General features: G+C 39.0%; 1 pseudogene; it reads right to left on the bottom strand.

The window, feature by feature from the left end:
• Positions 1-21,332: 21,332 nt before the first annotated feature.
• Positions 21,333-44,566, bottom strand: LOC130684192 (iron-responsive element-binding protein 2-like; annotated as a pseudogene).
• Between the last annotated feature and the right edge of the window lie 27,523 nt (positions 44,567-72,089).

Here is a 72,089-nt window from a genome sequence, read left to right as displayed (position 1 = left end):
TGGACCGAGATAGTCAGCCAAAAACATATTTATATTGCTTTTAACAATTTCTCTGTTATTAATAGTTCTATTTGTTCATTTTCCAGAAAATACTGTATTTCAGTTTACCAAGGAGGCTTAATGTTTGAAATGTATTCATATGCAGATAATTTTGTTCAGTATAGTCAAATGCTGATAGGCCTTAACATAAAGGTACTTTGACCTGATTATTACATGGCTTCAAGCCACTTTGTTAACCGTTCTCCATACATACAACTCATGCGTGTCTATTTTATTACTCTATGAAGATAAATGACATGGTAGTTGTTACCATTTTTTCTCTTTTTTAGAGAAACTCATTAATGGAAACAGAGGGGTACAAGTTATTCATAATGCAAAATAACCCATCCAGTTATTTATAAATGCATGTTTGAAATGTCTGAGCTGAAATTTTGTTTTCCATTATGCCTTATGCATATGATATTTACTGTTAGTGATTTTAGCATTCTTAATAAAATAAAATAACAATCCTATGTAAGCTAGTTTCCCAATTCAATTCCCATTCAATTTTCTTATGTAACTTTTTTCATTAACTTCTATTTCCTCCCTCAAAGTAATATCATCTTACATTTCAATTACGTTTTGCCCTCTAAACTGCATGTTTAGCTAACTTAAATTCCCCTTGAGAGACAAGTAGAAATCTTTAAAAGGCCTGTCCTTTTACTTTACATTAATGATATAAAAGCAAACCTCAGTGTCCCTTTTGTTCTCCAATAGCCTGAGAATAAATTTATGCAAATTTCATTGAACATCTGTTATTTATAAGTCACTGTTCTTAGTGCACTGTTCTTGTGATGCTTCGCATCAGATTGCATAAGACATGCTTTCAAGTCAATTGGAATAAATAAGACCTATTTGTATAAAAGTGCAAGAGCAAGGCAGGATTTTTGAAGGAGACGGTATTTGAGTTGGAACTTGAAGAACTGTTGAAAGGATCTGGTCCCTCTGACTGATACCTTTGGGTGGGTACATTTGGATTGCTGCTGCCCTTGCTGATTAACTCCCATTTTGGCTGCTTCCTATCTTTCTATTTTGCTAAAGTATTACTGACTTTGAAGTCCTTAAAGTGGTTTTACATCTATCTACTGTGATCCATCCATATGCTGATTGTATTAATTAGAATATTCTGCTTTTTCTAAAAATCTGTTACTAGTTTGTGCTTTCCTACAATGGTGGAAGCAAATTTAGAGTGGGGGGAGGTAAGTTTCAGGTGACAGTAACAGTGTGAGCTAAAGTACCGAATTCAAAAAGTATGAGGACTGTATGGGGAGCAAAGTGGTCCAGGTTGACTGGAGCAAATAAGGGGGGAAAGGTGAATGGTAATAGGAAGTATTAGTTAGGGCATTAAAGATGGGTTAAAACTGTATTTGCAGAGGTTCTGTACACTAACTGGGCTAAAGAGTATTATGGGTTTAATTAATGCCATAAATATGTAAAAGCTAAGGGGAATTTTTAAATAGAGAAATGGCATTTTCAGAGTTTTGCTTTAGGAAAGTTAATTTGTATTGGAATTGGGAAATCCTGGAGCCATGGTGATTACCTTGACAAATATTACAGTAACCCAGGGGAAATGTAATCAGGATAATATGGGCTAATGTGGCAGAACTCAGTTTGGCTGGGGGGGAAAGGAAGGTGTGGAGGAAACAAGCTCCAGATGTAAGAGAGGTTACAGAACAAAAATGTCAAGCCCTGGCATTCTTTGACACGCAACATGATTTTTTTGTTTAGTGGCCAGTTTGCTGACACTGATTATGTGATCATTTTCAGTTTTTATTTACTTTTGTAATCTTACTTGTTAAGTTTTACTGTCTTTGGAACCTTTCTTTCATCCTACATCCATTATTTTTGACCCCTTTTTATTTGCAGTTTTAGTCTAATTGACTTTCCCCTTTTCCCATCTACACCCTAACGTGTCCTAGGACAGGGCTCATTAAGTAGCAGAGAACACACTCAAACTAACTCTTGTCAAGGGAGGACTGTGTAAGGCTCAGAGATGTCTCAGAAATTCATGGATAAGAAAAGCTTAGCTAGGCATCATAGGAACTAGAAAGCTAAAGGAATATCTTTTTCTTAAAGAAGCAGTTTTGTTCTTTCTAATGACTTCTCTGTTTCTTGATACACATCTAACCCTCTTTTATCTCTTCTAGCTGGCTTCTGACTGCTTATTCCTTTTATAATGCCTCCTAAAATTCCCTGTTTTCACATGCTCTTTCAGTTCAGTTCCTCACAAGTAACTGGCAGCATCCCTCTTTGTTTCTCAGTCCTTTCCCTCAGTATTTCCCAAGAGAGGAAATTTAATTTATCCAACTCCCTCAGTCCAAATCATAGTATCCTTTCTGATCCAGCAATCTTTTGGCTACAAGTAATAAAAGCCTGACTCAAATTGGTATAAAAATGAAGAAATATATTATCTCCTATAACAGGAAGTCTGGATGAAGGGCAGCCTTTAATGTTGATTGATTAGAGGTTCAACATTGTCATCAGAAATTTCAAGTTCTGTGCATCCCTTCACTCTACCATACTTGGGATTGGCTTTATCCTTTGTAAAGTGGCTACAGCCATTCCAGGCATCACATCCAGAAAAAAACAACATTCAGAGAAAAAGTGGCCATTTCTTCCTGTGGCTTATTCTTAGAAGTGAAAGAAAAATTCCTAAAATATGGAGATGAGCAGATGCCCCTTCATGTTTTATTGGCCAGATTTGCAGGTAGAGATTTCTTTTGGTTAATAAACTCTATTGGTAAGAAAGAGAAGCCATCAGCATATACCATTGCTAAACCCATCACTGTTAAGCTGAATGAGATTACTGAAAGACTAAATCAGACCCACATCTGGAGTTGGTATTTCACTCTGGTCATTTTGTTCTGGTATATTAAGCCTTATATCTGGAGAGTAGAAATGAATGGCAGTATATTAATAGGAACCCAGAAAAGTCCTTCTGTTCAAAGGTATATGAATGTACACATTGGTTCTTCTTTTAAAATGAAAATTAGTCCTGGAAAATTACCTGAAGAAGTCAGAGTTCTATCAAGATCAGAGTTTACTGCAATTACCTCTGGGAGAGGTACGTACCCTTTTCCAGGTTAGCTATGGCCTGGAGAGGGAGGTTTGTTATAAAATATATACTTAATACAAAATAATGCTACTTTCTATTATGAGGGACTAGTCTCCCTAAAGGGCATGGCAGACAGGTACCCTGAAATATATCTGGCATATACTGCTTTGGGTCCACTCTCTGAATCCTTATAGACACAGGTCTTCCACAGAGATTTTCAGTAACAGACACACTTGCAATGAAATAGTGCTTCTTACTATTATCAGAAAAAACATTGAGTATTCAGTCATAAAACTTCCACAAACTTTGAAATATAATTTAGAGAAAGTACTTTGTTCACAATGAGCATACCATATAAGATTATAGTGCCAGTCACTGAACAACATATTAGAACAGATGGACCTAACAGACAGACATCTACAGAACACTCCATCCAAAAGCAGCAGGATACACATTCTTCTCAAGTGCCCATGGAACATTTTCAAGAATAGATCATATACTAGGCCACAAGAAGAGCCTCAGTAAATTCAAAAAGACTGACATTGTACCAACCAGCTTCTCAGACCACAAAGGTATGAAACTAGAAGTAAATTACGCAAAGAAAATGAAAAAGCCCACAAACATGGAGGCTTCATAACATGCTCCTAAATAGTCAATGGATCAATGACCAAATAAAACCAGAGATTAAGCAATATATGGAGACAAGTGACAACAATAATTCAACACCGTAAAATCTGTGGTATGCAGCAAAGGCCATGCTAAGAGGGAAGTATATTACAATACAGGCCTACCTCAGGAAAGAAGAACAATCCCATATGAACAGTCTAAACTCACAATTAACAAAACTAGACAAAGAAGAACAAATGAGGCCCAAAGTCAGTAGAAGGAAGGATGTAATAAAGATTAGAGCAGAAATAAATAATATCGAGAAAAATAAAACAAAAGAAAGAATCAATGAAAACAGGAGCTGGTTCTTCAAGAAAATAAACAAAATAGATAAACTGCTAGCCAGACTTATCAAGAAAAAAATAGAGTCTACACACGTAAACAGAATCAAAAATGAGAAAGGAAATATCACTACGGACAACACAGAAATACAAAGAATTATGAGATAATACTATGAAAATTTATATGGTAACAAACTGGATAACCTAGAAGAAATGGACAACTTCCTAGAAAAATACAACCTTCCAAGGCTGACCCAATAAGAAACAAAAAATCTGAACAGACCAATCACTAGTAATGAGGTTGAACTGGTAATCAAAAAACTACCTAAGAACAAAATTCCTGAACCAGATGGCTTCACTGCTGAATTTTATCAAACATTTAGTGAAGATCTAATACCCATTCTCTTTTAAGTTTTCCAAAAAGTAGAAGAGGAGGGAATACTCCCAAATTCATTCTACGAGGTCAGCATCACCCTAATACCAAAACCAGGCAAAGACACCACAAAAAAGAAAATTACAGACCAGTATAATTGATGAACACAGATGCAAAAATACTCAACAAAATATTAGCAAACAGAATTCAAAAATACATCAAAAAGATCATCCATCATGATCAAGTGGGATTTATTCCGGGGATGCAAAGATGGTACAACATTCAAAAATCTATCAACATCATTCACCACATCAACAAAAAAGACAAAAACAACATGATTATCTCCATGGATGCTGAAAAAGCATTTAACAAAATTCAACATCCATTCATGATAAAAACTCTCAACAAATGGGTATAGAGCGCAAGTACCTCAAAATAATAAAGACCATATATGACAGACCCATAGCCACCATCATACTTAAGAGTGAGAAGCTGAAAGATTTTCCTTTAAGATCGGGAACAAACAAGGATGTCCACTCTCCTTACTTTTATTCAACATAGTTCTGGAGGTAGTAGCCACAGCAATGAGATAACACGAAGAAATAAAAGGCATCTAGATTGGCAAGGAAAACATTAAACTGTCCCTGTTTGCAGATGACATGATATTGTACATAAAAAACCCTAAAGAATCCACCCCAAAACTACTAGAACTAGTATCTGAATTCAGCAAAGTTGCAGGATACAAAATTAATATACAGAAATCTGTTGCATTCCTACACACTAACGAGGAACTGGCAGAAATTGAAGTCAGGAAAACAATTCTATTCACAATTTCATCAAAAAGAATAGAATACCTAGGAATAAAGCTAACCAAGGAAGTGAAAGACCTATACTCTGAAAAGTACAAGACACTCATAAGAGAAATTAAAGAAGATACCAATAAATAGAAACACATCCCTTGCTCATGGATGGGAAGAACTAATATTGTCAAAATGGCCATCCTGCCTAAAGCAATCTGCAGATTCAAGGAAATCCCTATCAAAATACCAATGGAATTCCTCAACAAACTAAAGCAAATCGTTCTATAATTCATTTAGAACCACAAAAGACCCTGAAGAGCCAAAGCAATCCTGATAAGGAAGAATAAAGTGGGAGAGATTATGCTCCCTGACTTCAAGCTCTACTACAAAGCCACAGTAATCAAGACAACTTGGTAGTGGCACAAGGACAGACCCATAGACCAATGGAACAGACTAGAGAGCCTGATATAAACCCAAGCATATATGGTCAATTAATATATGCAAAGGAGCCATATATATATATACAATCGGGAAATGACAGTGCATCAACAACTAGTGTTAGAAAAACTGGACAGCTACATGCAAGAAAATGAAGCTGGACTATTGTCTAGCCCCATGCCAAAAAGTAAACTCAAAATGGATCCAAGACCTGAATGTAAGTCATGAAACCATAAAACTCTTAAAAGAAAACATAGGCAAAAATCTCCTGAATGTAAACATGAGCAACAACTTTTTCCTGAACACATCTCTTCGGGTAAGGGAAACAAAGTAAAAAAAATGAACAAATGGGACTGCATCAAGCTAAAAAGCTTCTGTACAGGAAAGGACACCATCAGCAGAACAAAAAGGCATCCTACTTTATGGGAGAATATATTTGTAAATAACATATCCGACGGGTTAACATCCAAAATATATAAAGAACTCAAGCGTCTCAACCCCCAACAAGCAAACAACCCAATAAAAAATGGGCAGAGGATGTGAACAGACATTTATCCAAAGAAGTAATACAGATGGCCAACAGGCACATGAAAAGATGCTTCTTAACATCACTAATTATCAGGGAAATGCAAATTAAAACCACAATGGGATATCACCTCACACCAGTTAGGATGGCCAACATAGAAAAAACTAGGAACAAAAATGCTGGCGAAGATGTGGAGAAAGGGGAACCCTCCTACACTGCTGGTGGAGATGTAACCTACTTCAACCATTGTGGAAAGCAGTATGGAGGTTCCTCAAAATGCTCAAAATAGACTTACCATTTGACCCAGGAATTCCACGTCTAGGAATTTACCCTAAGAATGCAGCACTCCAGTTTGAAAAAGACAGATTCACCCCTGTGTTTATCACTGCACTATTTACAATAGCCAAGAAATGGAAGTGTGTCCTTCCTTTTCTAAGTGTCCATCAGTAGATGAATGGATAAAGAAGATGTGGTACATATACACAATGGAATATTATTCAGCTATAAGAAGAAAACAAATCCTACAATTTGCAACAACATGGACGAAGCTAGAGGGTATTATGCTGAGTAAAATAAGCCAAGTGGAGAAAGACAAATACCAAATAATTTCACTCATCTGTGGAGTATAAGAACAAAGGAAAAACTGAAGGAACAAAACAGCAGCAGAATCACAGAACCCAATAATGGACTAACAGTTACCAAAGGTAAAGAGACTGGGGAGGATGGGAGGGTAGGGAGGGATAAGGGTGGGGAAGAAGAAAGGGGGTATTATGATTAGTATGTATAATGTGGGGGGTGGGGAAAGGGGAGAGCTGTGCAACACAGAGAAGACAAGTAGTGATTCTACAACGTCATACTATGCTGATGGATAGTGACTGTAATGGGGTTTGTGGGGGGGGGACTTGGGGTAGGGGAGAGCCTAGTAAACAATGTTCTTCATGTAATTGTAGATTAATGACAACAAAATTAAAATATAAATTAAAAATTTAAAAAGTTAGATTTAGTTGTGGATAGAAATTACAGCTATTCAGAATATATAATATTGTACTAGATATTTGTGCCTTCAGGGGGCATCTTTTAAAATACTCATTGAAGGCTCTTGTTAGTAATTTTAATAGAGAAGTATTATTTTTTTTAATGATGAGATAGACCCAGGTTATGGTTGTGAGCTGGGTAAATAAGGAGGGAAATGTATAAAATGAAGTTTGGAAGAGAGTAAGAACTGCAGTTAACTCCTTTATTATCACTCACATACATGGTCCTTTTCTCTCCACTTCCACATGGGTCTCATTTTGACTGGAATAGAACTCAACTGGCAAGAGTCTGGAAAGGTGTGCTCATACAGAAGACATGACAGTCCACAGAAAAATAGTTGCTATTCATAATCTGAACAGATATTCTAGCTTTATGGAATTGCTATGTTTTATCAAAATGATTGTAAATAAAATGTCTTTTCATTTTGACCTTCATATAATATTAGAAATCTTTTCCCACACATACACAAAAAAATTTATGACAAACTGAGTTGGAAAACTTCTTAGTAAACTAGCAGTGCAGATGTTAATCACTTGGTGGTGTTCAGGCTATGGTGATTTTCCTAGCTGTAATGACTTTATGGTCCTTATACTTTAATTTTGGTTTGCCTTTGAATGCATCATTCTTTGGCCCCATAGCATCACCTATGATCTTGGCTGTCCCTTTTTCACTAACCATAAACTACAGTTCCAAATCTTGCTCCACAATTTCAGTTCCTAAGTGTTTCTCTGCTTTTTATCTGTGTGTTGTAAAGATGCCCACATTTGATAAAGCTCCTTTCATTCATGGCACAAGCCACAACCTAATTATAACATTTTAAGTGCTGTGAATTAAGTCTTTGTCATTCATCTTCATGATGGAATTTTCTTCAGAAAACATAAATCCAGAAACTCTGTGCATGTGAGTGATAAAATCATGTTAGGAGAGGGTGGAGTCAACATGGTGGCATGAGAAGGACAGTGGGAATCTCCTCCCAAAAACATATATATTTTTGAAAATACAACAAATACAACTAATCCTAAAAGAAAGACCAGAAGACACAGGACAACAGCCAGACTACATCCACACGTGCTAGAGCCCAGCACCTGGTGAAAGGGGTAAGATACAACCCCCGGCCCGGCGGGACCCGAGAACACCTCCCCCCAGCTCCTGGCGGGAGGGAGAGGGAGCCCAGGACTGATAAACACCCAGACTCAGCCACCCGCACCAGAGCCCAGACACAGTGCATGTGTGGAGGGCTGGAAACTAGGGAAATAGGGCAGCAAGACCTCTGAGCGGGTTCCGAAGCTGATGCCCCTATGACAAAGAAAAGCGAGTGCTTTTTGAAAGTCTTAAAGGGGCAGGGACTTAACAGCTAGACGGAAACAACACAGGTCACAGCCCAGTGGCTGGAAATTACAGGGAAAACCGGGCACACTAACCCCCTGGGCAACAGCTCTGAGACCCCTCATGGAGGTAAACAGCCAAGCAGCCCCCTCCCGTCCATTACCCCTCCAGGCACTGCAAAATCAGAGAAAAAGCCTAAGGCAAACCATGCCCACAGAAAGGGAGATCCCTCCAATCCAGCCAGGCAAGACACAAAGACACAGCCTACATGCAATTACCCAACACAAGCCAGTAGGGGTTGCAGTTGTCCCAGTAAAGAAAGGCCAGTAGCAAGTGGAAAGTTTGGCCCTCCCAGCTGACAGTCAATAGCACCTGTAAACATGAAAAGACAAAAAAATATGATCCAGACAAGACTAACCCAGACAGCTTGGGCATCTACTACATCTTCCCCTGAGAAGGAACCTGGGGAGATAAATTTAACCAGTCTTCCTGAAAAAGAATTCAAAACAAAAGTCATAACCATGCTGATGGACTTGCAGAGAAATATGCAAGAACTAAGGAAGGAGAATTCAGAAATAAAACAAGCTCTGGAAGGACTTCAAAACAGAATGGATGAGATGCAAGAGACCATTAATGGACTAGAAAACAGAGAACAGGAACACAGAGAAGCTGATTCAGAGAGAGATAAAAGGATCTCCAGGAATGAAAGAATTTTAAGAGAGCTGAGTGACCAATTGAAATGGAACAATATCCGCATTATAGGGGTGCCAGACGAAGAAGAGAGAGAAAAATGGATAGACAGTGTCTTTGAAGAAATAATTGCCGAAAACTTCCCCAAACTAGGGGAAGTAATGGCCTCTCAGACCACAGAGGTACACAGAACTCCCATGACAAGGGATCCAAGGAGGGCAACACCAAGACACATAATAACTAAAATGGCAAAGATCAAAGACAAGGACAAAGTATTAAAGGCAGCCAGAGAGAAAAGAAAGGTTACCTACAAAGGAAAACCCATCAGGCTATCATCAGACTTCTCAACAGAAACCCTACAGGCCAGAAGAGAATGGCATGATATACTTAATGCAAAGAACAGAAGGGCCTCGAACCAAGACTACTGTATCCAGCATGAATATCATTTAAATATAAAAGAGGGATTAAACAATTCCCAGACAAGCAGAAGTTGAGGGAATTTGCCTCCCACAAATCACCTCTACAGGGAATCCTACAGGGACTGCTCTAGATGGGAGCACTCCTACAAAGAGCACAGAACAAAACAACCAACATATGAAGAAGGGAGGAGGAGGAGTAAGAAGGGAGAGAAATAAAGAATCATCAGACCGCATTTATAATAGCTCAACAAGCGAGTTAAATTAGACAGCAAGATAGTAAAGAAGCTAACCCTGAACCTTTGGTAACCACAAACTTAAAGCCTGCAATGGCAATAAGTTCATACCTTTCAATAATCACCCTAAATGTAAATGGACTGAATGCACCAATCAAAAGACACAGAGTGATAGAATGGATAAAAAAGCAAGGTCCATCCATATGCTGCTTACAAGAGCTCACCTCAAACCCAAAGACATGCACAGACTTAAAGTCAAGAGATGGAAAAAGATATTTCATGCAAACAACAGAGAGAAGAAAGCAGGTGTTGCAATTCTGGTATCAGACAAAACAGACTTCAAAATTAAGAAAGTAACAAAAGACAAAGAAGGACATTACATAATGATAAAGGGCTCAGTCCAAGAAGAGGATATAACCATTATAAATATATATGTACCCAATACAGGAGCACCAACATACCTGAAACAAATACTAACTGAACTAAAGGAGGAAATAGAATGCAATGCATTCATTTGGGGAGACTTCAACACACCACTCACTCCAAAGGACAGATCCACCAAACAGAAAATAAGTAAGGACACAGAGGCACTGAACAACACGCTAGAACAAACGGACCTAATAGACATCTACAGAACTCTACATCCAAAAGCAACAGGATGCACATTCTTCTCAAGTGCAACTGGAACATTCTCCAGAATAGACCACATACTAGGCCACAAAAAGAGCCTCAGTAAATTCGAAAAGATTGAAATCCTACCAACCAACTTTTCAGACCACAAAGGCATAAAACTAAAAATAAACTGTACAAAGAAACCAAAAAGGCTCACAAACACATGGAGGCTTAACAACACGCTCCTAAATAATCAATGGATCAATGACCAAATCAAAATGGAGATCCATCAACATATGGAAACGAACGACAACAACAACACTAAGCCCCAACTTCTGTGGGACGCAGAAAAAGCAGTCTTAAGAGGAAAGTATGTAGCAATCCAAGCATATTTAAAAAAGGAAGAACAATCCCAAATGAATGGTCTAATGTCAAAATTATCGAAATTGGAAGAAGAAGAACAAATGAGGCCTAAGGTCAGCAGAAGGAGGGACATAATAAAGATCAGAGAAGAAATAAATAGAATTGAGAAGAATAAAACAATAGCAAAAATCAATGAAACCAAGAGCTGGCTCTTTGAGAAAATAAACAAAATAGATAAACCTCTAGCCAGACTTATTAAGAGGAAAAGAGAGTCAACACAAATCAACAGTATCAGAAAGAAGAAAGGAAAAATCACAACGGACCCCACAGAAATACAAAGAATTATTAGAGAATACTATGAAAACCTATATGCTAACAAGCTGGGAAACCTAGGAGAAATGGACAACATCCTAGGAATATACAACCTTGAAAGACTGACCCAGAAAGAAACAGAAAAATCTAAACAGACCAATTACCAGCAATGAAATTGAAGCGGTAATCAAAAAACTACCAAAGAACAAAACCCCCGGGCCAGATGGATATACCTCAGAATTTTATCAGACATAAAGGGAAGACATAATACCCATTCTCCTTAAAGTTTTCCAAAAAATAGAAGAGGAGGGGATACTCCCAAACTCATTCTATGAAGCTAACATCACCCTAATACCAAAACCAGGCAAAGACCCCACCAAAAAAAAAAACTACAGACCAATATCCTTGATGAACGTAGATGCAAAAATACACAACAAAATATTAGCAAACCGAGTTCAAAAATAAATCAAAAGGATCGTACAAAATGACCAAGTGGGATTCATCCCAGGGATGCAAGGATGGTACAACATTCGAAAGTCCATCAACATCATCCACCACATCAACAAAAAGAAAGACAAAAACCACATGATCATCTCCATAGATGCTGAAAAAGCATTTGACAAAGTTCAACATCCATTCATGTTAAAAACTCTCAGCAAAATGGGAATAGAGGGCAAGTACCTCAACATAATAAAGGCCATCTATGATAAACCCACAGCCCATATTATATTGAACAGCAAGAAGATGAAAGCTTTTCCTCTGAGATCGGGAACTAGACACTGATGCCCACTCTCCCCACTGTTATTTAACATAGTACTGGAGGTCCGAGGCACGGCAATCAGACAAAACAAAAAAATACAAGGAATCCAGATTGGTAAAGAAGAAGTTAAACTGTCACTATTTGCAGATGACATGATACTGTACATAAATATCTCTAAATACTCCACCCCAAAACTACTAGAACTGATATCGGAATACAGCAAAGTAGCAGGATACAAAATCAACACACAGAAATCTGTGGCTTTCCTATATACTAACAATGAACCAACAGAGAGAGAAATCAGGAAAACAACTCCATTCAAAATTGCATCAAAAAAAACAAAAAACCTAGGAATAAACCTAACCAAAGGAGTGAAAGACTTATACTCTGAAAACTACAAGTCACTCTTAAGAGAAATTAAAGGGGACACTAACAAATGGAAACTCATCCCATGCTCTTGGCTAGGAAGAATTAATATCATCAAAATGGCCATCCTGCCCAAAGCAATATACAGATTTGATGCAATCCCTATGAAACTACCAGCAACATTCTTCAAGGAACAGGAACAAATAATTCAAAAATTCATATGGAAACACCAAAGACCCCAAATAGCCAAAGCAATCTTGAGAAAGAATAATAAAGTAGGGGGTATCTCACTCCCCAACTTCAAGCTCTACTATAAAGCCATAGTAATCAAGACAATTTGGTACTGGCACAAGAACAGAGCCACAGACCAATGGAACAGACTAGAGAATCCAGACATTAACCCAGAGATATATCATCAATTAATATTTGATAAAGGAGCCATGGACATACAATGGCGAAATGACAGTCTCTTCAACAGATGGTGCTGGCCAAACTGGACAGCTACATGTAGGAGAATGAAACTGGACCATTGTCTAACCCCATATACAAAATTAAATTCAAAATGCATAAAGACCTGAATTTAAGTCATGAAACCATTAAACTCTTGGAAGAAAACATATTCAGAAACCTCTTAGACATAAACATGGGTGACTTCTTCTTGAACATATCTCCCTGGGCAAGGAAAACAACAGCAAAAATGAACAAGAGGGAGTATATTAAGCTGAAAAGCTTCTGAACAGCAGAAGACGCCATCAATAGAACAAAAAGGAACCCTACAGTATGGGAGAATGTATTTGAAAATGACAGATCCGATAAAGGCTTGACGTCCAGAATATATAAAGAGCTCACATGCCTCAACAAAACAAAAAACAAATAACAAAATCAAAAAATGTGCAGAGGAACAGAACAGTTCTCAAAAAAGAAATACAGATGGCCGACAGACACATGAAAAGATGCTCCACATCGCTAATTATCAGAGAAATGCAAATTAAAACTATAATGAAGTATCACCTCACACCAGTAAGGATGGCTGCCATCCAAAAGACAAAAAACAACAAATGTTGGCGAGGCTGTGGAGAAAGGGAAACCATCCTACACTGCTGGTGGGAATGTAAATTAGTTCAACCATTGTGGAGAGCGGTATGGAGGTACATCAAAATGCTCAAAACAGACTTACCATTTGACCCAGGAATTGCACTCCTAGGAATTTACCCTAAGAATGCAGCAATCAAGTTTGAGAAAGACCAATGCACCCCTATGTTTATTGCCCCACTATTTACAATAGCCAAGAATTGGAAGCAACCTAAATGTCCATCGATAGATGAATGGATAAAGAAGATGTGGTACATATACACAACGGAATACAACTCAGCCATAAGAAAAGGGCAAATCCTACCATTTGCAGTAACATGGATGGATCTGGAGGGTATTATGCTCAGTGAAACAAGCCAAGTGGAGAAAGAGAAATACCAAATGATTTCACTCATCTGTGGATTATAAGAACAAAGGAAAAACTGAAGGAACAAAACAGCAGCAGAACCACAGAACTCAAGAATGGACTAACAGGTACCAAAGGGAAAGGGACTGGGGAGGATGGGTGGGTAGAGAGTGATAAGGGTGGGGAATAAGAAGGGGGTATTAAGATTAGCATGCATGGTGGGTGGGAGAAAGGGGAGGGCTGTGCAACACAGAGAAAACAAGTAGTGATTCTACAACATTTTGCTATGCTTATGGCCAGTGACCGTAAAGGGGCTTATAGGGGGGACCTGGTATAGGGGAGAGACTAGTAAACATAATATTCATCATGTAAGTGTAGATTAATGATAACAACAAAAAAAAGCAGTTCCTCTGTGTTGACCTCCAATGTGTTCTACACAATGGTATAAATTGCATATAAAAGTGTAGGCAAAGGGTCTGTTTGTGTTTATACAGAGGATCAAAGCCTAATTTGGGTACCCCAAAAATGAACTAAGATACGAAATGAAAAAGAACTTCCAACATCAGCACTCTCTGGAAGACTCATGCCAGAAGATGATCATCAAAAAACCCCAACAAAGATCCATGCACTGCTACAGGTGTAGATGCACTCATCCCACCAGTTCCTGGACTTGCCATGGTAATGAAGAAGGAGATATCTAAGCTGGCCTGTGCATACAGTAAAACAACAAATTTGACTGGATCTATACTGTTGGAAGTCAACCAAGAATTAGGAGAAGTGCAAATTGTAGCGCTCCAAAATCTTACAACTACAGACTATTTACTGTTAAAAGAACATAAGGGATGTAAACATTCCCCAGGAATGTGTTGTTTTAATTTGTCTGATTTCTCTCAGACTGTTCAAGTTCAGTTGGACAATATCCACCATATCATAGATAAGTTTTCACAAATGCCTAATGTGCCTAACTGGTTTTCTTGGTTTCACTGGAGATGGCTGGTAATTACAGGTATGCTTTGGTTATGTAACTATACTCCTTTTATGTTAATATGTGTGTGCAATTTAATTAGTAGTTTAAAACCTATACATGCTGAAGTTACTCTACAAGAAGATATGTCAAAGAAATAATCAATCTTCCCATGTTTTCTTTCGCCTGCTACTTCTATAGCTTTTCTTCTTCCTACCTAATTACAAGCCCTAAATAGAATTCGTGCCTCATATCGAATTTACCAAGTATCATAATTCTTCCAAGTGGTAAAGATACCTCAAGACAAATGCTGGGCATAGAAGCCACAGGACATAAATATGCAAAGAAGTAAAAAGCTAACCTTTTCAAACAATAAGGCTTCTCTCTCACCAACTTTACATTTCCCTGTATGGCCCCGGAAGATAACTGGTTAGCCAGAGACGGGTAAGATTTCTCAAGGGAGGAACAACCTAAGACAGGCACAGTCGCAGGGGGACCATCAGGTGAGAAATTGGGGATCAACAGAGGTGAGGCTTAGAACCTCACCCCCCCTGTTCTGAGAGAAATCTTCTGCATACGTGGATGTTTTATTGCCCTGGTCTAGCTTGGATTAACACTTAGTCTACAGGCACACACCTGATCATCTGTGTTTGCTCTATTACAACACTAAACTATGTTTTCTACCTTTATCTTGTATCTACCTACCACTTCAGCATTTTATTAAAAAGAATAATAACAAAGAGTGAAATGTGGTATCCACATATAAATCAAGTATAAAAATCAAATGAATATTCATATTTGAACTGACTGTTTATAGTTCATAATGCATGAGCAAAACCGAAAGTTTCTGTGATGACTTCCCTTGTACTGTTCACCATGTAACTTATTCACTGTGTAAGAATTTGTTCTCCATGTGAGAACTTGTTCGTTATGCTTCAGAAGATGGGAGACTGACGAAAATTAGGCTTGGGGTGGATTAATGATTGTGCATTGAGCATTGACTTCCCTATACAGAATTTTATTGTTGTTAACAACCGTTTGATCAATAAATATGAGAGATGCCCTCACCAAAAAAAAAGTACACACTTCCAATTGTATAATTAATAAGTAACCAGGATGTAATGTATAGCATAAGGAATATAGTCAAAATATTGTAACAACTTGGTATGGTGATAGCTGGTACCTAGAATTATCATGTATATAAATCTTGAATCACTGTGTTGTACACCTGAAACTAATGTAATACTGTGTGTCAACCACCCTTCAATAAAAAATAGTTATCTACAAAAAAAACCATGTTAGCATTGATTTCTGTCAGTACAAAAGCACTGACAGATCTGTTCTTTCCAATTTGCTTGGTTAATGGACATCCTTATTTGTAGATAAGCTTAGTAGTCCACACATTTTTGACTAGTTCTACTTAAACTGTGGGTAATACTAGTACATGGTAATTTAAATTAAAAACAGGGCAAGCTCGGAATTTCCCCCAAGGCTTTTGCTTTAGCTCCTCTTGGAGTTACACAGCCCTACAAGTGTGTTACACTCTGATAGAACATTCTTTGATTGTGCCTATGATGTTGAGTAAACCTTAGAATGATGATTTTTTTAGTTCACAATCAAAATTATACAGAAATCAATTTTTTATTGTTAACATTCTTGTTATATTTGGCCAGTTAAACAGTGATTAGATTTATAGCAGGACTTAATAAATTCCTAGAAAGTAAAGTGGGTTTATGATTTAATTTTTTCTCCTTCTTCTCAAAGAGGAAGGATAAAGAGAACAGAAAAGATTGATTAGAAGGGCAAGCAGAGACTGTTGAGAAACTGCTAATTATGCAACAAAATAGAAAATTCTCTGAAATCTATAGAAAACAACACCTTTAAGAGGATACAAGACTTAAAATTTTAATGTCTTTTAAGTCATAGAGCTCTGTTCTACCTTTGGTGAATATGAAGCTTTGAGTAAGGATGCAGATACTTACTAAACCATGTAGATCTGACTACTGTTACTTTAGACACTGGCCTTATCAAAATTTAGGGATTAGTGCAAAAGGTACCCAACTCTATCTTAGAGTGCTTTAAGTTCCTGTGTGTCAGCAGTTTGTGGTAATAGTGTATTTTGTATTCCAAAGAATAATGATTAGAAACTCATGCCAATCTCTTTCCTGTTTAACCACACCACATATGTAACACAACATCAGCCATTTAAACCATCTGGAGACATCAACAAAACATACACAAACTGAAAGTAAAGGAATGGAAAAAGACATTTCATGCAATTAATAGGGACAATAAAAGCAGGAGTTGCAGTACTTGTATCAGACAAAATAGATTTCCAAACAAAGAAAGTAACAAGAGACAAAGAAAGACATTACATAATGATGAAGGAGTCAGTCCAACAAGAGGATATAACTATTAAAAATATCTATGCACTTAACACAGGAACACCTACATATGTGAAACAAACACTAACAGAATTAAAGGGGGAAAAATAATGAAATGCATTCATTTTAGGAGACTTCAACATACCACTGACTCCAAAGGACAGATCAACCAGACAGAAAATAAGTAAGGAGACAGAGACACCGAACAACATGTTAGAATGGATTGATCTAATGGACATCTACAGAACACTCCATCCAAAAGCAACAGGTTACACATTCTTCTCAAGTGCCCATGGGACATTTTCAAGAATAGATCATATACTAGGCCACAAAAAGAGCCTCAGTAAATTCAAACAGACAGACATTATACCAACCAGCTTCTCAGACCACACAGGTATGAAACTAGAAATAAATTACACAAAGAAAATGAATAAGCCCACAAACACATAGATGCTACATATCATGCTCCTAAATAATCAATGGATCAATGGCCAAATAAAAACAGGTCAAGCAATATGGAGAGACAAATGACAATAATTCAACATCGCAAAAATCTGTGGGATGCAGCAAAGGCTGTGCTAAGAGGGAAGTATACTGCAATACAGACACACCTCAGAAAAGAAGAATAATCCCACATGAAGAGTCTAAACTCACAATTAACAAAACTAGAAAAAGAAGAACAAATGAGACCCAAAGTCAGTAGAAGGAGGGACATAATAAAGATTAGAGCAAAAATAAATAAAATCGAGAAGAATAAAACAATAGAAATAATCAATGAAAGCAGGAGCTGGTTCTTCAAGAAAATAAAACAGAACAGATAAACCCCTAGCCATATTTATCAATGAAAAAAGAGAGCCTACACACACAAACAGAATCAGAAATGAGGAAGGAAAAATCACTGTGGATACCACAGAAATACAAAGAATTATGAGAGAATACTATGAAAAATAATATGCTAACAAACTGGATAACCTAGAAAAAATGGACAACTTCCTAGAAAAATACAACCCTCCAAGGCTGACCGAGGAAAGAACAGAAAATCTGAATAGACCAATTACCAGCAACAAAATTGAATTGGTTATCAAAAAACTACTTAAGTACAAAAGTCCTGGACCAGATGGTTTCACTGCTGAATTTTATCAAACATTTAGTGAAGACCTAATACCCATCCTCCTTAAGGTTTTACAAAAAGCAGAAGAGAGAATACTCTCAAACTCATTCTACAAGGCCAGTATCACTCTAATACCAAAAACAAGCAAAGACACCACAAGAAAAGAAAATTACAGACCACTATCCCTGATGAACATAGATGCAAAAGTACTCCACAAAATATTACCAAACTAAATTCAAAAATACATCAAAAAGATCATCCATCATGAACAAGTAGGATTTATTCCAGGGATGCAAGTATGGTACAACATTCAAAAATCCATCAACATCATCCACCATATCAACAAAAAGAAGGACAAAAAACACATGATAATCTCCATAGATGCTGAAAAAGCATTTGACAAAATTCAACATCCATTCATGATAAAAACTCTCAACAAAATGGGTGTAGAGGGCAAGTACCTCAACACAATAAAGGCCACATATGAAAAACTCACAGCAAACATCATACTTAACATTTAGAAACTGAAAGCTTTTCCTCTGAGATCGGGAACAAGACAAGGATTCACACTCTCCCCATTTTTATTCAACAAAGTTCTGGAGGTCCTAGACATGGCAATCAGACAACACAAAGCAATAAAAGGCATCCAGATTGGCAAGGAGGAAGTTAAACTGTCACTATTTGCAGATGACATAATATTGTACGTAGAAAACCCTAAAGAATCCACTCCAAAACTATTAGATCTAATATCTGAATTCAGCAAAGTTGCAGGATACAAAATTAATACACAGAAATCTGTTGCATTCCCATACACTAACAATGAACTTAGCAGAAAGAGAAATCAGGACAACATTGCCATTCACAATTGCCTCAAAAAGAATAAAATCCGTAGGAATAAACCTAAGCAAGGAAGTGAAAGACCTGTACTCTGAAAACTACAAGACACTCATGAGAGTAATTAAAGAAGATACCAATAAATGGAAACACATCCCATGCTCATGGGTAAGAAGAATTAATATTGAAAAAATGGCCATGCTGCCTAAAGCAACCTACAGATTCAATGCAATCTCTATCAAAATACCAACAGCATTCTTCAACAAACAAGAGCAAATAGTTCTAAAATTCATATGGAACCACAAAAGACCATGAGTAGCCAAAGCAATCCTGAGAAGGAAGAATAAAGTGGGGGTTGATAACACTCCCTGACTTCAAGCTCTACTACAAAGCCACAGAAATCAAGACAATTTGGTACTGGCACAAGAACAGACCCATAGACCAATGGAACAGACTAGAGAGCCCAGATATAAACCTAAGCATATATGGTCAATTAATATACAATAAAGGAGCCATGGACATACAATGGGGAAATAACGGTCTCTTCAACAACTGGTGTTGGCAAAACTGGACAGCTACATGTAAGAGAATGAAACTGGATTATTGTCAAACCCCATACACAAAATTGAACTCAAAATAGATCAAAGAGCTGAATGTTAAGTCATGAAACCATAAAACTCTTAGAAGAAAACATAGGTAAAAATCTCTTGAATATGAACATGGGCAACTTTTTCCTGAACGCATCTCCTCGGGCAAGGGAAACAAAATAAAAACTGAACAGATGGGACTACACCATGCTAAAAAGCTTCTGTACAGCAAAGGACACCATCAGCAGAACAAAAAGGCATCCTACAGTATGGGAAAATATATTTGTAAATGAAATACCCCACAAGGGCTTAACATCCAAAATACATAAAGACATCACACGCCTCAACACCCAAAAACCAAATAACCTTATTAAAAAATGGGTGGAGGATATTAACAGATACTTCTCCAAAGAAGAAATTCAGATGGCCAACAGGCACATGAAAAGATGCACCACATCACTAATTATCAGGGAAATGAAAATTAAAACCACAATGAGATATCGCCTCACACCAGTTAGGATGGCCAACACAGAAAAGACTAGGAACAACAAATGCTGGCAAGGATGCAAAGAAAGGGGTAACCTCCTACATTGCTGGTGGGAATGTTCAACCACTGTGGAAAGCAATATGGAAGTTCCTCAAAAAAATGAAAATAGGAATACCATTGGACCCAGTAATTCCACCTCAGGGAAATTACCCTTAGAAGACAACTTCTCAGATTCAGAAAGACATAAGCACCCCTATGTTTACTGCAGCACTATTTATGATAGCTAAGATATGGAAGCAACCTACGTGTCCATCAGTAGATGAATGGATAAAGAAGATGTGGTACATATACACAATAGAATACTATTCAGCCATTAGAAAGATGTAAATCCTACCATTTGCAACACCATGGCTGGAGCTAGAGAGTATTATGCTCAAGTGAAATAAGTCAGGAAGAGAAAGACATATACCAAATGATTTCCCTCATTTGTGGAGTATAACAAAGCAAAAACTGAATGAACAAAACAGCAGCAGACTCACAGACTCCAAGAAGGGACTAGTGGTACTAAAGGGGAGGGGTTGGGGAGATTTGGTGGGGAGTGATGAGGAATGGGATTGAAGGGCATTATGATTGGCACACATGGTGTGTGTGGGGGGGTCACGGGGAAGAGTGTAGCTCAAAGACAAATAGGGACTCTGTGGCATCTTACTACACTGATGGACAGTGACTGCAATGGGGTATGGCGGGGTACTTGATAATAAGGGTGAATGTAATAACCACATTGTTTTCTTGTGAAACCTTCATAACAGTGTATATCAATGATACCTTAATTTAAAAAACGTCTCAGGAAAAAGGGAACCTATACCTGTAATTAATATTCACAATATTTGTACTATCTCAGAAAGATGAGAGAATCAGCATGTCCATCTTAAGGGTGAAGACCAAAAACTCAAAAAGAACAAAGTTCCTAAGATATGAAAGTGGTGAGGGTTGGTTTTGCCCAGCCTTTTTACAACTACAAATTGTGAGTATGAAATGTCAGAAACTACAAGTCCTATGACTTCTCTCTCCAGTGGACCCCTATTTGCTCTCCAATAAAGAGTCTCAGGAGAAATGTCTTGGGGCAGATGACCTGTCACCATCTTCACCTGTTCTAGGAATAAAAAGGAAAACATAGCCTACTATCTCTGAGTCTGTTAACCCCTGATGGAGCAAATCAGACAAAAGGGGTTAAGTAAACTACCACTGTACACAAGTAATTTTTATTATCAAGCAGGACAGAATCTTCTTTCCTTCTAACATACTGATTTCCTCAAATAAGAAAAGAGTGACCTAGATTTAATCAAATACAGAGTATTAAAGTGAAGCTAGATTAGTACAAAATATTATATAAGATCACAAAAAAAACAAAAATATGCTATTCAAATAAGTACAAAAAATCCAAATGAGGAAAATAAACTTTCACAAGATGTTACTGCCAAAAGTAAACATTTAAAACTCTTTGAAGTTTAGTAAGATAAAATTTAAGAATTGATATCAGCAAAAACAGTCCTTTGGTGGCCCAGTCCCTTGAATTTCCTGACCCATATTTCTTTCCTGCTAAAACAATCAGTGGGATACCTTCTTTCTGGTACAGCTCAGCAGCCTCAAACACATCTAGCTATAGAGTCAAACAAACACAAAAATCATTAACATAAATTTTGATATAGTTGGCAACTGCTTAAATACTTTGTATATATACTGACTATCTGTCCTGATGGAAAATGAATTGTTTTGGGAGCTGGTTTTCCAATAAACTTATTAAAAAGCTTGATATTTGCAAAAGTTCCTCTTGTCATTACAGCATCATTACCTCTTCGGGCTCCGTAAGAGTTGAATTCATGAGGGGTAAGGCTACAGGAAAATTATGTAAGTAATTTAATTTCAGGTGGAAAATAATCACGTACTACTGAATTGTAAAACTTACTCAAAACATTTTTTATTATGGATAATTTCAAGTATGTACAAAAGTAGGGCAAACAGAACAGTGAATCAACAAGCAGGTGCCTCTCATCACATTGTAATAATCAAATCATGGACTCTGTTTCTTCCATAATTATCCCCTATTACATTATTTTGAGGAAAACACATTTTAGTTGTATCTATTTCAGTATGTGCCTATAAAAGATTCGGACTTGTAAAATACTATCCTGATACCAAAAAAAGCCCCCACAGTTTTTTAATATCAGAGAGCCAGTCAATATTCAAATGCCCCTGATTTTCCCCATGATTCATTTGTTGTTGGTTTGTTCAAATCAGGCAGGGTCCAAATATGCTTTATATATTCATTCAGTCAATCTCTTAATCTTCACATCTGCTTTCCCTTCTTGCCCCTCTTCTACTTTTTCTGAAGGAAACAGGTCACTGGTTGTAGTTTCCTGCATTCATACTGTGCTAACTGTATTCCCACGGTGTCATTCCCAATCATCTGTCACTGTATTTCCTGTAAACAAGATGTCAGATCCAATGGCTTGATAATATTTGGGTTTTTAACGTTAATTTGTGTAACAGGCTTCATAGGTCAAACATCCATTGGAGGCACATGATACCCAGTTGTCTCTTTCTGGAATGTTACCAGGGACTATCATCACTGTCCAGATTAAATCTTTCATTAGGGATTACACAACAGTGATACTCATCACTCCTCCTCCAACTTTTAGCTGGAAAACTTCTATAAAGACAAATGTCCTTCATCAATGATTAGGTTATACTGAAATTCATTCCACATGGTAAAGACTGTTTACAAATCTATGACTGTTAAGTAATCAGATGGTTCCCTACCAACTTCCAGAGGTAAGTTGGTCTGTTTTTTTCTTTCAGTATTATTATAAACTCAGAGACTAAAATGCATGATTTAATCCATTCCAGTTAGTATTTTTTACTGATGCTCAGCATGTCCCATCTTTAAGCAGTGGCAGGTTCAAATTAGTTCCTGAGACCTTTTCACAGAAGCCCTGTAGTTTCTGGCAGCTATTTCTCACTGGGAAAAATATAGACATTTTCCAGACCCAAATTTGGAATCAGTCATCTCTCCAAGAAGCACTGGTTGTTTGTACGGATTTCCCCTCCTATCTGGAAGAGAATGTTCCAACATAATCATTCATAAACCAAAACAGCATCTAGTGCAGGGCTTCTCCTGATTTCTGGAGGGTCACATCCCTCCACTTTTGCCATAGACCTACACTAGCATTTGCCTTTTTGCTAATGGAAAGAAATCTGAAGAGGATTTTCACTTCCACGAAAAAAGCTGTTACCACACCAATGTAGGTCTTTTGTGAAAACAAAGTGGTGTGACTTGAGCTTCTGGAAAGCTGAGATACCTGTACAGTGCTATGGCATTCAGACACCATAATCTGGGTGTTAACGGGCTGGACTGGTCACCAGGACAAGAAACAGCTAAGCATCTCAACAACAGCTAAGTGTCTGTTCGGCCTTTTATGTAAAGGCAATAAATATTCTAAATTTGTACACTTAAATGTTTTTATAATGGAGGTGGGGGTGGGGGATGGTTCATATGTCTATTTAAAAAAATTCTGATTTATGAGAAGTACTGGATTAAATATTCTAAGATCTGAAATTACAATAAATATAAAAACTGTATCTTGGAAAGTGGTGGCTCCTTTTTTTTGAGGGTTGGCAGCAATGTCACAATTACGACCAAGATGGAAATCACAACCAGCAAATATCTGGGAAAAAGAAAATTTACCTTATTTCTCAACACTGTATATAAAAGCTAAGTGGGTAACAAACTGATTCATCTTCGTGAAGTTTTACCAAAGGCAGCTGCTATTAGTAATTTCTACCAAAGTACTTTAATTCACACCAAACTACAGTTAACTGGAAAGTAAGTTCAAACACAAAATTCACGACAGCACTGCTGAAACTACAGTAAGAATTTTCAGGTTTACTACATGACAAACCAAGCCACACGACATGGTCTGTGTATGAGATTTCACTGCAAAGTCTTGTCATTCAAGCAGCACAAACACCAAGGTTGATCGGGCAGCATGTCCCACCTTCAGCAAACCTGTCTGTGGTGTCAGGATGGCTCTGTGACACCAGAGAGCATTACCATGCACAGAGAAATGAAATAATGTGTTTCTAGTTTCAGATTGTTATCTCCTCTATAAACGATCTTTACATTCATTGATTTATGTAAAATTTTAGACTCAAAAAGCAGGAATTCACTGTCTTTCCATTTGACACAGATCAAGCCTAGCGTCATGCACATGCATCTTATAGTCCACAAAAGACACATTTAAATTTCTAACTAGGGGAGGGTGGTTAGGGTAATTTGACAGGTCAAACCATGATGACTTTTCAACAAAGAAAAATTGAAAAGAGAAGTCTTGCTTCCAATCAGTTGTTTATTTTGGCTACCCCTCTATTAGGGGTGCAATTTAAAACAGCCATTTCAGTTTCTAAAAACATAAGCAAAAGCAGGTACAACAGGTACTCCAGTTACTGCGTAAGTCACCATGGCAAGCAGACACCTGTGACAGCAGGTACTTCCTGGAGGAACGAACGTGACCAGAAGCCTCTTAATCAGTAAGAAAGGAGACAAAATAAAAGCATCTGAACACCACGCACACATACCCTCTACTGGCCAAGTATTTAACAGCAGCACTACTCCTCGCAATGCTTCCAGCGGGCGATATATGGTCTGTGGTGACACAGTCTCCCAGATGCAGTAGGACGTGGGCATTTTCAATAGACTGCAGTGAAACTGGCTCTTTGGTCTAAAAGGTAAAAAGTTAAAGGCATTTAACTCTTCATGAGTTTTTTTAGTTATAACAACATTAAAAAGATGAAACAGTGATAAAACAGTACTTAACAAGCTTATCAAAAAATGAAGGACATCTGATAGAAGTAAACTTCAAGTCCCATGGAAACAAGAGTGAATATGGTGCTTCTAAGGAATCCCACTGCTTATTTCCCATCTGTGAATATGGTTTTGGTTGGTGAATTAAAAGAAAGATAAAATGGGAGTCATAAAAAGAGGCTTATATAAATGATCAAGGGAATAAAGTATTTATGTTAAAATGAAAAAAATAGGTCTTACTGATTTAGAAATAAAGCTGACAGCACATTCTATAAAATCATGACATTTTGGATGGAATCAATAAAGATTTGCTCATCAAATTCCAACACACCAGATTTTTAGGAGCACTACCCTGTGAGTTAAGTTTCAATAGAAACTGAATGTCAAAATTTGTAGACTCCAAAAATCTAAAAAACTTAAAAATATCTACACAAGTTGCTAAAGAGAGATTGTGTGTGGGTATTGCTGTTGATCTTCAGAATATCGTCATGGACAAAAACCGCTACTTCTTTCAATGCACGTCCCACATCACAGTGTGATATTTTCAAACTACACTTATAACCCTTGCCACCTGCACCACCACCCCAGCAGTCCAGCCATCATCGCCTTTCCCTCTGGATTCTGCTGTCACTGGTCTTCCTGCTTCTACCCAACCTTCACCCCCAAGAAAGTCTCAATACAAAGAGCAACCCTTTTGAGTATGACACTCCTCTGTTCGAAACCTTCCCATGGCTCCCACTCCCCGTGTCACTTCACTCAGAGTACAAGACTACATTTTAACATTGGTCTAAAGTTCCCTATGTACTGGGACCTCCATTTCTGACATCGTTTCCTACCACTATCCTTATTTCCCATGCTCTAGTCACACTGCCCTCCTTGAGGCCTTTACCCTGATTTCTCCACCGGGTAGCCCTCTTCTTTGTCCAGATATATGGCTAACTTATTCACATCTTTCAAAGTTTTGCTCAAATGTCATATTTTCAACCACTCTATATAAAATTACACACAAATTTTGCACAATTGGTTCTTTTTACCCTGATCATATATATTTTTTCATTACCACTTACCACTTTTTAGCATAATATGTAATCTACCTAGTTATTCTGCTAATGGTTCACTGCCTTCCTCTCCCCATGAGAATGTTGGGTTTTGTTAACTGATGAAATCCGCATACCTAGAAGAGTGCCTGGCACACAGCAGAGATTCAGTAAATATTTGTTAAGTGAATAAACACTTTTTGTGCCCTCATATTTATATTTTCCATTATTAAAAAAAAGTGTGACTATATGTATTTACTTGTAGGTGTAAAAGACATCCCTGGGACGATGCTTAAAAAACTGACAAGCACTGGTTGCCTCTGAGGAGGTGAAGCAGGATGCCAGGCATGGGTGAGACAGACTCATTGCACCAGCTTTCTTTCAAAATCTGAACCATCTGAGTGGACTAACAGAGAAGTTTATATGAAGTGTGCCCATATTCAAGATGCCAAATGTAAATGCTTGCTACATATTTCTAATAGGTAAAAAAATAAATCAATTCTGTTACTCTAAGCTATTCTCTCAGATACTAGAGATTTCCAGATACAAAATGACTATCACTCATTAAAACGTATGTGTTCAAAATAATGTAATCTAAAATTTTATTCTATTCAGAAAGCAGGATGTGTGAAATAAAGAAAACATCGACACTTCACTGAACTGCTGAAGAAATGAGACTCTTACCTCTATTTCCTCTTTTCATGTTTTAAACATGGACAATATAACATGCTCTTCCTCTATCTGATGAACTTCTTCTCGAGGAGGCCAAATATTATGTAGGTAAATGTTCTTGCCAGTAGTGTCAGTACCTGTTTAAAATATTTTAGTATGAGATTCAAGACATTCACATCGCCAAAGGAATTATCATACAAACTAAGTAAATTACTCAACAGCAGACTGCTTTAGGCATAAGCAGCTGAAGGAAGCAACTATGCCCATTTTACTTTCTTCATATAAACACAGAAATGAATGATGATGCATTACACCAAGAGGTCCTGAAATGATCAAAGAATGGATGATCTAAGAAACATTTCAAAAATACAACAGCCTCTGGGAAAAAAGTGTGTGCAGGGACATATGTATGCAGATAAAGGAAGAGATACCTAAAGGCTCGGTCTGGAAATCTATATTCACTGTACCTGCTATGGCATAAGCCACCCAAGGGTGGAGAGGCAAGATAGTTGGCATGGACACAATCACAAAGACGACCTTCAAAATTTTTGTTTCCAGATAAAACTCCACAGGTAACCAAATCACCCTGAAGAAAAACACACACACACAATATATATTCTAGAGATGGTACAAATTTGGATAATTATATATACATAAACAATCTCAAATATTGTACTTCTGAGGACAAGATAACCAAAACATGTTCTACCAATTATTACAGAACTATCAATACTGTAAATAAACTAATTCCTTGTGTTATTCTTTGAGAATCATTTTAAGATTGACAGGTTACTATTCCCACAGAATATATATAGGTCTACAGAAATACAAATGTCAATATACATTTTCTGTAATTTATTAATGAAACAGAGTTCGTTATCTTATTGAGTGACACATTTTACCTGTTTGACTGCATTTAAAATGGCTTATGGTAAGGGTGCTGTGTTTCCCACACATGCTGAACATCCATAGCCAACTATTTCAAATCTGCATTTCAAAACAGAAATATGACTGGACAGAACATCACAGCATTTGTGAAGACACGACAAGCCTTATCTCTTATTTCCACCTTTGTAATAAGATCACTGAAGAGAATATTCATGACAGATGGATCAACCTTCATCGGCATGTCTACTCCGGTTTCTGAGCAACCAAACCTGACTCTCCCTCTCGGGCATGCAGCCTGCACTGGATGCCAACCATTGAAGTCCTGATGCTTAGGAGAAGCCCTAGTCAGGATTGGTAACTAACTCTGCAGAGAGCCAATCACACTACACAAGAAAACTCCTCAGCTACTACTTGCTAGGAACATAACATGAGCACTCGAAAAACTGATGCTGTACTTCTGCCTGAGGGTTTAAACTACAAAGCCTCAAGACAGCCTGGCTTTAACAAGCTGACCAAAGCTCACCAAAGAGGCGCTGGAGTTGGGTCCTCTGACAGGAACAAATCTTCCCATTCTTAACCAAAAAAAGTCCCTGACAAAAATCCCAAGATGATATAACTAAAAAACTGTAGGTAAAATCCTCAAAATTACCTTCAGCTGCCCTTCTAAAAGCAAAAAGAAAATCTAAAATGTATCTCTCTTGCAAAGGAATTGACTACTTATGTAGGGTATGTTCCAAAATAGACACTGAATATAGCTAGCCAAAATTTATTTTTCTGAGTATGTAAGAAATGTAAACGTATTTTCCCCACAGTTCAGGGACAACTTCACCTGTGCTTATTTAATAGACCCCAGCACATCACAAGCCCCAATCAAGACAATTTACTCAGTTAATAAAACAACCTGTAAGAGTTCACTCTTCCTGTCTTCCCAACTCATGGAAATTACACTCTACATGGTACCATGGCATATATGGCCGGCCACTGCTACTTGGTTTTACTTGTGCATTTTGTCTTTCCATCCTTAATCTCGAATCCACATTTCCTACTTCTGCAGCCAGCACACTGCTGCTGTGTTCACTGACTATAACCAGTCTTACCTGTGAGTGACAGGGCCTCAAAGATGTGTGACAATGGCGAGGTAACAAGTAAGCTAGAGCACAATTTTTCTAACTTCTTGACTATGAAGGGTTCTAGGAAGCAGCTTCCATCACTGCTGAGTACCAATGTCAGTGTAAAGAGGTGTAACTATCACTTACTTACCCAAGTTTACTAAGGAATGCAATACTCCACTGGAACTGAGGCAATGTGTAACCATCCCACTGCCTGGAGATAAACTCATTCTGATGTAAGGTTTAACATGCAGACCAGCTTGAACAGCTTTTTTAGCCAAAAGACCTGCACAGTGAACAATGATTCATTACGGTGATGTCTCTCCCTCCTTCCTCACATTAAAGGGGGAAGCGAGAAAGTATTTATTTAACAAGCCAATCTCCATCTCTTGTCAGGGTAAAAGTCCACACTCGTGAATTTACTGTCATTATTTTGTCCACTCTATGCTCTTGATTTTTTTCATTTGAAACAAACCACAAGTTGCAGCAGATACACTAGCTTTACATTGTAAATCGTTCACGTGCAGCCTGATGTGGCATGCGCATAAATGGACCAAAGGACGATATGTAGTAATATAATGCACACAGTAACCAACGCATAGTGAGCCTTTTAAAATTCCAGTCATAATAAATAATAATTCAGCATGTATTACACATGACTTTTAACAATGAGTGGTTCTATGTGCATACAACTGATTTCATTTACAATCCTTACCAATCATCTTTTACTCTCAATGGACTATGGCACACTACTATGGAAACTTCACATAGATTATCAAGGGATTCGATCATTATACTTCTAAATTACCAGAAGCAGCAGATACAACCTAAAACTAATAGACATGCAAGTTATGATTTTTTAAAAATTTACCTCCCATGTAATAAAAACAAAATTAGTAACATAAATCAAACCTAGTCTCCTTGAGACCTAATGTTGAAGACCTAAAAATCTCATGAAGTTTCTCAGACACAGACACTGATACTCACGTGTGATATAGAAAAACCACATAACAGAAAAGTAAAAACTAATTTAGGAAAAGACTATGTATGGCCATAAAACACAACCTACCTGCAGAGAGCATGACAGATGGATTGCAGTTATTGATGCAACTGGTAACTGCAGCGATGATGACAGACTCATGGGATAGCTGATAGTCACCTCATTCATAGCGAATAGTGAAGGCATCATTCTGCTTTTTGGCAGCAATTTGGAAGCCTTTAAATCCAACCTATGTAAATTTGCACATAAATATAAACTATGCATTCTGGATACAAATAGGAAAAAAGACTGGCAGAAAATACAGCAGATCCTTGACATATGATGATTTGACACTGGAAGTTCTGATTATTTGTGAGTGTTGCTAAAGATTCATGACCTTTAGTAGTTAAGATTCAGCTAAAATATGAATTTGAGTAGTCACAATAAGAATTACTAGGTACAGCCAACTACCCAGAATGCAGGTATACCTTGGCTTTATTGTTCTCTGCTCACTGCTGTTCAGGTAATACTCAAGAGATGTACAAATTTTCTTTGTTAACAATGGCCCTGAAGATCTGCTTCAAAATGAGCCTGTGAACCTATGTGTATAAAATAGATGAAGCAAGACTGCCAATGAGTTGTTAATTGTTGAGGTGAAGTACATGGGAATTCAATACACCATTTTGTTCCTGTCTAAGTCTGACATTTTCTCTCTCTCTCTCTCTCTCTCTCACACACACACACACACACACACAAAGAAATTTTAAGAAAGGAAGGCTCTGAAAGCCAGCTACTAGTTCTCAGAATAGAGAAAGTGGCAAGATTGAAGCCATGATTCTCAGAAATTCTGTATAAACCCCCAAGTCAAAGAGGTCACTTGTTACCAGATTTTGAGAATAATTAGTTACACAGTAGTGCTTTTCTCCTATTCTGGGAAGTCACAAAAGTCTAGAACAGTGCTATTCAACAGAATTTTTCTGTGATGATGTGAATATTTAGTATCTATGCTGTCCAACACAAAAGTGTTAACCACAAGTAACTATCCAGCACCTGAAATGAGGCCACTGTGACTAAGAAACCCAAATTTTAATTAATTTAAATTTTAACTTAAAGAGAGACAGTCAACCTCTGCTCCTCACAGTGGACCTGGGTAAACGACTGATCTATACTTTGGTCAGAAGGAAAAATGGGGCTGATGGTGTGTGCTGTAACAAAAAAACACAGCAGATTGACTTTATGGGTCACCTGGCTAGTTCTATATTACTTATTCAACACAAAGTGCACTGACAAGGATATCAATAGAGTGATCTACCTTTTCATTTAAGCAAGCTTGGAAATCACTTTTCATTTCTGTCACAGCAACTCTATCCTGAGGTCTTTTTGGACCACTGACAGATGGAACTATTGAATTCAGATTAATCTGGATCACCTAGATCATGGAGAAAAGGGAAAGGATTTAGAACTTTAAGTAAAGATTCTAACTTAAGGACTAATTTCTGAAGCACACTGAGTTACGTATTCATTCTGACATTCAACCCCAGAAATACAGATTTTTTTAACAACCCCATTTATGAAACATGACAAAAACTGCTAGAAGACTAGCAGAACAATGCACACACTGTCCAACATCAATTGAATAGTCTGTAAAAAATTTTCTGTTCCCCAAATGTTTTTTTTTCCCAGGAAGATGATAAACACTGTCTTCACAGATGTCTCTTGTACAGTGGATGCCTGTGGTGACTATCAACTTTGGCCTCTGAGCTCTAAATTCTCCCTTCTTTGCCTGTTCTGTGACAGTGGAGTTGGGCTCGTGAGCATTTACCCTTTCACGGCCAGTCGGTAGATGGTGGTGGAGGGACACGACAGAGAAAGGGTTTTTCATTTGCTGGTTCCCCAGTGTCTAGCTGGCCAGGCAGGCTCCTGCAGGTCACACTTTTATTCCTTGGTTCAAAAAATTATTTTTTTAAAAACCCCACCTTCCACCTAAGTTTCTATTAATTTCTCTGGTATTTCTATCACTTCCTGTCATCCACTTATCCAGCGTATGTGCAAATTAAGTTTCCCTTCATTGAGACCTTCATGATTCCTCTACAACCCCGCTTGTTCTGAATGACCTTGACCACAAACCTGCTTTTCTTATGCCTTCATTTCTCGGGTCCAGGTGATCGTAGTCTTTGTGTTTAAAAGTGGGATTCATGAGTTTCTCTTGAAATCAATTTCTTGATGGGTTATAGCTTTATTTCTTAATATGGTCAGGTTTTTAATAAGCAAATGTATTCAATTTTATTTTACCACTACCACATTTCTACTTACTTTTTCTTACTCTTTCCTACAATTCTTTCTTCCCTTCTTTGTTTTTTAATGTGGACAAAGCACTAGAGTCAATAAACTGTGGTGAAGTGGACCAGAAAATCCTCACAGAAGTTAGAAGACCCGACCAAAGCAAATTTACACCAATTCAATCCCTATGGGTCCTATACTAGCCTTCAATATGCCAGTAATGTATTCACCTATTTGCCTAACATGTTTCCTGAATATCTACTGTGTGCCAGTCAGTGTTCTAGGAGCTGAAGATGCAATGCAAAAAATAAAAATAAATAAAAATAAATAGTGCAGACACAAGTTCCTGTCCTAATGGAGCCTATGTGTACCTTCCATTTGGAAAGACAGACAAACCAGTACACAAATTAAGATTTCAAGGAGGGATACATGCTATCAAGAACAATACAGCTGGGTGAGAAAATGGATTCCCACCCCCCACAAAAAATAGAGCTAACAGTTAAACACACCTATGATAACATCCTGTTGTTTATTTAGATCCTTGACACACTACTAGAAAATGAATGTTATTAAAATTAAGACTCCTGAAAGTGAATACTACCTACTTCAATATAAACACAAATCCTCAACAGATTAGAAACGTTTGCTTAGATTGTAAAATATATTTAACATTTAAGACTGCATAACTGGATATCCCTTTCATAATTGTGGATTTTCACAAAATATAGACATTAACCAGATGCAGACATCATCAAAACTGGTATTTTGGGAGGATATTATAGTGATCATGAAGTAGAAAAAATTAGAGTGCTAAATTAAGAGTCAATTTTGTACTTTAAATACTAAAAATTTAGACCCCATAAAAAGTTGAAAAATTCACTGTAATAGATATCTATGTAAAATTAATTAATTAAATGAGACTCACATACCCATAAGCTTGTTAAATAGTAATAATGGCTAAAATTTATTGAGCACTTACTATGTGCCTGAGGCTGTTCTAATGAGTTTGTGTTTGATCTTTAAAGAATCCTGAGTTAGATAGGATCTTCCTATCTTAGAGATGGGGTAAATGAGGCAGAAAGGCTAAATAAAGTGCCCAATGTTACAAAACTAATAAATTTTAGGGCTGGGATTCAAACCCAGGTGGTTAGGCTCCAGAATTTACACTCTTCACTACTACTTGGGTTATTCTGTATATACTTGGGAGTACTCAGGCGTTCCTGAATTATTCTGGTTATTGCTAAACAATTTCACAGCTTTAAGGTATGCTTCCATTGACTTGAGTTTGTCTTTATCAAAACTTAAAAAGAAGATTAATAACAAAAATCAAGTAAGGAATTGTGAAATCTTTGGGGGTAGGGTTCTGCATTCCAATGATGAGCAAGAAACAAATATTCCAGATTACAAAATACTCAGAATAGATTTCTTTCCAAATTAATATTTGATATTATTCTCAAGAGTAAAGTTTACCCTTCATGAAAACGCTACTTGCTAAAAACACCTACCAGCCCTTACTTAAAAGTTAATCACTGATGATAAATACTGAGAAACTTCTATAAGACTCGCAAAAAATATTATTTGCAAAAGAAAAACCAGTAATAAAACTGAACATAATAAATTACTATCCACCATGAAGGAAGAAATCCATCACTTTCCATAAACAATAAACAATATTAATAGTTAAAATGAAAGAATAAAGTGAAAGTTAAGAACAGTTTTACAGAGAAAAAGCAGAAATTAAAGAATTTAGATGTTGATATTAAAAGTTTCCAATTGAACATTGGGGTGGTTGTCTGTAAGCCTGATGAGAAGTAAAGTGACTTATGCAGGTGGTCTTTCCGCAGGATTGTCACAGAACACATCCTCCAAGTTATAAGTTCTTCTCACAATGTAACAGTAACATTCCTCCAGCAAGGGGTGGGGTCTGTGTTCCCCCTGCACCAAAGCAGTGTGATTTCCAGAAGGCTGGCTGTCTCTGTGTCCTCAGACCACTGGATTCCTAAAGCCACCACATGAGAAAGCCCAGACCCATGTAGAAGCCACCCATCAAAATCCAGCTTGGAGAAATCTCAGCATTTTATGAGGACTATTCCCTCTCCAAGAATCCAAATGAATTGTTATTCATTTTTCCATGTGACTTATAATAATCTTCTCCCAAAATGAAAAATACTAGAATATATTCCCCAAATATATGTATGATTAGAGATTAGGAGTTCAGCAATGATCTCTTTAAAAGAGGAAGAGGGGCAATTTAAAAACAAAACAAAACAAAATGAAAAAAACAGGCAATAGGCTGATAGACACTGAGAAGTCACTGGAGGTTACCATGGGGGAGGAATTGGGGTTGGTGGGTGAAACAGAGAGTCACAAAATCTCAATCATAATATAAATTAGTCACAGACATGAAAGTACAGCATATAGTCAACAGTTCTGGGGTGAGCATTTAATGATGTATGTAAGTGTTGAATCACTGTGTTGTATACCTGAAACCAATATAAGATTGTATAGCAACTATGCTTCAATAAAAAAACAAAATTGTTTTTACTTAAAAAAAAGAGGAAGTGGATCAAAATAAGAAAAGAGATCCCGCTTTTTAAAAACAAGGGGCCTTATGTAGTATCAACACATTGTGGGTTTTCAGGTACTTCTTATAATACATAAACTACTCAACATAAGAGTGGTAAAAACTCCTAGCTAACCAGGCTACAGAAGATTCGGAACTTGTAACCCTGTGCTGCTTTTCACCAAATCACGTGCTTCTTACTGTCAGAGCACTGGGTCCCAAACTCTTTGTCTGGTGACCACCTATTCCTGCTAAAAGAACAGATGAGAATATTCTCAAGCTTGACTCCCATTAAACTGCAACCTCTGATCCCTAAGCAGAATGGAGGTCTCCATCATTATGGGGAAAAACAAAGCTGAAGATAGGCAGTATAGATAATCCCATTACGTTGCCGTAAATGGGCCCCAGGGAACCAGGAACAGACCAGACATCTGGGAAGTTTATTATGCATTTTATGCATTCTTTTAAAATAGGACAATTTCATGAATAACTAAATAACATGTACAAGAATAGTGACTTACTATAGAATATTTCAGAGACACACACTGGAAATGTAACAAGTTTAACCTAAATGATCTTGCTTCTTACCTGTATGTTCTAAATGTTTTAAAGTCACATTGTCAACAGGGAAAAAGCTGAGGATAGCACAATATTCTGGACACATATTTGCTATTGTAGTTTGATCCACTATAGATAATTGTGAAACTCCACTTCCAAAAAACTCAACAAACTTTCCAGCCACTTCTACATGCCTGAGGTGCTAATAAAGGGACACACATAAATACACAAAATCAGCAATAAGATAAGCATGGTTTCTTTGAAAACTACAAAATCTAATTTTTAACTCTTACTAGTGACGGTGAAGGAAAGAGATCCACTTGTTCTTATGAAACAGGAACTCCTTCCGGTTTTGCAGGTGTTTTAAGATAAACTGTCAATAGAAGAGTGGTCCAATGTCACTGTTAGGAGAGAAAAGGGCCTGAAAACTCAAAATGGCTAAGATTTACATTTTAATGTCTCGGAAATAAGGGTATACCTTAGAGTCAATGGTGAGTCTGTTAGCTGGCAGTCTTTCTTAGCAGTATTTTAAATAAGGTTGTGTCTATCCATTAATGGCATCGTAAATTGGATGAAATAGTAATATACAGATGAACTGTATTTTTAAAAAAATTACATGTTGGCTATAAAAATTCTTCAAATTCCAACTATAGCATCACTAGTTTCTACAGCACATTAAATTTTACACCACAAATATTTACAGCATCATTAATTATAGGTAAATTCCATTTTGATAACATTTAAGATGTGGCTTCAAAATTCCTTCTAAAATCATTTTTCTTAGTTTTTACCAAGAACCAAACAGCTACTCACCTGTTCTAAATTATAAAATGGTCTTGGATTGGTACAGTGAGGCAACTAGGGAGGGGACTAAAAATGAAACAGCCTTCAACCTGGGAACAATACTAAGTCCAAACATCTCAGAGGTGGTAGGGGTCACTTAATCCAAACGACTTAAGATATAGAAACTCAAGCCTAGGAGAAAGATGTTTGTTTAAATTCATGAAGATGAGAGCAATACAGATTAGATATACCAAACCAACTTCTACTTTCACCAAATTAATGAGGTACCACAATATACACTGTGAAAACCAAGATAAAATCAGTCCTATGAAGACCATGAATAGAACTTCAAAGAAGAAAAAGAATTCAATAAATGTAAACATATGTAACAGATTGAAATTTTCTATGAACTAAAACATCAAAAATAGATCATAATATTGCTAAGAAAAAAATACAGCCAGAGGGCTCTAAAGGCAAGATTAATTATCAGTATGTCTAAAGGAAAGAATTGATTCCTCTAAAAATATAATGGCATATTCCTTTTCCTTTGGGATAACCCTACAATTCTCAATTTAACTTTGTGATCTTTTGGTACCATACATGGAATCAATCATTTTTCCTAAGATGTCAAAATCTTTTTTAGAGGTGGAGCCAAGATGGCGGCATGAGTAGAGGAGCAGAAATCTCCTCCCAAAACCACATATATGTTTGAAAATACAACAAAGACAACTCTTCCTGAAAGAGAGACCAGAAGACCCAGGAAAACAACCAGACTACATCCACACCTGCGAGAACCCAGCACCTCACGAAGGGGGTAAGATACAAGCCGCAGCCAAGTGGGACCTGAGCGCCCCTCACACCAGCTCCCCAGCGGGAGGAGAGGAGTCAGAGAGGGAGGGAGAAGGAGCCCAGGACTGCTAATCAGCCAGCCCTTGCCATCCGCACTGGACCACAGACAGTGCATGCGTGGGGTGCTGGATACTAGGGAAAAAGGACAGTAAGATCTGTGAGTAGGTCCCGGCAGCTGGTGCCCCAGGGAAAAAGAAAAGCGAGTGCTTTTTGGAAGTGTTAAAGGGACAGGGACCACACAGCCAGACGGAAGCGTCCTGGGACACTTAGTCCAGCAGCAGGGAACTCCGGGCACCCTAAACCCCTGGATAGCAGGGCAGGTCAGACAGAGGTCCCTCACAGAGATAAACAGCCTCCCAGCCGTTTCCCCTCCAACGTGGCTCCGCAATATCGGAGCAGCGGCCCGAGGCAGGCCATGCCCACAGCAACAGCAGAGATAAACTCCATAGCGGCCGGGCAAGAATCAGAAGCCGCGTCTGCATGCAGCTGCCCAGCACAAGCCACTAGAGGTCACTGTTCTTCCAGGAGAGGAAGGCCACAAACCAACAAGAAGGGAAGTTCTTCCAGCCGTCACTCGTGCCAGCTCTGCAAACTGTCTCTATCAAAATGAAAAGGTAAAATTTGAGGCAGACAAAGATTACAGAGTCAACACAGGAGAAGGAGACAGACCTAACCAGTCTTCCTGAGAAAGAATTCAAAATAAAAATCATAAACATGCTGACAGAGATGCAGAGAAATATACAAGAGCTAAGGGATGAAGTCCGGAGGGAGATTACAGATGTCCGGAAGGAGATTACAGAAGTGAAACAAACTCTGGAAGGATTTATAAGCAGAATGGGTAAGATGCAAGAGGCCACTGATGGAATAGAACAGGAACACATAGAAGCTGACACAGAGAGATAAAGAATCTCCAGGAATGAAACAATATTAAGAGAACTGTGTGACCAACCAAAAGGAACAATATCCGCATTAAAGGGGTACCAGAAGAATAAGAGAGAGAAATAGGGATAGAAAGTGTCTTTGAAGAAATAATTGCTGAAAACTTCCCCAAACTGGGGGAGGAAATAATCGAACAGACCATGGAAATACACAGAACTCCCAACAGAAAGGACCCAAGGAGGACAACACCAAGACACATAATAATTAAAATGGCAAAGAACAAGGACAAGGACAGAGTTTTGAAGGCAGCTAGTGAGAAGAAAAAGATCACCTATAAAGGAAAACTCATGAGGCTATCATCAGACTTCTCAACAGAAACCTTACAGGCCAGAAGAGAATGGCATGATATATTTAATGCAATGAAACAGAAGGGCCTTGAACCAAGGATACTGTATCCAGCACGATTATCATTTAAATATGAAGGAGGGATTAAACAATTCCCAGACAGGCAAAAGTTGAGGGAATTTGCCACCCACAAACCAATTCTACAGGGTATTCTAGAGGGACTAGTCTAGACGGGAGCACTCCTAAGACTAAACAGATGTCACCAGAGAAAATAAAATCACAGAAAAGAAAGCAGACCAACCAAATACAAACTAAAGGCAAAAAATAAAATCAACAACCCACTAAAAGCAGTTAAAGGAAACAGGAAAGAGCACAGAATAAAACAACCAACATATAAAGAATTGAGGAGGAGGAATAAGAAGGGAGAGAAGAAAGGAATCTCCAGACAGTGTATATAACAGCTCAATAAGCGAGCTAAGTTAGGCAGGAAGATACTAAAGAAGCTAACCTTGAACCTTTGGTAGACACGAATCTAAAGCCTGCAATGGCAATAAGTACAGATCTTTCAATAGTCACCCTAAATGTAAATGGACTGAATGCACCAATCAAAAGACACAGAGTAATAGAATGGATAAAAAAGCAAGACCCATCTATATGCTGCATACAAGAAACTTACCTCAAACCCAAAGACATGCACAGACTAAAAGTCAAGGGATGGAAAAAGATATTTCATGCAAACAATAGGGAGAAGAAAGCAGGGGTTGCAGTACTAGTATCAGACAAAATAGACTTCAAAACAAAGAAAGTAACAAGAGATAAAGAAGTACATTACGTAATGATAAAGGGCTCAGTCCAACAAGAGGATATAACCATTTTAAATATATATACACCCAACACAGGAGCACCAGCATATGTGAAACAAATACTAACAGAACTAAAGAGGGAAATAGAATGCAATGCATTCATTTTAGGAGACTTCAACACGCCATTCACCCCATCGGATAGATCCACTGGACAGAAAATAAGTAAGGACACGGAGGCACTGAACAACACACTAGAACAGATGGACCTAATAGACATCTATAGAACTCTACATCCAAAAGCAACAGGATACACATTCTTCTCAACTGCACATGGAACATTCTCCAGAAGAGACCACATAGTAGGTCACAAAAAGAGCCTCAGTAAATTCCAAGTGATTGAAATTCTACCAACCAACTTTTCAGACCACATAGGTATAAAACTAGAAATAAATTCTTCAAAGAAACCAAAAAGGCTCACAAACACATGGAGGCCTAACAACATGTACCTAAATAATCAATGGTTCAACGAACAAATTAAAATAGACATCAAGGAATATATGGAAACAAATGACAACAACAACACAAAGCCCCAGCTTCTGTGGGACACAGTGAAAGCAGTCTTAAGAGGAAAGTATACAGCAATCCAGGCACACTTAAAGAAGGAAGAACAATCCGAAATAAATAGTCTAACATCAGAATTATCGGAACTGGGAAAAGAAGAACAAATGAGGCCTACAGTCAGCAGAAGGGGGGACATAATAAAAATCAGAGAAGAAATAAACAAAATTGAGAAGAATAAAACAATAGAAAAAGTCAACGAAACCAAGAGCTGGTTCTTTGAGAAAATAAACAAAATAGATAAACCTCTAGCCAAACTTATTAAGAGAAAAAGAGAATCAACACACATCAACAGAATCAGAAATGAGAATGGAAAAATCATGACAGACTCCACAGAAATACAAAGAATTATTAAAGACAACTATGAAAAGCTATATGCTAACAAGCTGGATAACCTAGAAGAAATGGACAACTTCCTAGAAAAATACAACCTTCCAAGACTGACCATGGAAGAAACACAAAAGTTAAACAAACCAATTACGAGCAAAAAAATTGAAATTTTACTCAAAAAACTACCCAAACACAAAACCGCCGGCCCAATGGATTTACCTAGGAATTTTTCAAACATACAGAGAAGACATAATACCCATTCTCCTTAAAGTTTTCCAAAAAATAGAAGAAGAGGGAATACTCCCCAACTCATTCTATGAAGCCAGCATCACCCTAACACCAAAACCTGTCAAAGACCCCACCAACAAAGAAAATTACAGACCAATAACCCTGATGAATGTAGATGCAAAAATACTCAATAAAATATTAGCAAACTGAATTCAAAAATATATCAAAAGGATCATACACCATGTCCAAGTGGGATTCATCCCAGGGATGCAAGGATGGTACAACATTCGAAAATCCATCAACATCATCCACCACATAAACCAAAAGAAAGACAAAAACCACATGATCATTTCCATAGATGCTGAAAAAGCATTTGACAAAATTTAACATTCATTCATGAAAAAAGCCTCTCAGCAAAATGGGTGTAGAGGGCAAGTACCTCAACATAATGAAGGCCATATATGATAAACCCACAGCCAACATCATACTGAACAGCAAGAAGCTGAAAGGTTTTCCTCTGAGATCGGGAACAAGACAGGGATGCCCCCCCTCCTCACTGTTATTTAACTTAGTACTGGAGGTCCTAGCCATGGCAATTAGACAAAACAAAGAAATACAAGGAATCCAGATTGGTAAAGAGGAAGTTAAACTTTCACTATTTGCAGATGACATGATATTGTACATAAAAAACCCTAAAGACTCCACTCCAAAATTACTAGAACTGATATCGGAATACAGCAAAGTTGCAGGATACAAAATTAACACACAGAAATCTGTTGCTTTCCTACACACTAATAATGAACCAATAGAAAGAGAAATCAGGAAAACAACTCCATTCACAACTGCATCAAAAAGAATCAAATAAATAGGAATAATCCTAACCAAGGAAGTGAAAGACCTATACCCTGAAAACTACAAGACACTCTTAAGACAAATTAAAGGGGACACTAAGAAATGGAAACTCATCCCATGCTCTTGGCTAGGAATAATTAATATTGTCAAAATGGCCATCCTTCCCAAAGCAGTATACAGATTTGATGCAATCCCTATCAAATTAATAGCAACATTCTTCAATGAACTGGAACAAATAGTTCAAAAATTCATATGGAAACAACAAAGACCCCAAATAGCCAAAGAAAACCTCACAAAGCAGAGCAAAGTGTTGGGGGGATCTCACTCCCCAGCTTCAAGCTCTACTACAAATCCATAGTAATCAAGACAATTTGGTAATGGCACAAGAACAGAGCCACAGACCAGTGGAACAGATTAGAGAATTCAGACATTAACCCAAACATATATGGTCAATTAATATTTGATAAAGGAGCCATGGATATACAATTGGGAAATGACAGTCTCTTCAACAGAGGGTTTTGGCAAATATGGACAGCTACATGTAAGAGAATGAAACTGGACCATTGTCTAACCCCATACACAAAAGTAAATTCGAAATGGATCAAAGACTTGAATGTAACTCATAAAACCATAAAACTCTTAGAAAAAAACAGAGGCAAAAATCTCTTAGACATAAACATGAGTGACCTCTTCTTGAACATATCTCCCCAGGCAAGGAAAACAAAAGCAAAAATGAACAAGTGGACTATATCAAGCTGAAAAGCTTCTGTACAGCAAAAGACACCATCAATACAACAAAAAGGTACCCTACAGTATGGGACAATATATTAGTAAATGACAGATCCGATAAAGGCTTGACATCCAAGATATTTAAAGAGCTCATGTACCTCAACAAACAAAAAGTGAATAATCCAATTAAAAAATGGGCAGAGGAGCTGAACAGACAGTTCTCCAAAGAAGAAATTCAGATGACCAACAGACACATGAAAAGATGCTCCACATCACTAGTCATCAGAGAAATGCAAATTAAAAGCACAATGAGATATCACCTCACACCAGTAAGGATGGCTACCATCCAAAAGACAAACAACAACAAATGTTGGTGAGGTTGTGGAGAAAGAGGGACCCTCCTACTCTGCTGTAAATGAGTTCAACCATTGTGGAAAGCAGTATGGAGTTTCCTCAAAATGCTCAAAATAAACTTACCATTTGACCCAGGAATCCCACTCCTAGGAATTTACCAAAAGAATGCAGCACTCCAGTTTGAAAGACAGATGCACCACTATGTTAATCGCAACACTATTTACAATAACCAAGAATTGGAAGAAACCTAAGCGTCCATCAGTAGATGAATGGATAAAGAAGATGTGGTACATATACACAATGGAATATTATTCAGCCATAAGAAGAAAACAAATCCTACCATTTGCAACAACATGGATGGAGCTAGAGGGTATTATGCTCAGTGAAGTAAGCCAGGTGGAAAGAGACAAGCACCAAATTATTTCACTCATATGTAGAGTATGAGAACAAAGGAAAGACTGAAGGAACAAAACAGCAGCAGAATCACAGAACCCACGAATGGACTAACAGTTACCAAAGGGAAAGGGACTGGGGAGGATGGGTGGATGGGGAGGGATAAAGGGGGGAAGAAGAAAGGGGTAGTATGATTAGCATGCATAATGTGGGGGGTGGGAGAAAGGGAAGGGCTGTGCAACACAGAGAAGACAAGTAGTGATTCTACAACATTTTGCTATGCTGATGGACAGTGACTGTAATGGGGTTTGTGGGGGGTACTTGGTGTAGGGGAGAGCCTAGTAAACATAATATTCTTCATGTAATTGTAGATTAATGATAACAAAAAAAGAAAGAAATGGGGGATTACTTCCTGATAGGATAAAACTAACTGTAAATCAATGATTAATGCATCCTTTACATATCCTTAATTTTGATCTTTTAAAGGGTGTGGGATGATCAGCTATGGAAGTACACTTTTCTGATAATATATATTTCTCTTTAAAAAAAAGCAGTTCCTGTGTGGTGATCTCTAATAGGTTCTTCACAATGGTATAAAGGTCATATCAAAGTGTGGGCAAAGGGTTTGTTTGTGTTTATACAGAGGATCAAGGCCTAATTTGGCTACCCAGAAAATGAATTAAGATACTATATGAAGAAGATCTTCCAACATCAACTTCCTCTGGAAGAGTCATTTCAGAAGATGATCATCAAAAAACTTCAACAAAGACCCTGGCACTGTTGCAGTTGTAGCTGCATTCATCCCACCGGTTCCTGGACATGCCATTGGAATGAAGAAGGAGATATATAAGCTGGCCTGTGCATACAGTAAAACAACAAATTTGACTGGATCTATACTGTCGGTACTCAACCAAGAATTAGGAGAAGGGCAAGTTGCAGTGCTCCAAAATCGTGCGTCTATAGACTATCTACTGTTAAAAGAACATATGGGATGTGAACAGTTCCCAGGAATGTGTTTTAATTTGTCTGATTTTTATCAAACTATTCAAATTCAGTTAGACATTATCCATCATATCATTGATAACTTTTCACAAATGCTTAGGGTACCTAATTGGTTTTCTTGGTTTCACTGGATATGGCTGGTAATTGTAGGTCTGCTTTTGTTATGTATCTGTATTCCTATTCTGTTAATGTGTGTATGCAATTTAATTAGTAGTTTGTTAAAACCTATACATGCTTATGTTACTCTACAAGAAGATATGTCAAAGAAATAATCAATTTTCCCATGTTTTCTTCTGTCTGCTACTTCTGTAGCTTTTCTTCTTCCTAATTACAACCCTTTAGTAGAATTCGTGCCTTATATCGAAAATTACTGAGTATCATAATTCTTCCAAGTGGTAAAGATACCTCAAGACAAATGCTGGGCATAGAAGCCACACGGCATAAATCTGCAAAGAAGTAGAAAGCTATCCTTTTCAAAGAATATTGCTTCTCTCTCACTTACGATCTTTACATTTCCCTGTATGGCCCTGGAAGATGACTGGCTAGCCAGAGACAGGTAAGATTCCTCAAGGGAGGAACAACCTAAGACATGCACAGTTGCAGGGGGGCCATCAGGAGAGAAATTGGGGATCAACAGAGGTGAGGCTTAGAACCTCACCCCCCCCCCGTTTTGATAGAAATCTTCTGCATCCGTGGATGTTTGGTTGCCCCTGTCTAGCTTGGATTAATACTTAGTCTGTAGGCACAGACCTGATCATCTACATTTGCCCTCTTACAGCACTAAATTATGTTTTCTACCTTTATCTTGCATCTACCTACCACTTCAGCATTTTATTAAAAAACAATAATAATAATAAGGGAGAAATGTGGGATTCACATATAAATCAAGTATTAAAATCAAACGAATAATCATATCTGACTTGATTGTTTATAGTTCATGATGCGTGATCAAAACTGAAAGTTTCTGTGATATGAATGCCCTTACACTGTTCACCATGTAAGAACTTATTTACTGTGTAAGAAATTGTTCACCATGTAAGAACTTGTTTGTTATGCTTCAGAAGAATGGAGACTGTTGAGAATTAGGCTTGGGGTTGATTAATGATTGTGCATTGAGTCCCCTATACAGAATTTTATTGTTGTTAACAACCATTAGATCAATAAATATGAGAGATACCCTCTCAAAAAAATATCTTTTTTAATTATGGAAGAAGGATCAATACTAAATGCCGAAAGGGAGCCAATACCGTTTTCTTCTCCTGCAGAGTATCCTGAAAGCTTTCAGACCAATGATTAAACCAAAAATACCGAGACTCTCGGAACCAAACTGGAATTACATGTGGAACATTTGCCATGTTCATTCACTTAACAAAATGGGACTCAAATCAGTAGAATAAAGTTAGTGAAAAGCTGAAATTTAGGATGGAGTGTTACAAATTCATGTTTACTATTAAACTCTGGAGCACATGTACTGGATGCAGGAAGCCAGTATTAAAAATTCAGAGAAATTCAGCAGCCCAGTTTCAAAAAGACAGATGCACCCCTATGTTTATTGCAGCACTATTTACAATAGCCAAGAAATGGAAGCAACCTAAGCATCCATCAGTAGATGAATGGATAAAGAAGATGTAGTACATATACACAATGGAATATTATTCAGCCATAAGAAGAAAACAAATCCTACCATTTGCAACAACATGGATGGAGCTAGAGGGTATTATGCTCAGTGAAATAAGCCAGGTGGAAAGAGACAAGTACCAAATTATTTCACTCATATGTAGAGTATGAGAACAAAGGAAAACTGAAGGAACAAAACAGCAGCAGAATCACAGAACCCAAGAATGGACTAACAGTTACCAAAGGGAAAGAGACGGGGGAGAATGGGTGGGAAGGGAGGAATAAGGGCGGGGAAAAACAAAGGGTTATTACAATTAGCTCACATAATGTGGGAGGGGTCCCAAGGGGAAGTCAGTTTAGTACAGAGAAGTCAAGTAGTGATTCTATATCAGCTTACTAGGCTGATGGTCAGTGACTGTAATGGGGTATGTTCTGGGGCTACTTGATGACCTGGGGAGTCTAGTAACCATAATGTTGCTCATATAATTGTAGATTGGTTATTGTGAATTGTGCTGTGATAAACATAGGGGTGCACATATCTTTTTTATACTGGTCTGCTGCATTCTTGTATTTATTTATTTATTTATTCATTCATTCATTCATTCACTCATTCATTATCTATCTATCTACCTATCTGTCTATCTATCTTTCTGTCATTAATATATAATTAGATGAGTAACATTATGTTTGCTAGACTCCCCCCATCATGAAGATGCCTCCAGGCACCCCATTGCAGTCACTGTCCATGAGCATAGTAAGATACTGTAGAATCCCTACTTGTCTTCTCTGTGTTGTATAGCCCTCCCTGTGATCCCCACTCCCACATTATACGTGCTAACAGTAATGCACGCTTTCTTTCCCTCTCCCCTTATCTCTCCATTACCAGCTATCCACCCCAGTCCCTTTCCCTTTGGTAACTGTTAGTCCATTCTTGGGTTATGTGAATCTGGTGCTATTTTGCTTATTCAATCTGTGTTCTGCGTGCATGCCCATTGGCTGCCTCCCTTCGATTGATGGCGCTGACTGCCATTTATTGCGCAGAGTCACTCGCAGGCCCGCCCCAGACAGGCGTCCCCCGCGGCCAATGAGTGAGCGCCGACGCAGAGCAGCCCGTCTTTGGGGGCGCCCACAGAACACGTGTTTCAGGCGGCTGCGCAGTAGCTGCAGGCTTTCCCGCCTCCGTGTTCAGTACTCATTAGCTTCGCGAGCGCCTCCAGGAGAGGGGTTTCTAACGGCTCCCTCCGTTCTTCTGTCCTCCGGCCCTGTCCGCAGGGGCGACCCGGCGCCCTCAGACAGCCGACTCCTTCACACCGCGTGCCCGGCGGAGACCAGATGTTGGACCCGCGCTGTCCTCGGCTGTGTCTTCCACCCGGCACGAATGTGCTGGCAGCACTGACCTCGCTCACCAGCCTCGGATCACCTCTTCGCACTTGCTGGGCCCCGGCGCCGCCCTCGCCCCTTCTCTTCTCTCCAGTGGCGGGCGAAAGGCGGCGATCGACCTGGACTTGAAGCCGCTGCCCCGGTCGGACGTGAGCCATTACAGCTCTGCCACCTCCAGCCTAGCGCCATGGGGCGGCGCGACCAGGAACCCTGATGCCGCCGCGGGCCTGCCTTCTGCCTCGGTGGCCACTGAGGGGCAGCCGCGCAAGAGCAGCTCGTCCGGCCACAGCGCGTGGTGCAACCTGTCCCATGCCGACCGCATCGCCGAGTCCATCGAGATTGAGAACTCGGCCGAGAAGCGGCTCACGCTGCCGCAGATCTACGGTGGGTGGTCAAGAGCAGGCCCTAGTTGAAGGATGAAGGCGAAGCGACGGCTCTGTGGGCTGGAAGGTACGTGACCTCGGTGGGCTGCTGGACCCGGATGGGGCGCGGGGACCCCTGTCTCCACCTGAGGTCGCGGTGGAGCCGGTGAGGGGCGTCCATGCAAGTTGCTTGGCGGATACTGCATCGCCCGTGTGACCGGGGAGCGACCGACACTGGTGGTGGACCTGCCGGGCCCAGCCGGGGGTCGGGAGATGGCGCACTCCACCAGAGGGTCTGTCCGGGGAGGCAGGGAGGTGGAGCAAGTGCGCTGAGAAGGCTGTCCGCGCCGCCGCCGATGTCTGCCAGGCAGGGGAGAGGGGCTCGTTGGACCGCTGCTCCTCTGTCTGGGACCGGGCGGTGAAGGCGGCTGCTCTCTGTCTGACCTGGTGCCGCGCCGCCGACCTGCTACCGCCGCCTGGGCCGGGGCCACAGGTGGAGGGCACAGGTGAGGCCACGCAGATGTGGAGGCCCGTGGGCGGTGTGCCTTGTGTGGATTTTCTAGGCGGGGGCCTCGAGGGCGAGGGCCGGGGGAGCTGAAGTTCAAGTGGGACCCGCAGTGGGGCGGCGGGGTAGAGGCTGCCCGGAAGGCAGCGCCTTTAGAATTGAAAATTTTTTCATGAGGTACCTCTGGTATTTTCTATTTGTGAATGAAGTTTCTTTACTTTGGTTTGGGAATTGACAGTGCATTTTCTTGTATTTAAAAATTACTGTCTTTCAGTCATTGAGGTTTGTGGTCTACAGCTGAGTAGTTTGCAATTAGCGGCAGAGATTCTGAGACAGGGACCATGGGTATAGTCAGAGTAGCGTGGGGGCCTCTGAAAAAGACCCCTACCAAAACTCCGTATTAAACAGTTGAGCGCAGTCAGAGTCACATTAATTCTCTAAAGTAAAATGTCAGACTAGTAGGAGTATAAGCATTGTTCAGTGAAGATGAGTTAAAACTAAAAAGCCAGGAGAAACTTGGCCTGGAATGTGTGAACATCCCCCAGATAAGAAAATAGCTCAGCATGGCCCATGTCTTCATTGTGTCAATTAAATGAGGCTATTGTAAATTTAACTTTAGCCTGCTAAAAGGCCCAGTTTAACTTTAGCTTTGCCTGGATGCTGCTTTTCCTCCTCGAGCCCCTAATGATGTAATATATAACCTGGGCAATTAATACGGCAAGTAAGCCCAGCCACAGACTACATAGTAAAAGGCACGAAGGATCCCATCTTAAAGATGAGATTGCATTTTAGCACTCAGGAAGTTGAGAAGTAAGATTCTTTTTATTATTATTATTAAGGTATTACTGATATACCCCCATTTGAGGGTTTCACATGAAAAACCAATGTGGTTACTACATTCACCCATATTATCGAGTTGCCCCCCCATACCCTATTGCAGCCACTGTCCATCAGTGTAGTAATTTGCCACAGATTCACTTTTTGCCAAGAAGTAAGATATTTTCTTTCATTTATTTATTTATTTTAGTAAGGTATTATTGATATATATTCTCATAAAGGTTTCACATGAAAAAACCATGTGGTTACTACATTCACCCCTTTATCGTGTTCTGCCCATGCCCCATTGTGGTCACTGCCCATCAGTGGAGTAAGATGCCACAGAGTCAACTGTTTGCCTTCTCTGTGCTGCACTGTCTTCCATTTGATCTCCCCACACACCATGTGTGCCAATCATAATATCCCTGAATCCCCTTCTCCCTTCCTCCCCTACCCCTCCTCTTTGGTAACTGCTAGTCCCTTCTTGGAGTCTGTGAGTCTGTTGCTGTTTTGTTCCTTCAGTTTTGCTTCCTTGTTACCTTCCACAAATGAGGGAAATCATTTGGTACTTGTCTTTCTCAGCCTGCCTTATTTCACCAAGCATATCCTGAAGCTCCATCCATGTGGTTGCAAATGGTAGGATTTGTTTTCTTCTTATGGCCGAGTAGTATTCCATTGTGTATATGTACCACATCTTCTTTATCCATTCATCTACTGATGGACACTTAGGTTGCTTCCATATCTTAGCTATCTTAAGTAGTGCTGCAATAACCATAGGGGTGCATATGTGTTTTTGAATCTGAGAAATTATAGTCTTTGGGTAAATTCCTAGGAGTGGAATTCCCAGGTCAAATGGTATTTCTAGTTTTAGTTTTCTGAGAAACCTCCATATTTCTTTCCACAATGGTTGAATTAGCTGACATTCCCACCAGCAGTGTAGGAGGGTTCCACTTTTCCATGTCCTTGCAAGCATTTGTTGCTTAGTCTTTTCGATACTGGCCATCCTAACTGGTGTGAGGTGATATCTGATTGTGTTTTTTTTCTTTGGTGTCATTAATCTACAATTACATGAGGAACATTATGTTTACTAGACTTCTCCCATCACCCATCTCCCCCCCACATACCCCCATTACAGTCACTGTCCATCAGCGTAGTAAGATGCTGTAGAATCACTACTTGTCTTCTCTGTGTTGTACAGCTCTCCCCGTGACCCCCTACATTATGTCTGCTGATCATAATGCCCCCTTCCTTTTCTTCCCCCTCTTATCCCTCCCTTTCCACCCATTCTCCCCAGTCCCTTTTCCTTTGGTAACTGTTAGTCCATTCTTGGGTTCTGTGAGTCTGCTGTTGTTTTGCTCCTTCAGTTTTTTTTTCTTTATTCTTATACTCCACAGATGAGTGGAATCATTTGGTACTTGTTTTTCTCCGCCTGGCTGATTTCACTGAGCATAATACCCTCTAGCTCCATCCATGTTCTTGCAAATGGTAGGATTTGCTTTCTTCTTATGGTGAATAATATTCCATTGTGTATATGTGCCACATCTTCTTTATCCATTCATCTACTGATGGACACTTATGTAGCTTCCATTTCTTGGCTATTGTAAATAGTGCTGGAGTAAACATGGGGGGATAGGTCTTTTTCAAACTGGGCTCCTGCATTCTCAGGGTAAATTCCTAGGAGTAGATATTCTGGGTCAAATGGTATTTCTCTTTTGGGACTTTTGAGAAACCTCCATACTACTTTCCACAATTGTTCAGCCAGTATACATTTCCACAAGCAGTGTAAGAGGGTTCCCCTTTCTCCACATCCTCGTTGTTTGTCTTATGGATGTTGGCCATCTTAACTGGTGTGAGGTGATATCTCATTGTGGTTATAATTTGCATATCTCTGGTGATTAGCTGCGTGGAGTATGTTTTCATGTGCCTGTTGGCCATCTGAGTTTCTTCTTTGGAGAAGTGTCTGTTCAGCTCCTCTGCCCATCTTTTAATTGGCTTATTTGCTTTCTGTTTGTTGAGGGTCATGAGCTCTTTATATAATTTGGATGTCAACCCCTTATCAGATATGTCATTTATAAGTATATTCTCTCATACTGTAGAATGTCTTTTTGTTCTTCTGAAGGTGTCCTTTGCTGTACAGAAGCTTTATAGTTTGATATAGTCCCACTTGTTCATTTTTGCTTTTGTTTCCCTTGCCCGGGGAGATATTGTTCATGAAGATGTTGCTTGTGTTTATGTCCAAGAGATTTTTGCCTATGTTTTCTTCTAAGGGTTTTATGGTTTCATAACTCACATTCCAGTCTTTGATCCATTTCGAATTTACTTTTGTGTATGGGGTTAGACAATGATCTAGTTTCATTCTCTTACATGTAGCTGTCCAGTTTTGCCAACACCAGCTATTGAAGAGGCTATCATTTCCCCATTGTGTATTCATGACTCCTTTATTGCATATTAATTGAGAATATATGTTTGGGTTAATATCTGGCCTCTCAATTCCGTTCCACTGGTCTTTGAGTCTGTTCTTGTGCCAGTACCAAATTGTCTTGATTAATATGGCTTTGTAGTAGAGCTTGAAGTTGGGAAGCAAGATCCCTGCTGTTTTATTCTTTCTTCTCAGTATTGCTTTGGCTATTCGGGGTCCTTGGTTGTTCCATATGAATATTAGAACTGTTAGTTCCAGTTTGTTGAAGAATGGTGTTGGTGTTTTGATAGATAGCATTGAATCTGTACTTTGCTTTAATCAGTATGGACATTTTGACAATATTAATTCTTCCTATTCATAAGCACTGTGCTTTTTTCCATTTATTGGTATCTTTTCTTTTAAATTGAATGATGTATTTTATTTCTCCCAGCATGCCAAAATATGTCAACATGAAGTTCATATAAAATTATTCTTGAGATACTTTGCACTGTTTTATTGCACAAAGTCTTCCACATCTAGCGTGTATTATGCCCTGTGGCACACCTCCCTTCAGACTTACACGCATCTCAAGTACTAGTAGCCATCTGTAGTTGGTGGATACCATACTAGACAGCTCAGGTCTAGAGAGAATGTGACAGTTCTGGCCCATTTCTTTGCAGTCACATGGCCTGCCTGTTTTTCAGTGTTATTTCTCATCCGTGTGCATCAGCCATTCATAGGGCATAAAATGCAAGAACTCAAGAAGTTTTTCCAAATTCAGCTTTATACAACTAAGACTATAGATACCAAAGAAAACTTGTATGTATGTATGTCACATAATTTACATATTTTCTGGCTTAGTGTTGTGTATGCCACTGAAAATAAACAACTGCTAAGCACTTTATCATCAATGGTAGATAATAACACAGAAGTAGACTTTCTGAAAACTATTTGAGCTTCCCTCCTAGATTTTGCCAGCATGCTTTCCTATATTTATTTCTTTATTTATTTTTACTGCTTTATTTTCTTTTGGTATCATTAATCTACAATTACAGAAAGAACATTATGTTTACTAGGTTCCCCCCTTCACCAAGTAACCCCAAATACCCCATCACAGTCACTGTCCATCTGCGTAGTAAGAAGCTGTAAAATCACTACTTGTCTTCTCTGTGTTGCACATCCCTCCCTGTGCCCCAAACGCACTATACATGCTAATCGTAACGCCCTCTTTCTTTTTCCCCGCCCTTATCCCTCCCTTCCCACCCATCGTCCCCAGTCCCTTTCCCTCTGGTAATTATTAGCCAATTCTTGGGTTCTGTGATACTGCTGCTGTTTTGTTCCTTCAGTTTTCCTTTGTTCTTACTCTCCACATATGAGGGATATCATTTGGTACATTTCCTTCTCTGCCTGGCTTATTTCACTGAGCATAATACCCTCTATCTCCATCCATGTTGTTGCGAATGATAGGATCTGTTTTTTCTTATGGCTGTATAATGTTCCATTGTGTATATGTACCACCTTTTCTTTATCCATTCATCTACTGATGGACATTTAGGTTGCTTCCATATCTAGGCTATTGTAAACATGCCGCAATAAACATAGGGGTGCATCTGTCTTTTGCAAACTTTGCTGCTGCATTCTTAGGGTAAATTCCTAGAGGTAGAATTCCTGGGTCAAATGGTATTCCTATTTTGAGCATTCTGAGGAACCTCCATACTGCTTTCCACAATGGTTGAACTAGTTTACATTCCCACCAGCAGTGTAGGAGGGTTCCCCTTTCTCCACAACCTCGCCAACATTTGTTATTGTTTGTCTTTTCAATGATGGCGATCCTTACTGGTGTGAGGTGATATCTCATTGTGGTTTTAATTTGCATTTCTCTGATGATTAGCGATGTAGAGCATCTTTTCATGTGCCTGTTAGCCTTCTGGGTTTCTTCTTTAGAGAACTGTCTATTCAGCTCCTCTGCCAATTTTTTAATTGGATTATTTGCTTTTTGTTTGTTGAGGCATGTGAGCTCTTTATATATTTTGGATGTCAATCCTTTATCGGATCTTTCATTTATGAATATGTTGTCCCATACTGTAGGATACCTTTTTGTTCTATTGATGGTGTCCTTTGCTGTACAGAAGCTTTTTAGCTTGATATAGTCCCACTTGTTCATTTTTGCCTTTGTTTCCCTTGCCCGGGGAGAGATGTTCATGAAGAAGTCACTCATGTTTATGTCCATGAGATTTTTGCCTATGTTTTTTTCTACATGGTTTCATGACTTACATTCAGGTCTTTGATCCATTTGGAGTTTACTTTTGTGTATGGGGTTAGACAGTGATCCAGTTTCATTCTCTTACATGTAGCTGTCCAGTTTTGCCAGCACCATCTGTTGAAGAGACTGTCATTTCCCCATTGTATGTCCATGGCTCCTTTATCAAATATTAATTGACCATATATGTCTGGGTTAATGTCTGGATTCTCTAGTCTGTTCCATTGATCTGTGGCTCTGCTCTTGTGCCAGTACCAAATTGTCTTGATTACTGTGGCTTTGTAGTAGAGCTTGGAGTTGGGGAGTGAGATCCCCCCTACTTTATTCTTCTTTCTCAGGATTGCTTTGGCTATTCGGGGTCTTTGGTGTTTCCATATGAATTTTTGAATTATTTGTTCCAGTTCATTGAAGAATGCTGTTGGTAATTTGATAGGGATTGCATTGGATCTGTATACTGCTTTGGGCAGGAACGCCATTTTGATGATATTAATTCTTCCTAGCCATTTATTGGTATCTTTAATTTCTCTAATGAGTGTCTTGTAATTTCATGGTATATGTCTTTCAATTCCTTGGTTAGGTTTATTCCTAGGTATTTTATTCTTTTAGATGCAATTGTGAATGGAATTGATTTCTTGATTTCTTTCTCCTAATTCATCATTATTGTATATGAATGCAAGATTTCTATGTGTTAATTTTGTCTCCTTCAACATTGCTGAATTCAAATATTAGATCTCATAGTTTTGTTGTGGATTCTTCTTGTTTTCTTATGTACCATATCGCATCATCTGCAAACAGTCAGAGTTTAAATTCTTTGTTACCAATCTGGATGCCTTTTATTTCTTTGTGTTGTCTGACTGCCGTGGCTAGGACCTCCAGAACTACGTGGACTAAAAGGAGGGAGATTGGGCATCCTTCTCTTATTCCCAATCTTAAAGGAAATGCTCTCAGCTTCTCTCTGTTAAGTATGATGTTGGCTGTGCCTTTGTCATATATGGACTTGATTATGTTGAGGTACTTGCCCTCATACCCATTTTGTTGGGAATTTTTATCACAAATGGATGTTGAATTTTGTTGAATAGTTTTTCAGCATCTATGGAGATGATCATGTGGTTTTTACCCTTTTTGTTGATGTGGTGGATGATGATGATAGGTTTTAAAATGTTGTACCATCCTTGCATTCCTGGAATAAATCCTGCTTTATCATTATGGATGATCTTTCTGATGTATTTTTGTATTTGGTTTGGAGTATTTTGTTGAGTAGTTTGCATCTATACTCATCAGGGATGTTGGACTGTGATTTTCCTTCTTTGTGGTGTCTTTGCCTGGTTTTGGCATTAAAGTGATGCTGGCCTCATAGAATGAGTGTAAGTCCCTCCTCTTCTACGTTTTGGAAAACTTTAAGGGGGATGGATATTAGGTCTTCACTAAATGTTTGATAAAATTCAGCATTGAAGCCATGTGATCCAGGGATTTTTTTCTTAGGTAGTTTGTTGATTACAAATTAAATTTCGTTGCTGGTAATTGGTCTGTTCAGATTTTCTGTTTCTCCCTGGGTCAGCCTTGCTAGGTTGTATTTTTATAGAAAGTTGTCCATTTCTTCTAGGGTATGCAGTTTGTCAGCATATCATTTTTCATAGTATTCTCTAATAATTTTTTTTCCTGTGGCATCTGTAGTGATTTTTCATTTCTCATTTCTGATTTTGTTTATGCATGTAGACACTCTTTTTCTTGATAAGTCTGGCTAGGGGTTTATTTATTTTATTTTCTCAATGAACCAGCTCCTGCTTTCATTGATTTCTGTTGTTTTATTTTTCTCAGTTTTATTTTTTTCTGCTCAAATCTTTATTATGTCCCTCCTCCTTCTGACTTTGGGCCTCAGGTTTTCTTCTTTTCTAGTTTCATTAATTGTGAGTTTAGACTGTTCATATGGGATTGTTGTTGTCTCCTGAGGTAGGCCTGTATTGCAATATTCTTCCCTCTTAGCATGGCCTTTGCTGCATCCCACAGATATTGCAGTGTTGAATTATTGTTGTCATGTGTTTCCATAAATTGCGTGTTCTCAGTTTTTACTTGGTCATTGATCCATTGGTTTTTTAGGAGCATGTTGTTAAGCCTCCATGTGTTTGTGGGCTTTTTCATTTTCTTTGCATAATATACTTCTTGTTTCATACCTTTGTGGTCTGAGGAGCTGGTTGGTACAATTTCCATCTTTTTGAATTTACTGAGGCTTTTTTTGTGGCCTAGTATATGATCTATTCTTGAAAATGTTCCATGTGCACTTGAGAAGAATGTGTATCCTGCCATTTTGGGTGTAGAGTTCTGTAGATGTCTGTTAGGTCCATCTGTTCTAGGGTGTCGTTCAGGGCTTCTGTGTCCTTCCTTATTTTCTGTCTGGTTGATCTGTCCTTTGAGTGGTGTGTTGAAGTCTCCTAAAATGAACGCATTGCATTCTATTTCCCCCTTTAATTCTGTTAGTTCTTGTTTCACATATGTTGGTGCTCCCTCCTGTGTTGGATGCATGGATATTTATAATGGTTATATCCACTCTTTGGACTGACCCCTTTATCATTATATCCTGTCCTTCCTTGTCTCTTGTTACTTTCTTTGTTTTGAAGTCTATTTTGTCTGATACAGGTACTGCAACACCTGTGTTTTTCTCCCTATTGTTTGCATGAAATATCTTTTTCCATCCCTTCACTTTGGGTCTTTGTATGTCTTTGGGTTTGAAGTGAGTCTCTTGTAGGCAGCATATAGATGGGTCTTGCTTTTTTAGCCTCTGTGCAATTCTGTCTTTTGGTTGTTGCATTCAGTCCATTTAGATTTAGGGTAATTATTGATAGATATATACTTACTGCCAATGCCAGGCTTTGGATATGTGGTTACCAAAGGTTTAAGAGCAGGAGGGCCTTCCGCATGTCCTTAGGGGGCAAGCCATGCGGCAAGCCGCCTGGGCTTGCTGGTCTGTGCAAAATTCCAAGCAGGCAGTTCGACAAGTTAGAAAACACATGAGGGTGGCGGGGAGGGGGGGGGCACGCGGGGCCCACGAGCCACCTCCCTTTGGCCAATCAGCAGCTGCAGCGGGCACCTGTGGGGGTGCACTTTCTCCCCTGCACCGGGAGAGGAGGAAAACGAAAGCAGCGTCTCCTCAGCTTCAGTCAGACTCCTCGCGAGGCGTGGCATGGACCGGGTGCTCTTGCTGCAGGGTCGCTGAAGGCATTCTGACGGGAATTGCCATGCTGACAATTTGGCTGCTGCCGCCGCCGCTGCCATGCCCTTCCAAGCCTGCACACACACCCCCGCCATTAATGGGACATTCTGCGAGCACGTGAGGGCCCTAAGCCATGGGTAGGTTGCAGCCCCTCAATATGGCCTACGGGGCTCCCTTCCCCACCCCAAGCAGCTGTGGCGCTTGCGCTGCTGAGTCCGCGCAGTGCCCGAGAGCCCTGACAGGACGTGGGGTGTTGCCGCGGGCGGCCGACTCCAAAGTTGAGGGCAGCCTGGCGGCGCAGGTGGTGGCCGCTCATGACGCTCCAGCCACACTTGCTCCAGGCGCTGGTTTAAGGTAGGCGGGGCATGGGCGCGGGGACCCCTGAGGTGCAGGCAGGTGGGCTGTGTGTTTAGTGGGATGTGGGCCCCAGGCAGCAGGTTCTGTGACTGCTGCTGTTTTGTTCCTTCAGTTTTTCTTTGCTGTTATACTTCACAAATGAGGGAAATCATTAGGTACTTGTCTGTCACTGCCTGGCTTATTTCACTGAGCATAATACCCTCTATCTCCATCCATGTTGTTGCAATTGATAGGATTTGTTTATTTCTTATGGATGAGTAGTATTCCATTGCGTAAGTGTACCAGCTCTCCTTTATCCATTCATCTACTGATGGACACTTAGGTTGCTTCCATATCTCGGCTCCTGTAAATAGTGCTGCAGTACACATAGGGGTGCATGTCTTTTTGAATGTGAGAGGTTGTTTTCCTTGGGCGGATCCCTGGGAGTGGAATTCCCAGGTCAAATGGTATTTCTATTTTGAGTTTTTTGAGGAACCTCCATACTGCTTTCCACAGTAGTTGAACTACTTTACATTCCCCCCAGCAGTGTAAGAGGTTTCCCTTTTCTCCACATCCTCTCCAGCATTTGTTGTTCCTAGTCTTTTTGATGTTGATCATCCTAATTGGTATGAGATGATATATCATTGTGGTTTTAATTTGATTTTCCCTGATAATTAGTGAGGTGGAGCATCTTTTCATGTGCCTGTTGACCATCTGAATTTCTTCTTTGGAGAAGTGTCTGTTCAGATACTTAGCCCAAATTTTAATTGGATTATTTGCTTTTTGTTTGTTGAGATGCATGAGCTCTTCATATGTTTTGGATGTCAACCCCTTATCGGATATGTCATTTATGAGTATATTCTCCCATAGTGTAGGATGTCTTTGTTTTCTTCTGATGGTATCCTTTGCTGTACAGAAGCTTCTTAGTTTGATATAGTCCCACTTGTTCATTTTTGCTTTTGTTTCCCTTGCCTGGGGAGATATGTTCATGAAGAAATTGCTCATGTTTATGTCTAAGAGATTTTAGCCTGTGCTTTTTCCCAAGAGTTTTATGGATTCATGACTTACATTTAGGTCTTTTTAAAATCCATTTTGAGTTTATTATTGTATATGGGGTTATACAATAATCCAGTTTCATTCTCTTGCATGTAACTGTCCAGTTTTGCCAACACCAGCTGTTGAAGAGGCGGTCATTTCCCCATTGTGTATTCATGGCTCCTTTATCGTATATTAATTGACCATATATGCTTGGATTAATATCTGGAATCTCAATTCTGTACCCCTGGTCTGTGGGTCTGTTCTTGTGGCAGTACTATATTGTCTTGATTACTGTGGCTTTGTAGGAGAGCTTGAAGTTGGGAAGGGAAGTCCCCCCTGCTTTTTTCTTTCTTCTCAGTATTGCTTTGGCTAGTTTGGGTCTTTGTGGTTCCATATGAATTGTTGAACTATTTGTTCCAGTTCATTGAGGAATGCTGTTGGTATTTTGAATGCAATTGCATTGAATCTGTAGATTGTTTTAGGCAGGATGGTCATTTTAACAATATTAATTCCTCCTACCCAAGAGTATGGGATGAGTTTCTATTTATTAGTGTCCTCTTTAATTTCTCTGAAGACTGTCTTATAGTTTTCAGGGTATGGGTCTTTCACTTCCTTGGTTAGGTTTTTCATAGGTATTTTATTGTTTTTCATGCAATTGTGAACAGAATTGTTTTCCTGATTTCTCTTTCTGCTAGTTCATCGTTAGTGCATAGGAAAGCAACAGAGTTCTGTGTGTTAATTTTGTCTCCTGCAACTTTGTTGAATTCACATATTAGTTCTAGTAGTTTTGGAGTGGATACTTTAGGGTTTCTTATGTACAATATCATGTCATCTGTAAACAGGGAGAGTTTGACTTCTTCCTTGCCAATCTGGATGCCTTTTATTTCTTTGTGTTGTCTGATTGCCATGGCTAGGACCTCCAGAACTATGCGGAATAAAAGTGGGGAGAGTGGGCTTCCTTGTCTTGTTCCCAATCTTAGAGGAAATGCTTTCAGCTTCTCACTGTGAAGTATGTTGTTGGCTGTGGGATTGTCCTAAATGGCCTTCATTATGTTGAGGTACTAGCCCTCTTTACCCATTTTGTTGAGAGTTTTTATCATGAATGGATGTTGAATTTTGTCGAATGTTTTTTAAGCATCTATGGACATGATCATGCGGTTTTTGTCCTCCTTTTTGTTGATGTGGTGAATGATATTGATGGATTTTCTAATACTGTACCATCCTTGCATCCCTGGAATAAATCCTACTTGTTCACGATGGATGATCTTTTTGATGTGTTTTTCAATTCGGTTTGCTAATCTTTTGTTTTGTATTTCTGCATCTGTGTTCATCAGGGATGTTGGTCTGTAATTTTCTTTTTTTGTGGTGTCTTCGCCTGTTTTTTGGTATTAGGGTGATGCTGGCCTCATAGAATGAGTTTGGAAGTATCCTTTCCTCTTCTACTTTGTGGAAAAGTTTCAGGAGGATGGGTATTAGATTTTCACTAAATGTTTGACTAAAGTCAGCGGTGAAGCCATGTGGTTCAGGTCTTTTGTTCTTAGGTAATTTTTGGATTACTAGTTCAATTTGGTTGCTACTGATTTGTCTGTTCAGATTTTCTATTCTTTCTGGGTTAGCTTTGGAAGGTTGCATTTTTCTAGAAAGTTGTCCATTACTTCTGGGTTATCCAGTTTGTTACCATATAATTTTCCATAGTATTATCTAATAATTTTTTGTATTTCTGTGGTTTCCGTAGTGATTTTTCCTTTCTCTGTTCTGATTCTGTTTATGTGTGCAAGCTCTCCTTTTCTCTTGTTTGGTCTGGCTAGGGGTTTATCTACTTTGTTTTCTTTCTTTAAGAACCATCTCCTGCTTCAGTTGATTCTTTGTACTGTTTCATTCTTCTTGATTTTATTGATTTCTGCTCTAATCTTTATTATGTTCCTCCTTCTGCTGATTGTGGGCCTCATTTGTTCTTTTTCTAGCTGTGATAATTGTGAGTTTAGACTGTTCTTGTGGGATTGTTGTTCTTTCCTGAGGTAGGCCTTTATTGCAGTGTACTTCTCTCTTAGCACCTCCTTTTCAGTGTCCCACAGATTTTTGCATTGTTGAATTATTGTTGTCATTTGTCTCGATATATTGCTTGATCTATGTTTTTATTTGGTCATTGATCTGTTGGTTATTTAGGAGCATGTTGTTAAGCCTCCATGTGATGGTAGGATTTTTCATTTTATCTGCATAATTTATTTCTAGTTTCATACCCTTGTGGTGTGATAAGCTGCATCATTTTTGGGGGCTCGTCCGGGATAAGTTTGGAGGTGAGTATCAGCATCCAAGCCTGCCTTTTCTTTCACTGTCCTTATAGAAGGAAGCCGTCTGTGGCACACAACATCGGGCGCTCATCAACCACTTAAATGGGACTAGCCCGGCTGCCAATCTCAAAGTCTCTAGTGACAGGTTCCCGGCATTCCCTCAGTGGATCCCCCATCTCCCTTGGGTGCCAGGAAAGTCACCTGAATGGAGGCCAGGATTCCCCTTCAGAGGCATGTCCCTTGATGCGAGGGACTGAGGAAGGCTGTGGGCAACTGTGAGAGTCTAGGCTGAGGCTACACTTTAGCTGCTTCTCAAAGGCCCGTGTGTCTGGAATCAGACCCTGACAGCCCGACTGGGTGTCCATGAGGAGTGTCTCTCTTTCTGTCTCTCTTTGACTTCCAGCCTGATTCTTCAGGCCGCCCAGGCCTCTGAGTGAGGCAGGGGGCGTCCCTAATCTCTTCTAACATCATCAACATCACGGAACTTAATGCTCACCACCGCAAGGTAGGAGATGTACGCTTTGCTCTTATTCCTGACAAAATGCTGTACTTTTTATCTCATAAAAATGTGTCTCGTTCATTGAAGAATGCTGTTGGTATTTTGATGGGGATTGCATTGAATCTGTAGATTGCTGTAGGCACGATGGCCATTTTGACAATATTAATTCTTCCTAGCCAAGAGCATGGGATGAGTTTCCATTTGTTAGTGTCCTCTTTAATTTCTCTAAAGAGTGTCTTGTAGTTTCTCAGCATATAGTAGGTCTTTCACTTCCTTGGTTAGGTTTATTCCTAGGTATTTTATTCTTGTTGATGCATTTGTGAATAGAATTGTTTTCCTGATTTCAGCATCTGTCGTCTCATATACATAGAATGCAAAGAAAGCAAGAAAAGAAAAACAATTTGTTAGGATCTTAGAACTCTTAGAATTTACTCTGAACAACTTCCATACCTATCACACCCAGCAGTCTGGTATCCTCATACTGTACTTCTTGTAATTAAAAGTTTTGTATCTTCTGATCAGTACTTATTTCTTATAGTTGAATATCACGTTATTCCAATTTCCTCTCCTCTCCCCCTGTCTTTGGTAACACCAATTTTATCTCTTTTTCTATGAGTTTGTCTTTTTTCTGTGTTTTTTTTTTAAGATTCCAAACATAAGTGAGATTATATAGTATTTGTCTTTCTCTGTGCACCTCATCTCACTTAGCATAAGTCCATTAGGTCCATGCATGTTGTAGCATAGCAGGATTTCCTCATTTTTATGGCATAATAGTAGTGTGTGTGTGTGTGTGTGTGTGTGTTCGTGTGTGTATACAACGTCTTTGTCCATTATCCATCTATGCAAGCTTAGGTCATTACCATGCCTTGGCTGTTGTAAATAGTGCTGCTATGAACATTGGGGGGCACATTGTCTTTTTGGGATATTGTTTTCATTTCCTTGAGCCCCGATCACTGTATCCTTTTCAGGATGTCGTTTATGCTCTTGTCCCCTTAACCACCACTGGACAGGAGAGTGCCAAAAGGAGGGCTAAATGTATTTTTCCTGTAATGGAATTTCAGCTATTTCCTGTAGCTATGAAATAGCAGCCCTATCTCGTCCTAATGACCAGAGTCAATTACACCTGCCAGGAGAGTGACTCCTTTCCTTGTCTGCTATTTCCCTGGCACAAGAACTGTGAAGCGACCAGTTGGCAATCATAGCTTAAAGCTGAATGGGACTCCTGCTGTGTACTCCGGTAGGAGTATTCCCCCTTTCTGAACAAACACTTCAAGACTTGCAGAGTTGTGGAGACAAGCAGCACAAATCCCCAAGTGAGTTACTACAACTGAAGGCAGAAAATATCCATGCATACTTCTATCCTTGGTTTCAAGCTGATATATTCTACCTTTTGGGTACATAGCATCATAAAATGGTCATTGGATTAGGGCATTTGCATTCCACTGCATCCTTGAGATGCTGACCTCTCAGGGTATCATCTCCAAGCGTGTGACTTAGATACATCTTCAAAAAGCTATTTAATTGCTTTATGGGCCAGCAGCTTCTGGATGGTATGGTAGTGATAGAACCAGGGAGTCTTGTGGCTATGTGTCCATGATCTGTTAAGTGTGATGTGGAATCTCATGTCGGAATACTGAGTCTCTGAAGGTCTTCAGGTAGTGGCACTGATTGTACACACAAAGCCCCTGATGAGACCAGAGCCCTGGTTGACACTTGGCAGCACAGCCTGGTGAGACACTGGAACACAATGCCCAGTTAATCCACACCCAGACTTCTGACCTAGAGAAACTATGAGATAACAAATATGTGTTATTTTAAGCCACTAAATTTGTGGTAATTTGTAATGCAGCTTAGAAAACTGATATAGGCCCTGTGGACCAAAAAAAGCTTATCCAAATCTGGAACATCGTTTATGCTAGTTAAATGAATTGTTGCCCTTTTAGGGTAGAAGGGATCCATTGTAATCAATTGCTGACAAGTAGCTGGTTGATCTCTTCAAGAAATGGTGGCATATTGAGGGCTTAGTAGATCTCTGTTGTTTGCAGATTTAACATTTGGCAGTTCTAGTTACTGTAACAGCCTTGGTAAGTGGGATTTCATGCTGCTGGATGCATGCTCAGTTCCCGTTTCCAACACCATGACTATTCTGTTGATACATCCACTGCACCAGCCCGTGGATAAACAATGACAGGCTGGCTGATATCCACTGGCTTGTTATTCTATCTACTTGGTCATTTAGTACATGATAGGTGCTCTCTGGTGAGTATCAACATGTGATACAAATTTCTTCATGCTCTGTGACCATTCTCCTGTGTCTATATAAATTCCTTTTCTCCAAAACTCCTTGATCCCACCACCCTTCTACTCTTTCTCCTTCCAGGAACTTGATCAACCATTCAAGCAATTTGCAACTGTCCAAAAGTCCACATATTTTCTAACCTAGGGCCTCTTCCCTTTCCACGTGAAGTGAATGACCAGGTACACCCATTGGGAGAATCCCCCTCACTATAGGCTTTCAGGGCAGCACCCATGTGGGGATGTAGGTCAGAGCAGTCTGCTGTTAGCATGCACTCTCATACTGAGCCCTGAACCAAATGTGTCCTCTTTCTTGCTGATTAGCTAACCAAAGGGTCATTGCCACGGCCCTCCATGTGAGCTGAGAGAGAAGCACTGATGCAGCAGTGGTCGGTTCCTGGGACAGTGGGCTGCTTGCCCAAGGTGCTTGATCATGTTCTCTGGCTCTGGCAGCTCCAGCTCAGAGATGTGGCACTTCCACCTTGCTATGGATCTTGGGGGTGCTCAGGGCAGGATGGGCATTTCTGTCCACTTAGCTGTGTGGTGTTCTAGGGTTGGAATCAGGCCCAGTAGAAAGCCAGGAATAATTTCTCAAATGTTGAAATGTAAAATTTTCCACTGAGGAGCATTGGCCTTTCTTCAGAACTCATGAGTTCAGTGTTGTGATTCTCCTATTGTGATTTGCCATAAACTTCTAACCAGTTTCAGCTAGGCCCTGCAAAGGAACACATTCAGTTGGCGTTTGGGCCTTATGGATGTCCACTATAGGATTCCCACTCCCTGGATCTTTTGATCCCTTCTTCTACCATCATCCATGGCACTTTCTATTCCACTTTGTGTGAGCCATCACTTTCTTTAAAATTCAGAGTGCCATTAGATTCATATTAGCTCCTCCTCTTGGAGTCCTTAACAGAATGTTACAACCTATCACAGGATAATGTTCCCTTGTCAGTAAATTCTCTCCTTTCCAACTCTATGTTCTGCCCACTTTATTCATCACTTCAGGATCCAGTTTCCATACGTATTCTCCTGGGCTTCACAGGCACATATTGGCTACATTGTGCAGCAACTCAGGCCCAACACATCTCCGGCTGGAAGGTGCTATGCCTAAATCCTCATTGTGGTTTTGGTAACCAGAAGGGAAGTTGAGAGTAGAAACCGAGGGAAAGGGCACATCCACCCTTACTGAAGTGTCTGCATTCCTTCAAGTAAGGGAAGAGCATTAGCTTTCAATGGGGAAGAGTGGGCCACTTCTGCAGGCTCAGACAGGGAAATTTGTGGATTCAAGATTTTGAATCATATTGAGCCAGGGTCCCACTCCTTCCCAACCAGGCCCCAAACCTTGGCAGAGACAACGTGGAGTTAAAAACTCAGCCATCTCTAGAGATAGTCTTCTTGCATTATCAAATCCTGACTCAGATCCTCTTCTTTTTCACTTCCCAGCTGCAGGAGATGGCAGTCTCTTTGTATGCTGCCAAGGGGTCCTCTGGCTTTTATACTTCACCTCGATTTGGTAATTAATCACCCATCAACTTTTCATGTCTTCTCCAATGCATGGATAGCTTGCAGCAACAGCTATCCAATTCTATAGTCCTTTAATGATTTACTCTTAAACTCTCAAATGCCTGAGCTATTAACACCTTTCAAAGTACTCTTTTCTGCTGATATTCCATCACAATTCAGTATCAGTAAAGGTTTTAACAACTGCACCACTGCCACATCCCAGTGCTGCTGATACCTTACCTACCACCAGTTAGGTATAACCAGCCAGCAGATAATTAAACTCCAAAATCCCCTTTTAGAGCCTGCTTCCATAGGACCATCTCCAGTATCAACTGTCATAGATTGAGTTTCCTATAAACAGACTCTGAGACTAGGATTTGTGTACAAGGGGTTTAATGGGGAACACTTTCAGGTACATGATGTGTAAGAGAGTAAAAGTATCAGGACTTGTCAGAGAGATGTTGAACTGTGATGGGGTCACAACAGAAGCCTCAGCCAATCCCCCAGGGGGCTCTGAAGCTGGGTCAGTCATTGGGTTCAGGCTGGACCTGGAGAAAGGTTATAACTTTGGGAAAGATCACTTCCTTTGGCCAAGGTAATTCCTAGGGTCGCTCATGACAGTGAGCCAGTGACAAGGAACACTGTGGCCTAGGGGAGTGAGTGTGTCCATCCCAGCAGAAATCTGCTAGCATACCGCCACATTCAGTTCACCTGTCAACACAAGGTGAAGGAGACAGAGAGATACCAGGTGATCAACTAGAACTGTCAGTTCAACCATCAGTGTCAATTAGAACTAGCTGTTCTAATGTTGGAGAATGCAACTTCAGATAAATACTAACCAACAAATGATTCTAAACCCTACCCTTTGAAAGTAATGCAAGCCCTGCTGGCAAAGAATACTCATCCAAACTCACTCTTACCCATCCCATAATTGGTGCAGCATGCTGTCTGCTTGAGGCATCCCTGCCCCTGCTGGGCAGAAGAACCAGCAGAACTGAGATCCCAACAGGCAGCCATGACAGTGGCTTCTCACTTACCAAATAATCAGGTCAGCTGTCTTGCATACATCTATATGTCTATCAATATAGCTGTATATGTATATATATATTTTACATACATCTCTCTATATATTTTCACCATCTTCATTCATCCTGTAAAATTTCAGTCAGCACTGCAAGTAGAATTCAAAAACAAAACATTTAAAATAAGCCATGAAGTTCTAAAGAGATGAAAATACCTAGCACAATGCATGCTGTCTATAAAATACACAGTCATATTCCTTTGTAATAAATGCTTACTAATCAGTTCTGAGCTTCATAAAACAATAGGAGTAGAATGACAATGCTGTCATTTGTATATTCTCCTTCAGTTCTCTAACAGAAAGCTTTCTTTCCTCTGCCACCTCATTCCTGACAATGTTAATGATTCACTATAAAGCAGTTTCTGGGCTCTGATTTGTAACATTCAGACTGGTTAGATGGGAGGGCTCGGCAGGTTTCTGGGGAGTGTTTTGGATGCAGAAATGCCTTGGAGATAGCACTTTATTATATTTAGGACAAGTATGACATAACACTTCAAGGAAGAGGCCCCTATACATATTGAGAAGGGATTTCTATGGTTTAAGTGGGGAGGAGAAGGTTGGTTTAAAAGAATGCCTCTGTTTTTTGAGGCAACATAAAGATAGGAAGCAGAGAAATGGAGGCAGGAGACAGAAGGGTACATGCCTGCTTTGCCTATTCCTGTATAACTAGAATATTTATAATTCAAATACTTATCTTTAATAATTAAAAACTGAGGAATATTAAAGACAAAAGATAGAGAATATTATGTACACATGTGTAGGCATCACGCATTAAGTCCTCACCCTTGCAAAACGCAGCAAGAGGCAGCTTTAAAAGGAGGGTATAAAGTGAATATTTTTAAATGCCTTGAAAATGGAATTTCTAATTCACTCCAGTTCTGCCAGGAGTAATACCCTTACTTCTGATTTCTACACACACCATCAGTCACAGGAATAGGTACTAAAAATACCCAGTGTGGTGGTTTGACATCAGCACATCAACAATTAAGAAGTAGATACAGATATTTCAGGTTTTCAAAACCATAGTATTTTCCTCCTGGTTTTTGAAAACCTTGTATTTGCACAGGAAAAAGAAAAGTATTTTTCAATTGTTTTCACAGAATATTTAGCAGCACAGTCTATGTAAACTACCAGTTACAATGGAATGTAATAGTCTACCACCACCAGGAACTCTCTCTGATCTTCTGCCTCTTCTCAGACAGCAAAGAAACAAAGGAAAACAGCCCTTGCTGTGGATTGAGAAGAGTGTTTGAAAAGAGAAAGACCTCAACTGTGCCCCCCGGTATAATAAAGCTGTTGATTATAACCATGATCACAATGTAAATAGTGAAATAAAAATAAAAAATACATATATAACCTAGGGAAGGAAACAAAAGGCCAACCGCATTTAAAGTCAAAAATAGAAAGAATAACCAAAAAAACATACTGTTCAATTTCAACCTAACAATTCTAAAGTGAGTGAAAAATAATGCAAACTAATGGAGCACAATTGTTTATATTACAGTAGCAGGAAAGCGGAATGCTTAGTGGCCAAAATGTGAACAAATTAAGATACTGGGTGAAATGGTCAGGTGTCATTGTCTTTGAAGGATGTGCCCTCTGTGGTAACAAGTTTATGAGTAATAGTTTCTACTCATGTCTAGAACAGACATGTTAATATTTATACCTTTGCTAGTTATGGCAAGGAAAAGATTAATGAAAAATAAAGTGTCCACATGTTTTTACCTCCTCACCACACCAAGTAATTCCTAGTTGAACATTAACTCAAACTGGTTATGCTGGAGGTGGAGAAGGGAGGAGGGGGACCCACAGCTCCTTCTGTGCATAGGAAGAATAGTGCCGATCAGTGGCTGGGCATTGATTATAGTTAGCAATGAAACTCAAAGTCACATTTAAGGCTCATTTTTAGAACTGGAGCTTGGGCTTGGCTGCTACAGTACTCGATGTGCTAATGATCTTAGGTAAGGCTTAGGTGAGGCATCTTTTACACCTGAGATGATGCCACTCCTGTGCTATGAAAAAAGCCAGGGGTACCCTGACCAAGAGCATTAGCATCAAACCCAATATTTGCCAAAAGGTATCATTTGCGGGGCCCCAACTGGGATTAACAGATCCAGAGAAAACAATGATTTTACTAAATACTAGATTTCAGGGGAGTAGGATAATAAATAAATCTCCTTCTTCATGTAGATTTTGTAAATTGAAAGGAATTCTGATTTCCCAAGAATCACTATACATTGTCCTGCTGAAGATGAGAAGGTTGAATGAAAACTCAAGAATCAGACTACCCTACATAGCTGCAAGATTGTGAAACTCAGCAGTTGTCCATATCATCAAATACTTTTCCCATGTTCACTCTGTCGGTAGCCTCACAGAGAGGGGCCCTTATCTACTTGCACTCGTGCTGTTTTATCTTACATCCTTATTAGCCTTCCACAAAGTGCAATCATAATTAAATTCTAAAGCCAACAATGAAGTTACCCGAATCACCGTCCACCTAGCTGCCAATGATGGTGGTAAGAATGACAATGTCGCTCTTCACTTCTTTAATTCTGATTTGGCAGAATTTAGCTCTCTGACCTCCTGCAGTTATCAGTACCACGGGCTGCTTAAAGGCTGTGCAGAAGCATTTCTGTTTTATTTGTTCTAAATTTACTGGTTATTAATTGCACAGTGTGACTTCCTCTTCTATTAGTTGGCAGATTTCACTCTAGCCTTCAAAAAGTTAAAGATTTCCATCAGGTTTCTTTCTATTTCTGTCTTTCCTGGACATCTTCCATTATTTGTACAATGTTCTGTTTCTTTCACCACCTTGTTACCCTTTTCTGACATTCAAGTTAGATGAGCATCCATGGCACTTATTTAATTATTTTGTGTTAATGAAGATTTGTGTTTTCTTAGCACCCTTTCTCATTTTCTCACAAATTTCGAGAGAAACTGCCTTTTTGTTGCAAAGGTTATATAGTGAACTGTTTTCATGTTGTTGAGTAATATAAAGTTTTACCTGGTATTTTTCTCATTCACATAAATTGAGACATAGAGAATGACCTCTGCTATGCTTAGAAAGACAGTGGCAGGGTAAATGCATGCAGCCTAGGGGTCACTGTAATTTCCTCCATTGTTCTCATGCAGTCAAGAACCTCCTACTCATGGACCAGATCTTATAACATACAGGGAAAACAGTTCATTTATAGCTGTTTCAATTGATATCAGAACTTGGGATTTTTGTCTATTGGATCAGGAAATTTAGGTGTCAACTCAGAGTCTCAACAGTTTTCTGTATATGAATGTATGAATTTATAAATTGGACTTTCTTTGAGGAATTCCAGGCTCCAGAAGTTTTGTAGCATCTTGGTTCTTTTTGAACAGCTGCACCTAACTGACTGTCTTCCAAAAAGACCACTTCTGCTCCAGCCAGCAGCAACCCTCAGCCCAATCTAAAAGAGCATACCATTCCCGGTCACATTTCAAGTGCTCCACTTCATCTATTTACCTGTCCACACTCCATCCACAAAGGCTTTAGGGAGGCATTTGTACAAGAACTATTTCATGAGAATGGACTGAGAACTAGAGACCAGATAAAAGATTGCAGAAAAGCATGAGTAGCAGGGGTTCTAAATCGGATACTCAAAAATTTAAATATTGCAAATAGGAAAGTCAAGCCAACACTTTATAAGGTAGAGAAAGCCCTTATTTGTTGGAATATCATGAGAATTGAGACAGAAGAGGAGGGAAGATTGAAGGCAGCAAAGGACCAGAGGGTAACTGAGCGACTGAGTTCCTACAGGGATTCACTAGACACCTGGCACTTATTTCTGGAAGAGCCTACCATTGCCCCAAGAACTCGCTCTAATACTTCTTAGAACCAGGCACCTCTGAATCTCAATATGGAGCAGTGAATTTCATGTTAAAACATTCCTTTCAGATATTCTTATTTAACAAATGAAACAGGCACAGGCCACATACTCCATGTGCATATATGCCATTAATATTGCAAGAATCAGGCAAAATAGTAGGAAGGTCTCAGTGCCTCCTACCGTGCATGTCCTTCAAATTGGATTAGCAGAGTCATCTTCCTGTGAAAGGATTGCATGTAAGTGGTTTTGTGTTTCCAAATTCATTTATATCTGATATTTCATGTTACTCTCACTGTGTCATAGAGTTGGGTTACTATTTTATCCCCAGTTTCTGCAAAACTGAATGGGAGGGACGGTGGCCTGAAGGGGACTAAGGCGAAAGAAAGTTTGTGATACACCTAAGGTGATAAAGAAGGCACCAGGTTCTCCAGAAGAGGATGCCCTATCCTCTCCTCTTCTTTACCCTGAATGATTCCTTATTCTAAGGACTTTATTCCAAATAGCATCATTTAGCAAGAAAAAATGGCATAAATATGCCATCTTCTTTCTAAAACATACCATGAAGACTATTTAATAGATTGCTATAAGCAGCTTCTTAAAGTTCCCAGAATTTCTGCTGGAAACAAATAAAAATTATAGACATTGGTAATATTCTGTCACATTAGGATTATTCTCAAATGGACTGATAGGCTATAAATAATAAGCGACTGTTAGTAATACATCATTAAATTGGGGACAGTGGGGTTTTGAAGAAATAGGGTTGGGACCAATGCTAAATGAAATGTCCAAATTAATGCCCTAATGGAAAAGCAAACAGCTGTGAACATACCAAAGTAGAAAGGCCTGCAAGCACAAAGGAAGATCATAGGTGGAAAATTTTTAATGGAACGAGATTTAATTTAGATAAATCTGTAATAACTTGCTCATGGGAAAGTAATTCCTATCTCAGTAATAACAAGCTAGATTCTTCTAAAAGAACAGTAAAGTAGAAAAAGGATTGAGTGTAATGGCTAACCTTTTCTGAGCATTTACAATGAATCATTGAGGAAATGTTGTAAGTTAAAACCAAACCTTCAGAATTCTGCCATTTTTAATGAACTATAAATTTTAGTTCCAAACTACTGTTGTTTTATGTTCACCAGTTTAATAACATAAATTGCTGCCCTAGTGTCCCCATCTATGACGTCAAATCATCTGATAAATAGTTCCACCTTTCTGTAATGCCTGGGGTTCAGAAACAAAGATTCCCTAAGGTTGATAAGATAAGTTCTTTCAAGAGTCCAAACAACCCATTGCACTTAAAATACTCCACTTTGAAACAGAAAACAAAGACCTATAAACTGGTTCCCAGGGAGAGAAGTCTGGTTTCAGCTCTGGTAGCATCAATCACAAATACATGGCAGATGTAAGATTGTAACCTTGGAAGCAGCTGGTAATGGTTTTTTCTTTTTAGCATTCCAGTACAGTTCACAAAAGATGCTCAATAATTTATTACACAGTCAAGTCAAAATCCAGAAAATTTGATCAGATTATTTGGCCATTTTTGAAAAGAATTGAAAATGAAACCTTAGCAGTATGCCATGTGCCAAGAAACCCATATCTTCCCTCCTTGTACACAGAGCCATTTATTGATTTATTATGCCAGCCTGGCCTCAGTTTCTGCCCACAGTGGAGACGCAAGTATTAAAATTGAAGAAGAGCTACAACTGGCAGTAAACTTATAAATTAAGTTATCGTATTCTGAAGAATGATCCACTTGTCAAATTTCAAGTTATTTTATTAAGTAATAAATATGACGATGTATACAAATGGAATTTTTTAAAGACTTTCTCTCCTTTCCTTGCATTAAATAAAAATCTGTTAGTACTACATTGTGTGACTAAGTATCACACTCCCCAGAATAGGGCAGAGCCATGTCTAAAGTATAAAGGTATCAGTGTCTCCTGTCACCATACAAAGATATTAAAATATTATTGACTATATTCCCTGAGTTATACTTTTCACCCCAATGACTTATTTATTTTATAATTGGAAGTTTGTACTTCTTTATACCTTTCACCTATTTCAGTCAAGATGCTGTCCTCCTCCCCTATGGCAACCTCCAGCTTGTTCTCTGTATTTATGAGTCTTTTTGTGTTTTGTTTCTTTGTTTCTTTTTTTCTGTAGATTCCACATATAAGTGAAATCACATGGCTTTTGTCTTTCTCTGACTTATTTCACTTGGCATAATTCCTCTAGGTCAGTCCATTTTGCTACAAAAGGCAAGATTTCATTCCTTTTTATGGCTAAGTAATATTCCATTGTGTGTTTATACCACTTCTTATTTTTATTGAAGTATCAATCATATACAATCGTATAGTATTTTCAAGTATATAACACAGTGGTTCAACAGTTAACCCATATTATTAAATCCTCATCCCATCAGTAGTACAGTTGCTCTCTGTTAACATTGAAAGATGTTACAGAATCATTGGCTATGTTCTCCATGCTCTACTACAATCCTCATGACCAGCTTATGTTATGATTGAGAATTTTTTTTGATCCCCTTTATCCTCCTCAACCTTCCCACCCTTCCACCCCAACCCCTCCACCATGGTAACCACCAGTCACTTCTCAGTATCTATGAGTTTACTGTTGTTTTGTTCATTCTGTTTATGTACCATATCTTCCTTATTCATTCATCAATTGATGGACACTTTGGCTGCTTCCATATCTTGGCTATTGCAAATAATGCTACACCAAACATAGGGGTGCATATATCTTGTTTAATTAAGTACCCAGAAGTAGAGTTACTGGGTCATATGTTACTTCTATTTTTAATTTTTTCACAAACATCCATACAGTTTTACATAGTAGCTGCACCAATTTTCATTCCACCAACAGTCCACAAGGGTTTCCTTTTGTCCACATCTTTGCTAACACTTAACTCTTGTCTTTTTGACACTAGCCATTCTGACTGGTGTGAGATGATGCCTTGTTGTGATATTAATTTACATTTCCCTGATGTTTTTAATAAAATGTCAGGCATATTTTCATGTGTCTGTTGGACATCTGTATGTCTTCTTTGGGAAAATGTCTATTCAGGTCATCTGCCCATTTTTAAATCGGATTATTTGGGGTTTTTGGTGTTAATTTGTATGAGTTATTTGTATACTTTGGATATTAGCCCCTTATCAGATATATTATTTGCAAGTATATTCTTCCATTCAATAGGTTGCCTTTCATTTTGGTGGTTTCCTTTTCTATACAGAAGCTTTTAAGTTTGATGTGGTCCCATTTGTTTATTTTAGCTTTTGTTTCCCATGCTTGGGGAGACATACCTCTCCAAAAAATTGCTAATGCTGATGTTCAAGAGTTTACTGCCTGTTTTCTTCTAGGAGTTTTGTGGTTTCAGGTGTTTTATATGTAGGTTTTATTCCATTCCAAATTTAT

The sequence above is a fragment of the Manis pentadactyla genome, chromosome 6, assembly GCF_030020395.1.
Source record: "Manis pentadactyla isolate mManPen7 chromosome 6, mManPen7.hap1, whole genome shotgun sequence".
Classification (NCBI taxonomy): domain Eukaryota; kingdom Metazoa; phylum Chordata; class Mammalia; order Pholidota; family Manidae; genus Manis; species Manis pentadactyla.
This window is presented reverse-complemented; position numbering and strand designations above follow the sequence as displayed.